Source organism: Papaver somniferum, chromosome 11, assembly GCF_003573695.1.
Source record: "Papaver somniferum cultivar HN1 chromosome 11, ASM357369v1, whole genome shotgun sequence".
In the NCBI taxonomy this organism is placed as follows: Eukaryota; Viridiplantae; Streptophyta; class Magnoliopsida; order Ranunculales; family Papaveraceae; genus Papaver; species Papaver somniferum.
In genome coordinates, this window is record NC_039368.1 from 132,591,340 (window position 1) to 132,662,858 (window position 71,519).

General features: G+C 36.7%; 7 protein-coding genes and 1 pseudogene across 8 annotated transcripts; 2 read left to right on the top strand and 6 right to left on the bottom strand.

The window, feature by feature from the left end:
• The first annotated feature begins 4,192 nt into the window (after positions 1-4,192).
• LOC113325200 (zinc finger BED domain-containing protein RICESLEEPER 3-like) lies at positions 4,193-6,137 on the top strand. Its single transcript, XM_026573413.1, has 4 exons — positions 4,193-4,936; positions 5,022-5,117; positions 5,285-5,531; positions 6,091-6,137. Exons 1-4 carry the CDS (start codon positions 4,193-4,195, stop codon positions 6,135-6,137), a joined length of 1,134 nt encoding a protein of 377 aa, XP_026429198.1.
• Positions 6,138-7,435: 1,298 nt separating this feature from the next.
• Positions 7,436-9,146, bottom strand: LOC113323570 (hydroquinone glucosyltransferase-like). Its single transcript, XM_026571891.1, has one exon. It carries the CDS (start codon positions 8,992-8,994, stop codon positions 7,567-7,569), a length of 1,428 nt encoding a protein of 475 aa, XP_026427676.1. The 5' UTR covers positions 8,995-9,146; the 3' UTR covers positions 7,436-7,566.
• Positions 9,147-20,710: 11,564 nt separating this feature from the next.
• On the bottom strand, positions 20,711-22,509 carry LOC113323805 (hydroquinone glucosyltransferase-like). The gene has a single exon (XM_026572153.1). The coding sequence runs from the start codon at positions 22,327-22,329 to the stop codon at positions 20,917-20,919; it is 1,413 nt and encodes a 470-aa protein (XP_026427938.1). The 5' UTR covers positions 22,330-22,509; the 3' UTR covers positions 20,711-20,916.
• Positions 22,510-23,489: 980 nt separating this feature from the next.
• LOC113323804 lies at positions 23,490-26,222 on the bottom strand (annotated as a pseudogene).
• Positions 26,223-47,723: 21,501 nt separating this feature from the next.
• Positions 47,724-48,140, bottom strand: LOC113325201. The gene has a single exon (XM_026573414.1). It carries the CDS (start codon positions 48,138-48,140, stop codon positions 47,724-47,726), a length of 417 nt encoding a protein of 138 aa, XP_026429199.1.
• A 743-nt stretch (positions 48,141-48,883) lies between these two features.
• Positions 48,884-52,008, bottom strand: LOC113323806 (probable GABA transporter 2). The gene is made up of 7 exons (XM_026572154.1): positions 51,665-52,008; positions 51,332-51,562; positions 50,321-50,418; positions 50,019-50,205; positions 49,809-49,939; positions 49,447-49,683; positions 48,884-49,341 (listed from the first exon to the last, which is right to left on the bottom strand). Exons 1-7 carry the CDS (start codon positions 51,753-51,755, stop codon positions 48,952-48,954), a joined length of 1,365 nt encoding a protein of 454 aa, XP_026427939.1. The 5' UTR covers positions 51,756-52,008; the 3' UTR covers positions 48,884-48,951.
• Positions 52,009-60,702: 8,694 nt separating this feature from the next.
• Positions 60,703-67,070, top strand: LOC113322181. 2 transcript variants are annotated; one of them, XM_026570222.1, is made up of 5 exons: positions 60,706-61,221; positions 65,657-65,879; positions 66,006-66,169; positions 66,349-66,545; positions 66,651-67,070. In XM_026570222.1, exons 4-5 carry the CDS (start codon positions 66,426-66,428, stop codon positions 66,966-66,968), a joined length of 438 nt encoding a protein of 145 aa, XP_026426007.1. In that variant the 5' UTR covers positions 60,706-61,221; positions 65,657-65,879; positions 66,006-66,169; positions 66,349-66,425; the 3' UTR covers positions 66,969-67,070. The 2 variants fall into 2 exon arrangements, with proteins under 2 accessions (XP_026426006.1, XP_026426007.1); XM_026570221.1 differs by having other exon boundaries at positions 60,703-61,221; positions 66,006-66,545.
• LOC113322180 (high mobility group B protein 6-like) lies at positions 66,992-69,385 on the bottom strand. The gene is made up of 5 exons (XM_026570220.1): positions 68,844-69,385; positions 68,109-68,527; positions 67,672-68,011; positions 67,489-67,592; positions 66,992-67,395 (listed from the first exon to the last, which is right to left on the bottom strand). The coding sequence occupies exons 1-5, from the start codon at positions 69,294-69,296 to the stop codon at positions 67,188-67,190; spliced, it is 1,524 nt and encodes a 507-aa protein (XP_026426005.1). The 5' UTR covers positions 69,297-69,385; the 3' UTR covers positions 66,992-67,187.
• Between the last annotated feature and the right edge of the window lie 2,134 nt (positions 69,386-71,519).

Here is a 71,519-nt window from a genome sequence, read left to right on the forward strand (position 1 = left end):
TTGATTTATCAAAGGTATCTTGTTGTCCTTGAGGGACTTTGTGATGTAAACTGGATAGTTGACTCAGAGGAGTCTAAGTCTACGAGTGGATATGTTTCACTCTAGCATCAGGGTTTGTTTTTTGAAGATTTACAAACAAACATATATTGCTCAATTCATTATGAAATCTGAGAGTATTGAGTTAGATAAAGCACGAGAGGGGGCCGAGTGCCTAAGACGTTTTTTAGAAGACATTCCTCTCTGGCATAGGCTTGTGCTAGCTATATCTATACATTGTGTTAGCCAAGATATAATAGATAAAGCTGAAAATAACTAATCTTAATCGGCGTTAGTTCCATTGATTGGATAAAGTCCAAGGAGAATATCGCGCAATCTTTGACGAAAGTTTTATCCCAATAGATAGTTAGAAATGCATCGAGGGGGAAGGGGCTTAAGCTCATAAATTAAACTTGCCATGAAGGATACTCAACCTTGCTGACTGGAGATCCCAAGATCAAGGTTTCGAATGAGACAACTAATTTGTGGTGGGTAAAGGTAAACACTATCAGAGAATTTTATTCTCTGTCCCTTCCCTATGGTGTAGACGTGATAGTGTGACTTCATGTGAAGGATGACTTTTAAGAAGTCTTAATAAGTTCTATAGTTTCAATTTAAGATTGAAGTGGGGTGTAGCAGTAACACTCTTTATGGAAACTCACCTATCTGAATGAGGAAGTGGCCGCTTCCTATGAGAATATGAGCTTTGATTCTCTAGAGCATTCTGAGAAACAGGATATGTCCAGGGCCAAATTGTACAAAACGACACGAGCTTGGCAGCAATCTTGGAGATATCACCCGTGGTTGTTATCACGAATTACATCAAATGCTAGCATTTCAAGACATAGTTCACTGTCTCTATCAAATAATTCCGGTAATATCTCACTAAGCAAAGGTTCAAGACCTCATGGACACCTCTGCCTAAAATGGTATTTTCTGCGTTTTTTATGTGATTTTCGTTTTGATGGTTTTGGTATTACTGGAACTTAGGACCTAAAGGTCACTAAGGGTTCACTAGCTCATGCTTTTTCACTTTGGTGAAAGATACCTATAGTCTCACCATGTGAGAACTAAAGATGAAAGCTCCCAATACTATTATGATTTATGCAATCCATAGTATGACCCTGGGGTCAACACACTTTTGTGTGAGGGAGAGGACGTAGAAATGACTAGTATGATTTCAACACTTGCACGATCAGTCTGTTTGGATCGTGAGGTTGGGATGTTGATTTACCAATATCTATCTGTGTTTTCATGTTTTATTGAGTTTTCATTCATGTGGGGGATTGTTGGAAAATGATTAATAAAAAAAATCATTTTTTAAAGTTTTAATAAAAAATTAATATTTATTGTTTTATTTTGTGAATGAAACTTTTTAGTCCCACATCGTGGAGTTTCCAATTTTTAGTAGTTTTAAGAAACTATATAAAACTTTTAGTCCCACATCGGGGAGTTTTTCTTCTTAAGTTGTATTTGTCAATTATATAAAGAAATTCACTACTTTTGTAAAATCTATGGGAAAGGGGTTGCTCTATATTTTAGAGGGACCCCTAAGGGAAAATATTTTATTGCGTTTCTTAAGAGTTCGCACCCGATTCAACCCACCTAGGCATGGGTCGACTATGGGTGAGGCACGCCATAACCCACCTATCTTGGGTCGGTTGCGGGTAGAAACTTCCGTCACCCCAACCGACCCACCCACCCGTCCAAAACTAACATAGGATTCCTGACCCTTAGATTATCTAATCCTAACTTAGAATGAATTATCACAGCCGTTGAATTGATGAATAAAAGACCTAACCTAATCGCATTTTTCACGAACCCTTCTCTTCCGCGGCCTCTTCTCTCCTTCTCAGAGTCTCAGACAGACTCCATTCTTTTTTCTTCGCTTAGTCTCAGACTCTCAGATTCGCTTTGTGGATCATCGGCATCACCAGAAGCAAACCAATAACGGAAGGTAATATTAGGAACCGCTGTAAACTTGTAATTTTTTGATGGTGATTTCTTGTAATTTTCAATTTAGGGTTTATCTGTTTAGGGTGTTTTTCAAGTTCAGTTTGGAATGAATTGGTATGATGTTAGAACTCAGTAATGAAGAGTTTAATCATTAGATTCTAAGAATTCTTTGGGATCGTTATTCGCACCCGATTCAACCCACCTAGGCATGGGTCGACTATGGGTGAGGCACGCCAGAACCCACCTATCTTGGGTCGGTTGCGGGTGGAAACTTCCGTCACCCCAACCGACCCACCCACCCGCCCAAAACTAACATAGGATTCCTGACCCTTAGATTATCTAATCCTAACTTAGAATGAATTATCACAGCCGTTGAATTGATGAATAAAAGACCTAACCTAATCGCATTTTTCACGAACCCTTCTCTTCCGCGGCCTCTTCTCTCCTTCTCAGAGTCTCAAACAGACTCCATTCTTTTTTCTTCGCTTAGTCTCAGACTCTCAGATTCGCTTTGTGGATCATCGGCATCACCAGAAGCAAACCAATAACGGAAGGTAATATTAGGAACCGCTGTAAACTTGAAATTTTTTGATGATGTGATTTCTTGTAATTTTCAATTTAGGGCTTATCTGTTTAGGGTGTTTTCTAATTTCAGTTTTGAATGAATTGGTATGATGTTAGAACTCAGTAATAAAGAGTTTAATCAGTAGATTCTAAGAATTCTTTGGGATGGTTATTGAGAAACCCAAATATGTGTTGCTTATTTTACTGATTCATTGAGATAGTTAGATGATACGAATACAACTTGTTTGTATAAATGATAATATCAGGGAGAAGTCTTACTGTGGACCTCGTTTTTAATGTTGATGTATTTTTAGAGGTGTTATTATTCTTCTAAGCTGCAACAATGAGTATTTGGAATTACTCATTTATGTTCAGAACCAGTAGTTTGATTTTAAATTTTAAATCAATCTCAGTTCTCATTTATGTTCAGAACCTAGTTAATTTATTTGGTATTTGAACTAAGTCATGAGTATGGTGTTCAATTCAGTATGGTGTTAGTACTTTCAATTGTTGCAAATATTCAATTGAGTATGGTGTTTGATTGTAATGTGTTTTACCGATGTAACTTGTTTCTTTTGTGTAGGTTACCATGGTTGAAATCTCAGAAGATGATTCTGCTTCTAATCTTCCAATTATACATGGAGTGGCATCACAAATGGGACCTCCCCCTCCATGTCCACCGCGTTCTGGACAAGTGCATGGACCATCATCAGGGACAGGGAGTACCGCTGGCTCATCTACACCAGCTTCTGAACCTTCACATGCTTGTGTCGCAGGTGAAACATTAGCTAATAATCCTAATGCTAGTGTGAAGAGATCAAAGGTATGGGATCACTATGATATTTATGAAAATGGTGAGAGAGCGAAATGTAAATATTGCAAAAAGGATAATTACAAGATTGGTAAGAAAAATTTGGATGGTAAGAAACATGGGACTTCTAATCTCCAACATCATTTGGATAAGTGTCAGAAGTATAAGAATGAAATGAATGAGGCTAGAGATGACGGACAACAAACACTTGACTTCCATCCTTGCAAGCTTGGAGAGGAACCACAGTTGGTTGGGGTGTCTTTTTCTCAAGATGTGTGCAGGAGAGCGCTGATTAGATTTATCGTTACAGATGAAATGGCTTTTAGAATTGTTGAAGGTGAAGGTTTTATAGCTTTTTGTAAGTCTCTTGAGCCTCGATTTAAGCTTCCAAGTCGTATGACAATATACCGTGATGTGTGCAAGCTATTTTTGACAGAGAAGGCTAATCTGAAAAGTTATTTCAAAACAAACAAGGTAAGAGTGTGCCTTACTACTGACACTTGGACGTCATCGCAGAATTACAATTATATGGTAGTGACTGGGCATTTCATTGATCATCACTGGAAACTACATAAAAGATTTATATGTTTTTGCTTGATTGATAGCCATGAAGGTACAAAAATTGGAGAGGCTTTGGTGAAATGTTTGCTAGACTGGGGACTTGAAAAGGTTTTCACTGTGACGCTTGATAATGCGTCTGCAAATAAAGTCGTTGTTGACTATTTGAGGAAGAGAGTTTAGAGTTGGGGTTCTGCATTACTCGGAGCTAAACATTTACATGTTCGATGTGCGGCTCACGTACTTGCACTTGTTGTGAAGGACTGTATGAAGAAGTATCATACATCACTTCTCAGGATCAGGGCAGTGGTAAAATATGTCACGAAATATCCCGCAAGATATAAAAGGTTTACGGAGGTTGCTGAGTCGAAAAGAATAGATTGTAAAAAGGTTCTGATATTAGATGTGAGAACGCGGTGGAATTCTACTTACTTAATGCTTGTTGCTGCTGAAAGATATGAAAAGGCATTTGAAAGGCTACGTGAGTTGGATAATGCATTTTGTGAAGAGTTTTGCTTTGATATTCCAGTACCAGATAATATTATGGGTGATGGTGATGACACTGTTGATCTTGATGTTGATTATGATCTGGAATCAGACAATGAAGAAGAACTTGATACTACTGAAGAAGAAGATTTTGCTGCTGTCAGGAAAGCCAAGAAAAAAAACAAGCCAAAAGTGCATGCTCCTGAACGATACGATTGGTGCAATGCGAGAGTTTTGATTAAGTTTCTACACGTATTTTATGAAGCAACTGTTGCATTTTCAGCTTCTACTTATGTTACTTCTCATTCTTTCTTATTGGAACTTGATACTGTTCGTCAAGAATTAGAAGAATGGAAAAATACACATGAGGACCCTTTCTTAAGCCACATGGGTGCTGTAATGTTGCTCAAGTACAACAAATATTGGGGAACATACCGAAATATGAATTCGTTGATGTTTATGGCTGTACTTCTTGATCCACGAGAGAAAGAACATGGATTATTTGTGACTGTTGAAGATTTAATTGTGCATTATGACCCAGCAATGAAGAAAAAACTTGTAGAAAAATGGGTTGAAGAAGTTCTGAAAAATTTTGTGGAAATGTTTGCAGCTTATAAAGCAGAAAATGTTAGATGTGCAGTATCTTCATCAGAATCTGTGGGCGAGACTAATTCTACTTCTACTCAAAGTTCTTCGAGTTTTGGAAGTACTATTTCTAGCAAGGACAAGTATATGGCGGGAAGGAATAAATGAAAGCATCAATTGAGTAATGTGGAGGACAATGGGAGATCTGGGGTAGAAAGGTACTTGGCTGAACCGATCTACACACCCACCAATGAAAATGCTACTTTTGATATATTACAATGCTGGAAGGTAAATGCTGCGAGGTTTGACATTTTGCCACTTATGGCTAAAGATATATTTGTTATTCCCATTTCTTCCGTTGCTTCAGAATCAGCATTTAGTACCGGAAAAAGAATTTTGGATCCTTTTCGAATCTCCTTAAATCCCAAGACACTTGAGGCCTTAATTTTGTTACAAAATTGGTTACGAACACCAATAGACATGGATTCATCTACTCTTGGAGTCGAGGAGGAGGAGATTGATATTGCTGAGTCTGGTATGTCTAAATTTTCCTTGGCTCTATTGTTTTTTTTTTGATTAAGCCAATATAATTTGATTCAACATTTATGGTACTTTAGCTCTGCGTAAATGATTAGCATACATGTTCAGAAAGTATTGAGCACATTGGAATATTGATTAGTGGACTTCATTTGAATTTAATTAACCAAACATAATCATCTAAACATATGTGAATTAACATACTTGTTGCTGCCACCTCCAAGGATCAAATTCATAAGGGTTGTCATAATTCTCTTCATCCATGTGAACTGAACTAAAAGACGCTAACAGACACCATCCCTTAGATCCAACATAAACTATAAGCATCATTAAGAGTTAAACTACTTTAAAACCATATCTGTTTTCCAATTTAGAACTCACATTTTGAGTAAAATGGCAATGACATGTAATCAGTCCAAAAGTAATCTTCACCAAGATTAGCCTTTTGCTTCTTTAACTCCATATTTTCATCATTCGCTTGCAGAGTTATTTTACTTGTTTCAAGAAATTCATCTACACTTTCATTCATTCATTTTAATTGTTCATTTCGCTTGCAGAGCTATTCGGTGACCTTGCTGCTTCTTCCATCGTCATAGATGATTGATTCCTATTGGCTTAGACAAGGTAATGACGCCAAGGGTCATTGTCAGTAGCTTGATCTTTCTGAGTTCATCTTTGTTACTGTAACTAATTTACATACTAGGCTTTAGTATAGTAGGCAATACTCAACAGTAATGCACTCTTTTATCTTTTGAGCTTTGAACAATTGAACTCTGTTCCTTTTTATTGTTAGCTTTGAACAACTGAACTCTGTTCCTTTTTCTAAATCTGTAATGTCATTTTATTTTATGGTGGGTAACCCACCACCCACCCGACCAAACCCGCCGTAATGTGGGTCGGGTGAAAACCGACCCATTGTGATGTTGGATCGGTTGCGGGTGACAACTTATGTTACCCGCCATCAGTGGGTTGGGTGGTGGGTGAGGTCAAAACCGACCCAAACCGACCCATGTGCAGCCCTATACAAAACACTCTTTTTTGAATCATATTCCATTATCTGTACATGCATATAAAAAACTCCCTTTTGAATCATAGAAAAAAATCATGTCAGCAATGACATGATATAAAGGGTACTGTTAGCAGTCTCAATGCATACATGATTAGCTATAGAAGTGGGCAATATTATCCCTCAATAGCTGCATTGTACCCGCAATGGCAAACCATGTCTGGCTATCAGAATTCGGAACAATTATAGTAAATGGACATGTAAGGAAATTACATAACTCATGAATTACATAAACCATGCAAATGCTTTGCTTTTGTAACAGTGGCAAGATTACGTTAGTTTCAATCAACCACATCACTGCTGACGTAAACGTTTGATCCAATATGTTGGAAGTATGTGATGAATCTAACTGGGCCGACTATACCATTAATATTTCCGAAGAACGGTAACATTGCCGTAAAAGATGCACAGGCTTGCATCTTTTAAAGATTGTCAACAAAAAGATTTGCCGTTATGTGGTCTGTGCCGGGAACAAAAAGAAAATTAATGCATCTTTACATACATTTTAAGTTTACAGATAGAATTTGGAATCTTCTTTGGACTAATATGGATGGACTTGAGTTGGACCTTTCTGCTTATAAGATTTTACTTTGCAATGGATATCTGAAGCTTTTAAAGGAAAAGCTAAGAAAATTTGGAGATTGCAGCTGCTACATGCTACATCATGGATTGTCAAGCTAGAACATCAGTGAAAGGGTCTTTTATTAGCAGAATCAAATCTCTGATATTCTCATGGAGAATAGCGAGGAGTTGAAGGATAGCACCTAGTAGGAGCTAAAGCAGGTCCATGATGTCCATAATCTAGTAGTAAGTTCTTTACAAGGTTGGAAGCAGACTGACCGGGACAAACACACAAGACAATATTATTAAACAAAATCACAATCACATCAACATGGCAATATAGAATACATAAAAGCTCCCAAATAAGACCAAACTAAAAACAATCATGTGCACAAAAGTGAAACTTCTATGTTGTTGTCTGATTTTTCCATACATTTGCCAATTCATCAAGTGACTTAGCTGAAGACCCATTTTCTTCTAACACATTTGATGCAGCACTTTGAAGTTCTGTCATCCTGCTCTTTATAGTCTTACCTTCCTCTCCTTCCATAAGTCCCTTGACAACTCTAGAAATCTCATCACGTCTTATAATACCTCGTTCGTCTGCCTTTGGCCTTATTGCAACCTTGAAACCTTCAAGCATTAAAGCATTCATTTTTTGCTCAGCATAGAGTGGCCAGGCAATTAAAGGGACACCGTGTACCACGCTTTCAAGGGTTGAATTCCATCCACAATGAGTTAAGAAGCCGCCTGTCGATGTGTGGCTAAGAACTTGAACTTGAGGAGACCATGAATCAACAACCAAACCAAGTTTTTTCGTTCTTTCTAAGAACCCTTCTGGCAAGAAATCAAAAGGATCACTGATACCTTGAGGATTGAAGAATGTTGCATTTGCAGCCTTATCACTGGGACTTCTAGCAACCAGCAGAAATCTTTGCTCACTCATTTCTAGGCCTAGAGCCAATTCAGTCAATTGCTCACTAGAGAGTGTTCCACCACTTCCAAACGAGATGAATAAAACGGACCCAAGTGGTTGATCATCCAACCACTTCAAACAACCCGCCTCATCAGATACATTGCCATTCTCCCCTGTCCTGATAAGCGGTCCAATCGGATAAATCAGTGGGTTGCCTGATTCACTCCCCTTCAAAAACTTAATAGTATCTGTTTCGAATTCATCAAAGGTATTTAGCAAGACACCGGCAGCAAGTTTGTACCTTTTGGCATGATGTAAAATCCATGTATAGGAATCATTTTTCCTATCTTGCATAGGGTCAATAAGATCGATCCCATTGATAGCAATACTCCCTGGAATTCGAATCGGCTCAGGCACATCTCTATACTCGCAAGAGTACTCTTCATCCATTTTAGGAAAATATGAAAACAACGCTAAAGTCATAGCCGTTGTTGCAAAGAAAACATAAGGTTTGATATTAAACTCATTTGCAGCATCAAAAGTATCAGTTCCGAAAGCATCAACAACAAAAGCAACAACCCTATGAGTCGACCCAATGTGTTTAAACGAGTTAGAAAGAGATGGAACTGAACGAGTTACCATTAGCGAAATTTTCGTTTCACCCTTAACATTAGCTGGTAAATCACTTATATCAACAGGAGATAAAAATATAGATTTTATAGAACTAGGAAGGGAATCAAGAACAGATTTCTGAGCTTTAGAAGGAGACCCAGCATCAGTCGGAATAGTGAATGTAACTGAGAAACCATGATTAAGAACGAGTCGTTTAGCTAACTCAACGAATGGGATAAGATGACCCATACCTGGACTTGGTAGCATAATGATATGGGGTTTGAGAATTTCTGAAGTTCCTTCCATTTCTGCAAAGAGTTTGTTTATATATTTTGCTGGGAGTTTTAAAGAGAATTGAATCGGAATGAACTGAATTAAACTGATTGAGATGGTTCTGAAAATGAAATGGGTTGATGAGGTTTATATAGAATGAGTTTCAGTGAGAAAAGTGGGATTCATTGGACGTGGGTTGTCTTTCTTTTTTAATTCTTCTGAATGTAGGAAGAAGCTTGGTGGAGAGGAATGTGATGTCAGTATTGACATAATCAAGTGTACATGGCATTGTATTATGAATATTTTAAATCATATTCCATTATCTGTACGGAAGAAAAGATCATGTCAGCAATGACATGATATAAAGTAGTGTCAATGATTAGTAATTGCTACGGCAAGATATTAGTCTCAACAGTTGCATAGTTACCGGCACCATGGGCGGAGCTCGGAATGTAGGTATAGCCGTATAGGTAGGTCAGAAGAAGGAATTTTTTGTTGGAAGGCGGCCATCAAGCTGGCTATGCTCCTGATCAGCACATTTTCTAGTAATCATGCCAAAATGAAAAAGATTTTTTTTTTTTTGCTAGAAAAAAGAACTTGTATTGATAAAAAGAATTACATCGCAGGATTAAGGAATGCAGGGATATGACCCAACCATTCTCCCGAGGTTCTAGCCCTTCTGCTAAATTTAGCTGCTTTGTCAGCCAGCTCTAAGAAATTCCTACGCAAGAATTCAAATTTAACAAAGTTAAAGCTAGAAGAAATTGTTTTACAGTCTTCTAAGACTAAATTATTATACCAAAACAATTGGCTATTACTAGAATTGATAGAGTAAATAATGGATTTAGCATCACTGATAAAAACAGACTTTCTCCAGGTTTTTGGCTTTTGCCCACTTCACTGCTTCTAGCAGAGCTAGGCTCTCTGCTTCTTCAGCATTTCTCACATTCCCTGCTTGTAGCTTGCATCCACAGAATGCACCTGCAACATCATTCCAGACCAAGCCAATACCAGAAAGATTAGTGTTTTTGTCAAAAGCAGCATCGCTGAAAATAATATGACAGTCCTGAAGTAGAGAGGTAGTGATACTAGTGATGTTTTTATCTTCTACAGGTATAGACCTATGTGGTACCAAGAAACTATTATTGCTCAAAAACATTTCAGTGTCATTGACAAGCTTAAGTGCAAGTCTGGATGTAACTTGGTGGTTGAGACTTTTCCCCTGAAAAGTGTTAGAGCATCTTTCTTTCCATATACTCCAAACTACAGAGAAAATGGCTCCTTCTTTGTCCTTAAGATTGTTATAAAGTTAACCATTTATGAACTCAATCATGAATATTAATATTAGAATTGCAATCTTGTTCAATAACATTAGCATAAGGGGTGAGAGACCAAACCTTCTTAGAAAAATCACAGTGAAGAATAATGTGCTCATGGGATTCAATGATTTCAGTATTACACATACTGCAAGAGGAATCATGCTCACTGGAGTATCTATCCAGTACAGATTTAGCTGGAAGGATATTTTCATAGCATTTCCAAGCGAAAATCTGGACTTTAGGGAGAATAGACAGGTTCCACAAAGTTTTGTAGACAGGGTTACTATTCTGGGGGTTATTAATATAAGCATATGGACCAGAAATCAATTTGTAAGCCGACTTAACACTAAACTGACGGTTCTTAGTGTAAGGCCAAATGAGTCTATCATCACCTGAGAAAGGTATCCTAATGCTAAGGATTTTACTAGCATTTGGAGCAATGAAGAAAGCATTTACAAGTTCCGTATTCCAAGAGTTGTTTTCCCTATTGATGAAAGCTGAAACAGTGACATTAGGATTAGGAAAAGCAACAAACTTAGGTTCTACAGCATTGGGAATAAAATTATCAACAAAAGCAGAAATACCACTTCCATTTTTTAACCTCCCAGATCGAATTTTTTTTGTTGACCTCAAGGCCTCGACTAATACTTCTCCACACCCAAGAGCATTCAACCTTTTTAACAGCATGTAAAGGATGACAATTTTTAAAATACTTGCATTTCAAAATAATAACACACAATTTATCAGGTTTATGAATAATGTTCCAACCAGATTTGGTCAAAAGGGAGAGGTTTACATGCTTAAGATTACGAAAACCTAGACCCCTTTGATATTTATGAGTACAAATTCTAGGCCAGCCTCTAAGATAAATACCCCCTGCCTTAGACTTTCCCCACCAAAAATCTCTTTGAGATGCCTCCATATTTTTGATGATTTTATCAGGAATTTTGAAAGTGTTCATGTGGTAAATAGGGGATGTCTTTAACACATTTTGCACCATCACTGACCTACCTTCTTGGTTAAAATGTTTACCTTTCAATTTGGCAACTCTTTTGTCGAAATGTTCATTTAAATGATTGAAAGAATCAGACCTAGCTCTAGAAATGAATAAGGGAATACCTAAGTATTTTTCATTTAGAGCTATTTTCTTAACTTTTAAATCATTAATGAGAGAAACAGCATGATCAGGGTGAACATTTCTACTGAAAAAACAACCAGATTTCTGAAGATTGATCACTTGGCCAGAGGCCATACTAAAGTCATTGATTAGACTCAGTAAGTTTGAAGCTTCAGAATGAGAAGCTTTAGCAAAGATTAACAGATCATCTGCAAAGAGAAGATGACTTATACTAAGGGCTTCCTTAGTGACTTTTAAACCATGTATTAGGCTACAACTTTCAGCATGCATAATGTATCTAGAGAATGATTCCATGACTATGATAAACAGGTATGGTGACAAGGGATCTCCTTGCCTCAGACCCCTTGTTGGTCTATAAGTTTTACATGGATAACCATTTAACAATATAGAGATGCTAGTAGTACTAACACATTGGTTGTTTAAGTCACACCAGTGTGTTCAGAAAACCCAAAAGCTCTAAGAATGTCTATCAGGTAAGACCATTCCACTATGTCAAAGACCTTAGACATGTCAAGTTTAAGACTCATGACCCCCCATTTGTCAGTTTTTCTTTTTTCTTTTCATGGTATACACCAACTCATGGGCAATTATGACATTATCTTGAATATGTCTGCCAGGGACATAAGCAACCTGGTATTGGCTAATCATTTTACTCAAGAGAGGCTTCATTCTATTTACAATGATCTTAGAAATGATCTTGTAAATAGAATTGCACAAAGAAATTGGCCAAAATGAAAAAGATAAAATGCCGAATTTGGGAACTATTTGGCAAGTGAGTGCATCTCGGCAAGTGAGCGCATCTCGCGAACCATACACGATCTACGTAAAATTAGTCTTCCACTGGATGGGGTGGCGTGTGGTACGATAATTACGGATCTGTAGAGTTGGCGCATTAGACAATGTTATTGAGTTGGGCGCTCAAGCCCGTGTTCTATACGAATGGAAATGGAGTTATGTGGAAACATAAGGAAAATGTTTAGTCCCACAAGACTAAGGTGCATCCTTGTCTTAGTGCTTCGTACGGAAGCACCGCACCATGCGTGGCTTGGGCACGTCTAAGGGTGCACGCTCTTCACACATTCGTAGTGAGGTGCAAATTGGACGGTCAAGACTGCATCTGGAGAGATCAGTTAAGTTCTGATGGCTTAGATGAAATCTAATGGTTAGGATATAACGGTAAGGATTAAACTCCTTGTCGTTTAGATGTGATTTCGCGGTCTATAATATTTTTTAAAGAACCATTTAAGAGATTCATGTCCTCCAAAAATATACTCGGAATTTTATAACGTAGTAGTTTTTTTTTTTTTTCTTTCTTTTTTTTTTTTGAAGAAAGCGATTAACGAAGGCACCGATCTTTGCTATTTTATAACGTATCCACCTCACCAACTCCAACCTATGTCCCTTTATAATACTAATTTAGAAATTGGTATAACAACATGGTACATTGCAGATGTCACTGTGATACAGTGACAGTTGTTGGGTTATGATACCAGTGATCTGAGTTCATAACTTGTCAACATTGGGGTGGGTGATTATTGTTTCTTTCTTTCTTTTCGTAGCTCGGTGGGTACCAGACTTCTTAGAGTTTTAAATTTTGAAATAAACTTTCAGCTTTAACCCAATTTCTTAAAAAAAAAAAAAAAATTAAAAAATAATGCATGGTACATCCTTCTCACTGGTTATCGAATCACCCAAATACCATTAGTATTTCTCCAACATTCTTAACCCCCAAAACAATAATCCCACTACTATTACAAACAAAGTGCTCTATCTCTATCATTAGTACCTCAGTTTTATTTATTTATTTATTTATTGTTTTTCTGGATAGTCAGATATGAACTAACATATCGCCAAAAAAACCCTAAGCCAGAAAACATTATACGGATGACACTCAAACTTCGGCAAGAGTTCACTTGGAAAAAGGAAATCCTGCCTATTGTTTTACCTGGTATGCTATCACTTGTAAACCTTACAAACACCACACGATCAACAACAACAATCTCGGTAAGTTGAGTCTCCCCTAACCTAGAATGGATTAAGATTAATATGGGTAGGATGGCTTGAGGATACTCTTGAATTGCAAATGCAGGTTTCATATGCATAGATTCGGCGGCAAGAACTGTGGTAGCGGCGGCGCAACCTTAGGCATAACCCCTTCTAATAGCTGAGATATGGACCGTGCAAATGGCGTTAATAACAGCAACATAGAGAAAATTGACAAAAATACAATTCCAAATAAACTCGAAAAACCTGGTACGATTCATATACTCAGCTGATATTAAACCACCATGGTATATAGAAGGATTGATTATTGGAATAAAGCAGAGTATGCTTCGAATTGCACAACCACACGAAAGGAAACCAAGCAGTGGATAGACTAGTGAATTAAGCGACGGATGGAAGTCAATCAAGAAATCTCTCCACAACAATTTGGGATCATACGATCCAGTCTTTTTTACATCAAATTATATTAAATATAACTCAATGGGTATGACTCGATGGTACGACATACCCACATGTAATGGCTTTCTAGTTACATTTTATGCTTCAAAAAAAAGCAGACTAAATTAATTTTGCTTCATTTTTTTATGAGATCTTTAAATTGAGACGCAAATTTAAAACTTATTATTCCAACTTTCTACAAACAACATTCACAAAAATAAATGGTTTATGATTAGAATACAAAGGTAGGTAAATATAATATATTTTGATAGTGAATCTATGGATTCACGTAATCAAATATTAATTATTAGATATATATACCGAATTTTTTTTATCGTATTTGTAATTGTAAAATGCATTAAACACAAATTATAAAAAATTTATGGATATTTTACGCATTGTGCACATTTTGCTTGGGAAGTTAATACACATATTTTAATTGTTCAAATTTTCGCCATATACCAAATTGTTAACACGAAGCAAGTAACGTGTTTGAAACAGTTTTTCGATTAACAACAACCGGACCTAAATTCAAAAATAAAAAAAAACATCTAAAAAAACACGAATACATTGTTTGCATATTTTTGTCTATCTTAATTGGTTCATCTTCTCACTTGTTACAATCAACTCTAAAATTGAACCAAAATATGTTTAAAAAATAAATTGAATCTTTTATGATTTGTACTCAACGATACGGGTAAAAAATTAACTAAAATATCTTTGAGTCAGGTTTATGAGCCGAGTCCAACTTCAATCAAACAGCTGGAAAATAATAACTTAATATCTTCAGTAAACGACAATCACTTTCTAACGTCCAGTTATATCCAAACAAATGTCGAGCAAGTCAATATACAAAGTCATTATGCATGAATGCATGTACAAACACATAAGACATTATTGTTAAACAAAATCACAATCTTTTTTTATTTTTGAGGGAAACAAATTCACATTCACAATATTAGGCAAAATATAAAATACACAAAACCACACCACTTGGAAAAGAAAAGAAAAAAGTGCCAAGGTATGAAGATTCTATCCGGTTATTTGATTTTTTTTTTAAAAATATTTACTGTTAGAGCACTGCTCGGTCGAACTCTAAAGCGTTGCTATCTCAAGCTTGTTTGTCAATGTTAGTGATCAACATTATAAGTCTTGATTTCTAGTCTACTTATAGTGATATCTCGGACTAGGATAAATTGTGTAGTTGAGCATTAGACTTCACGGTGTTCATCAATTGAAGACGAAGAACCACTAAGGAGACCATGTGGAACTTCATCAACAAAAGGTATGTGGAGACTAAAACTCATTTATCACTTGGAAAGTCTATTTCTACTCTATCTCCTATATAGAGACAAAAGTTGTATTATTATATAGTATTTGATTATGCACATTTGAGATTTCGAGCTGAGTTTAACTCGCTTATATATTTCTCGAAATATGTGTTGGTAAGCTTTCGCTTCAACCAAGTTGATCTTATATTCCTGACGAAAGTCAAAAGATGATCATGTGAAAATCGTCGAGTAACATCTTACATGGTTTGTGTGATACAATCATTTGGTGTAGACTTTGAATGTTTCGTTATGATTATTTCAATAACTTGAAAATTGCTTTGATGCTAATAGTTCGTGAAAACAGTTACTGTCATCATCTAAGAATGTTTCAATAATTGAAATAGAGTTTAGAACACTTAACCATCATTGGATTATAAACATAGTATGTGTTCTTGCATGTATGTGATATGTGATCCATGGCCGGGACTATAGTATGCATACCCGTATATGTACCTGTTAGTTGTGAAATTCCGAGTACCTAAGTACACATACCCATACGCGTACTGGCGAAGGGTTTGGGTCCGGGAATTTCTGTTGTGTTTGGAAGTATGTGTACCCTTTTGCACATTAGCGAACTCAAACTCAGACCGGCTACTTAAGTATGCGTACCCGTTTGCATACTTGAGTGGTTAAAGTTCTAAAATCGGTTTGTCCATTAACTAATACATTTATATAATAAGGACTGCATTATTTACAAACCATGGATATAATGTTCATGAATTGATTCGAGTAAATCAAACCGATTTTGCTTCAATTGTGTTCTTGTATACTTCTATGAGAATATAGCAATTGAACAACTCTATAACTAGTTTCATTTAAGTCATTTGAACTAGTTGTGGTTAAGATGAATAAGGTTGATATGAGAGTGTTTATATAGCTAACTTCGGTTAACTACGGTTGAGCCAACCTAGTGTACACATTTAGGTACGGTTACTCAAATTTAAATGAAGGTACATTTCATTTGTGTATAACAAGCTAAGTTCAATACAACGGTTGAAAGATATTAGCTTGATTCTAATCAGGTTTTCATCTAACGGTGAATATTGAATGCTTTGTTACCAAGGTAACTTAGATTGCAAACCCTGATTCGAAACCTATATAAGGGAGAACTCTAGCAACTGGGAAACCTAATCCCCACACCTTCTGTGTGATACTAGTTACGACTACATTCGATTCTCCTACAACCTTAGGTTTTTCACGAAACCCTGTTGGTTAACGACTTAAAGACCTCATTGGGATTGTGAAGCCAGACCCCAACTATTTTCTCTGTAGTTGCGTGTTCTGATCTTACTTCTACTGTCGTGATTGAGTATTATCTTTGCTAAGATTTGCTTGAGATTTATCTCTGATAGGTAAGATTAAAAGTTGTCACAAGCATCTTCGTCTCATCGTTTGTGATTCCACGATATGTTCTTTCGCTTCCATACGATTAAGATTATTGTGAGGTGATTGATAATACTAGGCTGTTCTTCGGGAATATAAGTCTGGTTTATCAATTGGTTCCTGTGCACCTTGATTTATCAAAAGACGGAAAAAAACTCATAGGTATTTCTGTGGGAGCGCAACTGTACCTTGATCAGTGTGAGATTGATTAGGGCTCAACTACATTCCAGTCCAAAGTTCATTGGTAGTAGGCTAGTATCTATAGAGGCTTAATATAGTGTAGTGTTCAAAGCAGGACTAGGTCCCGGGGTTTTTCTGCATTTTCGGTTTCCTCGTTAACAAAATTTTTGGTGTCTGTGTTATTTATTTTTCGCATTATATTTTGTTATATAATAGAAATATCATAGGTTGTGCGTTAAGTTCAATCAGTTTTTGAATCCGACCTTTGGGTTGTTGATTGAATTTTATTGACACTTCGATATTGGTTTGTGATATCGTCCAAGTTATTTCTCTTATTCAATCGGACTCGCAAATTCTTGTTTGTTGATTTTAGATTGAATTGAGAAATTGAGATATAACTCTTTGGTATACTTTTTTATTGATTGAGTCTGACTGTCTAGTTGATTCTCTTGAAAGTATATTGATGTTTGTCTATTCAGATTGCCGAACGAAATATTGGGTGTGGTTGTTAGACCTCCGCGTTTTCATTTACCAACTCCTCAAGTGATTTATTTGAAGATCCATCTTCTCCTAATATTTTCCCCCTCTTCTCCTTCCATTAGTCCTTCGACACTCTAGAATTCTCATCACTTCCTACTATGCCTCGTTTGTTTTCTTTGGACGTAGTGCAACCTTAAAATCTTCAAGCATTTAAACATTCATTTTTTTCTATGCAAAGAGAGGACATGCAATTAAAGGTACACCGTGTGCCACTATTTTGAGGGATTAACTCCACCCGCAATGTGTTAAGAAATCGACTGTCGACTTGTGGCTAAGGACCTGAACTTGTGCAGCCCATTAAGGAACAACCAAACCCAGGTATTTGGTATGTTCTTAGAATCTTTTTCACAAGAAATAAAAATGATGTTTATACCTTGGGGATCGAAGACTATTGCATTTTCAATGGGAATTATTGCAACAACAAAAATCTTTAATCACTTATATCTAGACCCAAAGCTAATTCAGCCAGTTGTTCACTGGATAGGGTACCAACAGTTCCAAACGAGATGAATATAACATATGAAAGTGTTTGATCATCCAACCACTTCAAAGAACCTGACTCGTAAGATCCATTGTCCTTCCCAGCTGTCATGATAAACGTTCCAATCGGGTAAATTAGCGGGTTACATGATTCTTTCCCATTCAGAGTTTAATAGTTACTGTTTCAAAACTATCAAAGTTGTTTATCATAATACCCTCAGCAAGTTTGTACCATTCAAAATAGTGTAAAATCCATCTATAAGCCTCGTTTTTCTTATCTTGTGACGGGTCGAAAAGGTCTATCCCGGTGACAGGCACACACCTCGGAATTTGAATCGTTTCAGTCATATTTCTTTACTACTAAACTAATTGGAGGGAGTTATAGTTAAACAAATGTCACAGCTGTTGGGATAGATAAATTTCTCAACATAAGCTAACTATAACAAAGTTAACAATGGAACGAAACCCAAAGTAAAAAAGGTTGGACGTACTGACTCATACCCAGGTTGGTATACTAAAACAAGTGAAAGAAAAAAACACATAAATTAATCATCTTTGATGATATGAATATTTTTTAATACAGTGTAAAAATATTATATTGAATGTTGCTTGAAATTCGAATTTGAGATGAAAATCTTGGGAAAGCTCGATCAAACATCAAGTTATGGTAACTCGTTTCACTAGTTTTCACATGTCCAAAGTTGTTATTATGTTTAATAAAGGCATGCATCCTTCTAGCACTCCCATAATTAGTCAAGGTTCAAATGTAAATAAGTGACCATTTTGTCTAAAGAAAGATGGCGAATATATGTTGGGAGATGAAATTTTCGTATTTAAGTGCGATAGACACATTATTTCACTTAGCACAATGCACTCGACCAAATATTTCATCCTCAGTAAACTTGTTAGATAGATATAGCTCATCCCGACGCAGCATCATTGGAATGATATAATGAATGCAATCATATACTTAAAGGGAACCTTAACATGAGTTTGTTTTATCCCTACCAAGACATAAAGAGGGACGCTAAAGGAAGTGTGATCTAAAATTTGTTAATTATGAAGGAACATTAATCTCTTCTCCCACGAAAGTAATCATGGGAAGATGTAGTATATTTATTTTCTAAGGCATTGTATATAATCACTTTCGAAAAGCACATGACCAAAGGAATTGTCTGGAAACTACCCTGAATGGGATCTAGGGGAGTTTCCAAGGAAATGTTGTGCACTTCGAAATGTGAAATTGTGTTGCACTCTTTTTTCTTCGATGGATATTAATTTTTCCCACAAAGTTTCGTTAATCGACAAGGTTTTTTGCGAGACAGCGGTAACTATACCAGGTATATATTTAATGTTGAAGACTTGAAGATGGTATTGATATTATCGAACAATATCGAAATCAAATAAATGAAACACGATAGTTTTTAAAGCGAAACCACTTCCAAAATAAATACAACGAAGAAAGGATTGTAGCGCAACAGTTTTCAACACAAGTCACCATCAGTAGTAATATATATTCTTATTACATATCAATATGCAGGCTTTTCATCAATTACCCATGAAACGTGCAAAGGATATTGTGTGTGGGTAATCGACAAGGGCAAACTTTTGGGATCACGTTGTACTCATTTTCTCTTCACCAAGGTTTTGTCCCAATGAATTTTCCTTGCCAAGGTTTTCACGAGGAAATATGTACGAGTCTCACTCTATTTTATGTTTTCTTTATGTTATACTATTTTTTCTTAGTTTAGGTTTAGTCCCTCTGGATTTTTCTAACGAGGTTTTGATGAGAAAATTGAATTAGACATAGTGGTCATCAAGGAGAGAACTTAAAATAGACCGGCCTTTGCATTTTAGAAGCGATATACTATGTATTCTTCAACTGACTCAGAGGGGCCCGCTTGTGTAAAACTTTGTACGGGGAAATCAGAGACCATCATTACCATCAACGCGGCTGCTAGGAGAGTGAGAGATGCAAATATATCTGCTAAAAAATGATAGGAGTACAAAAGAACGTGGTCAATCCTTTAGTGTTCGTGTCTGTCTTTTGCCTAAGGCCTAAATGAAATGAAATTAACAAGATATAATTTCATCTTATTTTGGTTTCATTTTAGATTATTTAGCACTTTTTAAAGGCGTGGTTAAATTAGTTATGAACAAATACTCTTTTGTGATATTGTTGTCAAGATCTATATCCGAAAAATTATATTCAAAGTATTATATATGTGAAGCACAATATATGAATTATTGGACCACACTAGGAGAGCATTACAGAGCCTTAGGTCTATGTGTGGCGGCCCATAAATGTGACCACGGTTTCCTCCTAGACTATGAATAGATCCTTGTTCATATGTAATACACTACATTGATATCCAATAAATAATAATTTCCCATTCTCTTTTTTATCAATAGTTCTTCCATGTTATAGTAATACTACAACAGAATACAAATTACAACATTTTTATGAGTTTTTACACATTACGTACATTTTGCTTGGGTAGCTAATACAAGGATTTTTATTTGTTCGATTTCTCGTCATATGCCAAATTATTAATATAAAACATGTCTATCATAAAATAAAAAATAACTTTCTTGAAGTTAAACTTTTGTAATAACAACCATTTTTTTCCGATTAACAATAACCATTTCAGAGTTCAACAATTGAAAATATCAAAAGAAACACGAATAGGTTTATTTGTTGTTTTTATATCTCGATTGGTTCGTCTCTTCCGACTTGTTACTACCTACTTAAATATATCAACTGAAACTTATCAAATAGTTATAGAATTTATTGGAATCTAAACTTCTGTTACCTAACAAGTCGGGTGTAAAATTGACTAAACTACCTCTGAGTCGGATTTATGAGCCTAGTCACACATCGAGTCAAACACCAGATAAAAAAATGTGAAGATCCAACATCTTACTCGATACAAATCTAAGAATAATAAAATACAAATATTAAATCATATCCAAACAAACAAAGTGGAAGTCTATAAAATATACACATTTGTCTTGAATGTGTGCACAAACACATAAGACACTTTTATTTAAGAAAATCACAATTTTTTTTATTTTTTTTGATGTGAACAAAATCACAACATGTAAATATAAAATATCCAAATGTTTTCAACAGCACAGTTTTCTAAATTTTCCACATATTTGCCCATTCATCAAGTGATTTAGTTGAAGACCCATTTTCTTCCAACACATTTGATGCAGCAGCTTGAAGTTTTGTCATCCTACTCTTAATATTCTTTCCTTCTTCTCCTACCATAAGCCCCTTGACAACTCTTGAAATTTCATCACGCCTGATAATTCCTCGTCCGTCTGCCTTTGGCCTCAGTGCAACCTTCAAATCTTCAAGCATTACAGCATTCATTTTTTGCTCTGCAAAAAGCGGCCATGCAATTAGAGGGATGCCGTGTACTACACTTTCAAGGGTCGAATTCCACCCGCAATGCGTTAAGAAGCCGCCCGTCGACTTGTGGCTAAGGACCTGAACTTGTGGAGCCCATGAAGGAACAACCAAACCCAGATTTTTGGTTCTTTCTAAAAACCCCTCTGGTAAGAAATCAAAAGGATCAGCAGTACCTTGGGAATGGAAGACCATTCCATTGTCACTGGGAATCCTTGCAACCAACAAAAATCTTTGTTCACTCATTTCTAGGCCTAGAGCTAATTCAGTCAGTTGCTGGCTGGAAAGGGCACCGACACTTCCAAAAGAGACGAATAGAACGGAGCCAAGTGGTTGATCATCCAACCACTTCAAAGAGCCCGACTCATCAGACACATTGTCATTCCCACCTGTCCGGATAAGTGGTCCAACCGGGTAAATTGGCGGGTTACCAAATTCTTTCTCCTTCAGAGCTTTAATGGTACCCGTTTCCAAACCTTCAAAGGTGTTTACCAAGACACCTGCAGCAGATTTATACCTTTTGGCATGGTGTAAAACCCATGTGTAACCCTCGTTTTTCTTATCTTGCAACGGTTCAAGAAGATCGATCCCACGGATGGGCACACACCCCGGAAGTCGAATCGGTTCAGGCACATCTCTGTACTCACAAGTGTAATCTTGATCCAATTTAGGCAATTGGAAAAACAAAGACAAAAGCATAGCTGTTGAAGGAAAGAAAATGTATGGTTTGACATTGAACTCTGTAGCAACATCAAAAGCTTCAGCACCAAAAAGGTCAACGACAAAGGCAACAACTCGGTGAGTTGAAGTGATGAGCTTAAACGAGTCAGAAAGAGATGGAAGCGAACGATTCACCATTACCGAAACGATAGTTTCGGGCTTAACATCAGGTGATAAATCACTCAAATCAAGAGGAGGTAAAATTATGAAGTTGATAGAACTAGGAAGGGAATGAAGAACAGATTCTTGAGATTTAGAAGGAGACCCAGTTTGAGTTTCAGCTGGAATAGTGAATGTGACTGAGAAGCCATGATTAAGAACTAGCCGTTTAGCTAACTCAATGAATGGGATAAGATGACCCATACCTGGACTTGGGAGCATAATGATATGGGGCTTGACAATTTCTGAAGTTGCTTCCATTGCAGAAGATTGGATTGGATTGGATTGGATTGATTGAGATGGTGTTGAAGATGAAGATCAATCGGGAACTTTAGTAAAGTAAGAAGTCGATGAAAATTTTGTTTTCAGATCTAAATACAATGGTCATGAATTAAAAGTATTTATATAGATGTGGACAAATCAAGTAGAAAAATGAATCACGACAGCTAACCAAATGAATGTGTATATTATGGGGTGGTTGTCTTTCTTATTTTAATGAACGAATGTGATGTCAGTATTGACATAATCAAATGTACATGATGCAACTAAGTACGTGTACATTGGGGGGCAATCCATGAGCACTTAATTCGAACCTTCAGAACTAGGAATGCCGACTCGGAGGGTGGACCACTGGGACAATTTTATTTCGAAGAAATTTTCCGTTGAAATCTCGGAATAACTGCCAAAATTTCGTTTTAGATTGTTATATTCATAGTAGGCATAACAAATATTTTTCATACATTTTCCGCACATAGATGCGTATAGATATAATAAAATATTTCCTTGTTTATGAAAAATGTTACTTTCACTTTTTCATTTTAGCATAAAAATATGCCAAATAGAAAAAGTAAAAGTAGCACTTTTTCAGAAACGGAGGTAGTATCACAAGTCTTTTTTAAGGGAAAAAAAACAAATCTTCATTCGAAATAGCAAAATACCCGAGATACATACAAATTTCAATCGAAATTTCGGTCAATTTCGGCCGAGTCAACCGAAATTCAACCAAGATTTCCGGCCAATTCCGTCCAATTCTGCTTAGATTCCGTCTCGGCGAAATTAAACATTTCGCTCCCTTGAGTGCCGAAACCGAAAATATCTCGGCCATCTCGACCGAGATCAACTACATTGGTTATGACCAAATGAGAATGATTAGTCCGGACATATTAATGTCATTGTAGTACAGTGGTAAGTCCTTGGTGATGATAGAGATTTGTTAGAGGGAGGAAGAAAACATCTTATGAGAGGAAGCTTTTCTTAGATTAATAGATGTGGACCATTGGATAAACTGTATTTTCCTCTCATAAGATGTTTTCTTTCTCCCTATAACAAAAGTGGTGATAATACCATCAACTTGAGTTTGAAATTTGTGTGTGTCACATTCTTTATCAATCAAAAAATAGAAAAGATTTCTTTCATGAACATCAAGTACAAATGTGTTACAGTATCAAATCTAAATCAACTACATAACTACTGAAGAGTTTATAAACTTGTGGCATCAAGAACCAAACTTCTTACAGAAGAGAAAGTACCCATGATACCTACTCCTGTAAATACAACCATAATAATGATGTTGATCCAATAGGTTAGAGATGATTTTGTTGGTTTGTGAGTCATATTGTACATGAGCATTGGAAGTATGAAATCTAATGGGATAAATCCGATTCCACCGATTATACCATTGATATCCCCGAAGAATGGTAACATTGCCGCAACAAATGCACAAAATATCATGTACAATGATCTTAGTAGTAACCTAGGTATTAGGTTTCTCTTTGAGTACATCCCTTCTTTCACATTAGCTGATTGTGTCTCCAAAATCTCATATGCAACTTGTGAATATACCTGTTTTGCATCCAAACGCAAAAATTATAACCAGCTTATAAAGATGGTAAAGTCACTGGGAATGAATCCATGGGTACTTACCAGGCCGATTGGAAGGAGTTGAAGGATGACGAATACAACGATAAGCCCCATCACCCAAGTGGGAACCAAAGCAGGTCCATCATCTGGTAATAAATTCCTAAGAACATTTGCAGAGGACTGATTTCCAAAAGCCCAGTATCCAGATACAGAAGTTGAATAGAAAGTGAGGACTATGACACTGTAACACATTATTAGCCCTTTCACCATCTTTCCTGTTGCTGGTGGCGCCATTGTTGCCTGCACCAAACCAAATCCTTAAAACCTTAGAACCTCAAAAGATTGAGCATAAAGAAAAAGTCTTTGGTACTACGCGGGTTGATATTCATGTTGCTTTTTTTTTTTTTTGGAAAAGGTTAAGTATGCATACTTGTATCTCTGGAAATATTCCGTTTCCTAAAATCGTTGCGACGATAGATATTGATGTGAAGGCATCAAAAGCTCTAGTTGATTGTTTTGGGTTCAATGAGTAATCCTTTGGTGGTGCATTTTTGGAGGACCCTGCAACATAAGAACCATTTGCCATAAATAATTAAGAAATGTGAGTTTGGCCGGCCCATTTGGTAAAAGAAATATAAAATGAGCTCCACAAATGGGACTAACCTGCGTGAATACAAGCACCAACAACAAGAGAAGTGTAACCCAAACTAAGGAGAAGAGAACCAAAATTGATGTAACGAAGCGAATGAAAAGAAGGTAGTTGCGAAAGAAGTATCATCACAAAAGTCACCATCATTATGAAATGATACAACTTCAATGGCCCCTCTGGAACTATATTTGAATACAAAATCTGCAAGTCAGCGTTATAAAACATTAAGATAACTGTTAACAACAACAAACACAGCAATAATGGGTATGAGCATTCACACTAGATTTTAAAAATTGTCTTATAACATGTCAAGCTTGGAAGTTAGAAATAACAATGTTGCTTTTTCTAAACAAGTACACTGCCGAAATGGCAAAATTTTCACACGATATTGAGTTTGCGTATAAATTCCATATAGGTTGAATTTTCGTATAAAACCACACCAATTCAAAAGCAAGTATGGGCTTTCAAATTGAGAATGAATACTCGAACAAATTCGCCGTTTGGATTCATAGGGGATTTAAGAACGAGTACAGGTTTCAATCAAATATGAAATACGTCCCCAAACTTAAACTAGGTGAAGATTTTGTGTCTGGATATCGCTATAAATGGCAATTTCCATCCTTGCCATCTTTGGCAATGTTAAATGATATAAACTTTTGACATATATATATGCAACTATGCCCATTGTATTGTGATTGAAATTTCATTGATACAAGAGTAAAAATACAAAAAAGTAATGTCACATGTGTACAAAATCGGAGTCGTTTCATTTAGCAAGATATATGGTTTTACCTTGATAGAGTCGGCCGACAGCAAGATAGTTCCAATAGTTATTCCAGTGTTTACAGCAGTTTGAATAAATATCACAAAATAAAACATGCCCCCAGACCCTACATCAAACAATACAGAGTCATATATTCAAACACCAAGTGGGCGTAAGTTACAACTAATTAGCAGATGAATACAAAATGAAATAAATGGGTGAGGTTGACGACATTACCAAGAACGTCAGAAGCAAGCTCCCGGAATCTGATATGCCGGCGACCTTGATTTTCACACAGCTCAAGAACTTTGGACATGAGATAATATGAATAGAACGTTACGACACCCATTACTGTCAAGCAAATGAATCCTAATATCCATCCTAATCCCCTGAACACATACGGTAATGCTAATATTGACGGTCCGACAATCGCCGTTGTTAGATGAAATCCCGCATGCCACCAGTCCCCTAAGTTTATCAAGAATGAAACACAAAATCAAAACAAAAATGAATGAGAACACTTAGTATTATTTAGTTTAGTATGCTATATATTACCTTTGGATTCCAATACGAATACTGCTCCGCCATCGTGTTTGCCAGTACTAGTCGTTCCGGTAATTGGATTTCCGTTTGGTTTTGGTGGGAGGAGAGAAGAAAGAAGGGAATCAGGGGAGGAGGAGGTGGTGATGGCCATGGATGGAGCAGGAAATCTTGGTTGTCGAGTTTGTCGGAAATGACTCGAGATTTGGGTGCTTTTATTAAAAATAAAGGGGAGATGGAAGAACTTTTTCGTCCGAGTCCAAAAAACACACCTAGTGGAGGTTGAAGTTTCAATAGGCTTGCTTTAGGGCAATTCCAATATGCAATAGAAGATTGGTTCATTTTGCTACCGTTATGGAACCGGCAAACATAAGAAATGGATAGGTAAATCAATAAATTTGAGGATTTGTCCATTACAGTCTAGCAAGAGACGGGCATTTCTTTTTCAATCAGTGCGGACTAATTTATGTAGGGCGGTCTAAGTCCAACTTTTAGCGTCTTTACTCCTATCGTGTCGCGAAAGTCCGCCGCCGAACTTAACGGCTAAATCCAACAGCTCTCTTTGAATTATCTAGAGACACTCACATCCCGTTCATTATATCACACCTTCTCTGTACCATCTTTAATCTCTCATAAATACATTCATATTAATATCAAAAATGACAAGATATTCGCAATAAAAATCTAATAGAATTCGTGATTATGAAAAAGATTAGTCAATTTGTAGGAATTATGTACGCTTTACAAAAGATGCTATCAGTTGTTGCCAGCAAGTGGGAAACACATTTTATAACAAACTTTGTGAAGAAACCAGTAACATCTATAATCGTGATAGTGAAGAGTTGTCTCAACGTTTTTATACTATCAGCAAAGACTTTAGTGAATACGTAGCTTTGGTCAAGCAAATATACCAAAGCAAAAGAAGCTGTGAAGGTGAACCAGATGTGATAAGAACAAATTTGTATTTCGCTTTGGTAAATTTCTCAGATTTTGTACTATTTTAATTAAATTATTTTTCGTAAATTGTAGGAATGAAAATGCCGAAAAAAGTGGCAAAGAACCCACAAATTTGGATTCCAACATGAGAGTTATTTCAACATTCCGAAGAAGCTTAATAGATCTAATCTATATGTGTTAAAAGCAAATTACCATATGGACCAAGTTCGCAGGAATTTCAGAATTGCACACTTGTTTCCTCGCCAGAAGCAAATTCAACCCCACTTACTGGGTCTCCATTGTAGGTAGGAACATAACAATTTAAATCTCTATGTTCATAATAATGTCAAAAGAAAAAAAGGAGGGGTCAGAAAACTACAAAAGCAACGAGGGATGAAGCCCGAAAAGCATAGTTCAACAACGGAGTTTAATTATGCGACGTACATGAAACGATCGTCATGTGGAACTATCTAGATCAGCAGAGAGAAACTTGGTGTGAAGGAAACTTCGAAAAAGTCGTTTTCCGCGAGAACAACATTACATGGATTTTAACAAGAATGAAATTGTTTCCATGAACATTTCAATAGTGAATCTGTGACAACTTACGTTATAGGAAAGAGAAGTGGATAAGGTGGAACAATAATTGAACGAACAATAAAACCCAAAACCTTCCCAGCATAAGGATGATGATGCCTCTGGAAAAGAAAAAGAAGAGTAATACCACCTTGATTAGATGATTGTGTTTCAATGTAACTGTTAATTTTTATATAAGTTTAGACACTACATGTATTAGTTAGTTTTAATTTAAATAATAGCTAAGTTTTAAGTTTTATTTTTTAAGCAATTTAGTTTTAAGTTGAATGTAATAGTTAGTTTTAATCTAATCCTTATGAGAAGAACAAGAATCAAGACTTTCTCTCTCATGGCGATTTTCCTCTGCAAACTCAGCCTCACAACTGTTTCAATCTTAGGATTTGAATCAGTTTGTGAGTGTGCTAATTGAACTTTTTCGCCATCCAAAGACGGTTCAATGATCCTTCCCCTCGGGGCCGAAATTTATTGATTAGTGGATTTTTTTGCTTTTCGCTATGTGTTTTGTTTTTTAGTTTTAGTTTTCTATGTTTACTATTAGATCTAAAAAAAGGAGAGATCGTATAATAAAGGAGTTAGAAAATCTCAATCTATGGGGAGTTCTTTGAAACCAGACACGGGGTCTAGCTCTGGTTTTACCAATGAAGAAGATAACATTGGTGTTATTAAGGTAATAAAGTCCACAAAAAGAGGCAGTAGAGAATTCAGATCTTGGATAGCAATAGACAAAAAGATAGTTTTATGGATGATCCATATTTTAGTGTCTACAAAGGAAAAATGGTCAGAGAGGCTAGGTGAAAATGTTTGTCTGATGCAACTACAAAACAATGATGTTGGAGAATATTTGAGATTATCCGGATTTAAAAAGAATGGTGAAAGTAAGAAGTTCAATATTTGCTTTCCTGGTGGCTATAATAGAGAGTATTGGTCTATGCTAGCTGAAGTAATGGATACATTTTTAGCTAAGAAGAAAAATTATTCTATGGGATCTTTACAGTCCAACTCTAGTTTTCCGAAGATGCACCTTGAGGACTCTTCAGTTTAGAAATGGGGCTTGGTAAAGATTTCACATAAGACTCCTTGGAGGAAGATTGTTGGGTTTATAAAACGGAAGATCAGAACTTCTATATACATTGAGTTTAAGGAAATCAACATCCTCTCTCTGCACTTTTCTAAATGGAGGAAGAAGAATGGAAGAGTTTATGGAAGCCAATAATTTGGACTCAGAATGACATAATAATTAAATTTTGCAAGCGAGGACAAAGATACTACGATCATTTTTCAAACACACCAAAGATGTGAGTTCTTCAGGAGCTCAAGTCATGGAGGATAAGGAGGATGCTCAACATAATATTCATATAGATAATTATTATAAACAAGTCCAATGGTTTAAAATCAAGGGCCTGCCTCTCAAATTATGGAATTCAAAATCTATGGTCATGATTGGTAACAAGTTGAGAGATATGCACAGAATCTCAATGAAAACTTTGCATATCAAAGATAAAAGCGGTTGTCATTTTTTCAGGGTATCTGTTAATGGTGGTTGCCAAGGTGTACCAACGGTGTTGTTAATGGAGTTGGAAGGAGAGAAGATGGTGATGCAGATTAATTGGGATCCGAGATATTTGCCTAAGGATCAGCCAAATGATCTAGAATATGGTCAAAAATTTGACAAGATATTTCAGGTAACAAACTTGGAGAATTCAAATTTTGTTTCCTCAGCACGCAATTCTCGCAGTAAGATGGACGGTGATGATGACTCAAATCCAAAGGTGGTGAGTAGGGAAACCATTCAAGGCTATATTAAAGACGGCGTGGGTCATGTAATTAGTGAGGATAAAGATGGCAGCTGGATTTTTGTTTCAAATCCTAGAAGAAGTGTATCATTGGATCACAATTCAAATACTAATAATTCATTAAATGAGTCGGGGTCTCGTTTCAGAAACTTACGTGATGAAGAAGTCTTTGTGAACGGAATCATGGGTATATACAGTAATGAAGAAAAAAAACGAGAATCATCGACTGAGGAGAGTGCCAGAAAGGAGATGGAAGATGAAGTCGTTCAACATTTAAACTTGACGAAGAATATTACAGAAGGTGGAAAGAGACAATAGACAAGACTGTTAATTGTTTTGTGAACCTAGCATGCAATTATGGTTACATTAATTAGTAATGAGAACGTTTTGTGTTTGAGGAAGAATATGACTCAACTTGTCGTTAAATATAAAGACAGGTTCAATAGTCAGGAGGAGGATAATGTAAACAATAATTTGGAGCAACTTAATATGGAGAAGGAGATTACATATCAACATAGCTTTCCACGGGATGAGGAGTTGGTAGGGTGTTCAGAATTACAAAGGATGAGCATTGGTGATGGATTTTAAAACCTTAAGCTACAACATCAGGGGTCCTAAGATAATTTCTCTTAAAAATCTCATTAACAGTCAAAAATGTGTTGTTTGCCTAGTTCAATAAACTAATATTATGAAATTTTCTAACTGGTTCATAAGACATCTTTGGAATGATGATTTTTTTGAATGGTCATATATCCTATCCGTGGGTGCTAGTGGTGGTGTTTTATCTATTTGGGACAGAAGATGAGAGGATTGGATACAACAATATATCTACTTTGTTAACAAATAAAGTAAATGACTTCAAATGTGCTATAACAAATGCTTACATCCCTTGTGAGTATAATGCTAGAGCTGAGTTCTGGGAAGATATGGAGGAGGTCAGACATTGGTGGGTTGAGCCAATTTTCTTTGCAGAAGACTTTAATGCAGTAAGGTCAGATGAAGAAAGACATAGGGGTAAAGCAGATAGTAGAAATTATGAATTTTTGAACAACTTCATTCTTCGACAAGAGTTGGTGGACCAATCTTTGGTAGGTGGTTCTTATACCTGGTCTAATAACCAAACTGACCCTTTGCTTTGCAAGATTGATGGGTTTTTATTTAGTGTTGATTTTAATGAGGAATTTCCTAATGCTTTACAAATTGCACTAACTAGAACATTGTTTGATCATCACCCTCTTATGATTATTACTAGTCATTCTATCAGCAATAAACCTGATTTCAAACTGGAAAAAAGTTGGATTGAACATAAAGGTTTTGAGTAAAAGTTTGTTGTTTGGTGGAATGTTATGTAATTCAGTGAAAGCTCTAGTTCAGTATTTTTTCTAAAACTTAATAATCTTAAGTACTTTGTTAAGTCTTCGGGTTTGATTGAGTTTGGAAAAGTTTGTAAAGAAAAAAGGATGTTAACTTAGAAAATTGGTGAACTTAATATTTTGGAGGAGAGTGGTGTTCTTCTTCCTGTGCAGTTTAAGAAATTCAACTCAAGTTAAAGATGAAAATGGTGGAAAACTCTGAAGCTAGAAAATGGCAGCTTAGAGTTAAACAAAATTGCTTGAATGAGGGTGATGCAAACAATGGATACTTCCATAGAATTTCAAGTTCAGGGAGAAAGAGGAACACTATATCTAAGCTTCAAATAGATGGTGTTGATTGCTTTGATCAAGATGCAATTAATTAAGAAATAAGAAATTTGAAAAACCGAGGGTCTAACAACCACACCCAATATTTTGTTTAGGAAATCTGTATGGACTAACTCCAATATATTTCCAAGAGAATCAACTAGACAGTCAGACTCAATCAAGGAAAATACATCCAAGAGTTATACCTTAATTTCTCAAATCAATCTGCAATCGAACATATAGAAATTTTGTACTCTATTAATTAATTTCTCAATCCCTCTATGTAGTGATCCAATATGTGGTTCCGCACGTTCTACTACTTCTCCGTTCATTTCCAATCATAAAAGGGAAGTAGGATTTCACAGATGGTTTCCCGTTTCAATCAAGAACTTCCTGGCTTCTGAAGATAAAAATACTATAGTACCAAATACCAATATCCAAGCGCCGAGAAATTTCAATCAACAACCAAAGGTTGGATTTACCAATTGATTGAACTACGCACAACCTGTGATATTTCAATTATATAAAAATATAATGCGGAACAGAAATAACACAGACACCAGAAAATTTTTAATGAGGAAACCCCAAATGCAGAAAAACCCCGGGACCTAGTCCATATTTGAACGCCACATTGTATTAAGCCGCTACAGACTCTAGCCTACTACCAATTAACTTCGGACTGGAATGTAGTTTAGCCCTAACCAATCTCACACTGATTAAAGTAAAGTCGCGTTCCTTATGCCTCTTGAACCACGCCGGATTCTGCGCACTTGATTCCCTTAGCTGATCTCACCCACAACTAAAAGTTGATACGACCCAAAGTCGATGACTTGATAAAAAAATCTGTCTCACATAGAAAAGCCTATTGAATAGATAATCTATCTCCCACAGAAATACCTACGAGTTTTGTTCCGTCTTTTTGATAAATCAAGGCGAACATGAACCAATTGATACACCAGTCTTATATTCCCAAAGAACAGCCTAGTAATATCAATCACCTCACAATAATCTTAATCATATGGAAGCGAAACAAGATATTGTGGAATCACAAACGATGAGACGAAGATGTTTGTGACTACTTTTTATCTTACCTATCGGAGATTAAATCCCGAGAAAATCTTAGAGAAGATAGTACTCAACACGATAGAACAAAGTAAGATCAGAACATGCAACTACATAGAAAATAGTTGGGTCTGCCTTCAGAATCCCAATGAAGTCTTTAAGTCATTAATATATAATATGGTTTTAGGAAAAACCTAGGTTAAAGTAGAATCGACTCTAGTCGCAACTAGTATCACGCAGGAGGTGTGGGAATTAGGTTTCCCAGTTGCTAGAGTTATCCGTTATATAGTATTCAAATCAGGGTTTTCAACCAATGCTACCTTGGTAACAAAGCATTCAATATTCACAGTTAGATGAAAACCTGATTAGACTCAAGCTAATATCTTTCAACCGTTAGATCGAACTTAGCTTGTTATACACAAATGAAATGTGACTTCATTTAGGTATGAGTAATTTGTTCCTCAATGTGTGCGCATGCATGGTTGGCTCAATAATAGTTAACCGAAGTTATCCATATGAACACTTTCATATCAACCTTGTTCATCTTAATCACAACTAGTTCAAATGACTCAAATGAAACTACTTGTGGAGTTGTTCTTTTGTTTATATTCTCACAGAAGTATACAAGACATAATTGAAGCAAAATCAATTTTGATTCACTTGAATCAATTCATGAACATTATAGCCACGATTTGCAAAAGATTGCATTCTTTATTATATAAATGTATTTGTTCATGAACAAACCGATTTTATAACTTAAGCTACTCAAGTATGCAAACGGGTACGCATACTTAGAGTTTAGGACTTGGTTTGGGTTCGCCGGTATGCGAACGGGACCAAACTCAATTGAATTCCCGGACTTGAACTTTTAAACTGGTACGCATACGGGTATGCATACTAAGTTCCCGACTTCAACTATCAAACCAGTACGCATACGCGTATGCATACTATGGTTCCCAGACTTTGAATAACTTGCAACAGTTAGCATACAAGTACGCATACTTCTTTATATCCAATCAATGGTTAATCGTTCTAAACTCCATGTTAATCATTCAAACATTCTTAGAAGACGAGAATAGTTGTCTTATACAAACTATTATCTTCAAAGCAATTTTCAAGTGATCAATAGATCAATACGAAACATTCCGAGTCTATATCAAATGACTGTCTCACAAAAATCATATAAGATGTTACCAGGCGATTTTCACATGATCATCTTTTGACTTTCGTCAAGAATAAAGGTGAACTTGGTTAAAGCGAAAGCTTACCAACACATATTTCGAGAAATATGTAAGCGAGTTAAACTCAGCTCGAAATATCAAATGTGTATAATATAAAGTCTATGTAGCTATATGCCTTTTGTCTCAATAAGAGATAGAATAGAAATAGACTTCTGAGTGATAGATGAGTTCAAGTCTCCACATACCTTTTGTTAATGAAGTTCCACAAGCTCCCCTTAGTATTTCTTCGTCTTCAATGGATGAACGTCGTGAAGTATAAAACTCAATTACACATTCTATCCTAATCCGAGACATAGCTATAAGTAGACTAGAAATCAAGACTTATACTCTTATAGTTTTGGCAACTAAACTTGACAAACAAACTTGGGATAACAACGCTTGCAAGTTCGACCGAGCGTTTATATTTGAGTTTGAATTTGAATTTGAATTTCAATTTGGGTTTCATTTGAGTTCCATTTGACTTGACTTTGTTTGAGTTCTATTTGAATTGACTTTGCTTTGAGTTCCATTTGACTTGACTTTGACTTGTGTTCCATTTAACTTGACTTGACTTTGATGCAGACAGATTATTTCAGATTTAGCCATTCAGGCATTTCAGCAAATCTGAATCTATATTTTTTTTTATATATTATAATTTAAGTCTGAGACCCACGGCTAAGGGTCTGTACCTCGTTACCCTTAAAATCAGTTGTTATTTTGACACCCATGGCTAACGGTCGTACAAAACAGAGACGCTTTATCAGAGACCCCTACAAAGACGGTTAAAACTGGTCGTATAACTCGTATATATGACTTGTCCTCACGGTCACGGAACTTATGTTTTCCACTAGTGATAATTAACAAGCATTTGTTTCATCCATAGAAGTTGAGTACAACATGATCCTGCTGCAATATATTCTGATTCACATGTTGAGAGAGATTGTGAACTTTGTTTCTTGCTATGCCAAGCCACAAGATTCAATCCTACATAGTAGAAACCTGCAGATGCACTCTTTCTGTCTTCCACACATCTTGCCCAATCAACATCTGAATAGGCAGTAAGATTAGTGTTAGTATCAAAAGCATAAGAAAGACCATACCCGATATTGTGTTGAATGTATCACATGATCCTTTTTGCAGCTGCAAGATGAGACTCCTTTGGATTAGCCTGAAATCTAGCACAACAACCAACACTAAAAACAATATCAGGTCTAGTAGTTGTAAGATATAAAAGACTTCCAATGATAGATCGATAAAGTTTTTGATCCACACTTACTCCTTTCTCATCTCGATGTGGTTTACCAGTGGTGGGCATAGGAGTTAGTTTTGGAGTTGACTTATCAAGACCGAACCTTGTCACAAGATCCTTAGCATATTTTTCTTGAGATAAGTAAATTCCATCCTTCTGTTGTTGAATCTGTAATCCTAAAAAGAAATTTAATTCACCAACATTGCTCATTTCAAACCCCTTACCAAGAGAGACTTGAAAATCTTTTGCAAGTTTCTCAGATGTTGATCCATAGATGATATCATCTACATAGACTTGATCAATCACAACATCTTTCCCACTCCATTTGGTAAACAAGGTTTTACCAGCTCCACCTCTCGAAAAACCTTTCAAAAGAAGAGAAGTAGTTAGTTTTTCGAACCAGGCACGAGGTGCTTGTTTTAACCCATATAATGCATTGTTGAGCTTAAGGACATGATCTGGGAATTCGGGATTTTCAAATCCCTTAGGTTGAGCGACATAGACCTCTTCCTTTAAATTTTCTTTTAGGAACGCGGATTTTATGTCCATTTGAAACAACTTAACCTTAAGAAAACAAGCATGAGCTAATAACAATCGAATGGACTCAAGGCGCGCCACAGGAGAAAAGGTTTCGTCAAAGTTGATACCTTCAACCTGTGAATATCCCTGAGCGATGAGTCTGGCTTTTTTTCTAATAATGGTGCCAAATTCATCAGACTTGTTCTTGAATATCCATTTGGTACTAAAAATATTGATATTTGAGGGACAAGGTACAAGCTCCCATACATCTTTTCTTTGAAATTGATTTAGATCTTCATGCATTGCATTCACCCAAAAGGGATCACTAAGAGCTTCGTCAATATTTTTCGGTTCTACTTGCGATAGGTAACAACCTAAATTGCAAATATTTTGAAGTTGTCCTCTTGTCTTAGTTGTATAATCCTTTCCTCCAATAATATTGTGAGTATCATGATTCCTTTGAACCCGGAGGTGCCGAGGAGGATCACGTTCTTGTTCAGCAGGAATAGCCTGGTTAGGGATTTTCTCCTCGTCACTAAAAATGTCAGGATAAGTAACTATGGGAACTAGTTCTACTGATTCTGGAATTTCCTTGACTTTCTCAATTGTCTCAGTTGGAGGAAATTCAGCAGGAGAGCCATCATGACGAAAATTGCTCAGATCATCGATGATGACGTTTGTAGATTCCATCATAACGTGGGTTCTGAGATTAAAAACTCGAAAACCACGACTATCAGATGCATAGCCAAGAAAGATACCTTCATCGCTTTTAGAATCAAATTTCCTTTTTTTGTTCTCGATCTTTCATAATATAGCACTTACTTCCAAACACTCTGAGCTAATAATGTAGGTTGGGTTTCTTACTGTACCACAACTCATAAGGAGTATTTAGGGTTCTTGACACGGTTGATCAAATAGCATGTTGTGAAAACAACTTCTCCCTAAAACTTCAACGGTAAGTTTTTGTTATGGAGCATTACCCTTGCCATTTCTTGAATGTTCCTATTCTTCCTTTCTGCAACTCCATTTGCTTGTGGTGTAATGGGTGGTGAGTATTGTTGAATAATCCCCAGTTTGTCACAAAATTCAAACACCTTAGTGTCTTTGAATTCAGTTCCACGGTAACTTCTAATTTTCTTTAGCTTGCGACCTTGTTCGTTCTGGATTCTATTAACAATAGTATTGAATTCATTAAGGGTTTTATTCTTATGTGTTAAAAACGCCACCCAAGTGAATCTGGTGTAATCATCTACCATAACTAAAGCATACTTATTCCCAGCAAAAGTAGGTTGTTGAATAGGGCCGAAGAGATCCATGTGAATTAAATCAAGTGGAGATTTAGTGAGAATATATCGAGATGATTTATGTGGAACTTTCGTTTTTTTACCTTTTTGATAGGAACAACAGACACCTCAATCTTGGAATTTATTTTGGGAACACCTCTTACAAGTTCTTTGTTGATGATCTTAGTTAGAAAGCGATAATTGATGTGACCAAAATGTTGATGCCAAAGATGAGTATTTTCCACCTTAGTCAAATTGCAACAATTGCTAAACTGAGTATCTAAAAGATAACAGTTATTTTTACCACGAGTTCCCTGAAAAATTACTTTTCCAGTTTTGTATACAATGTCACATCCATTCACATTAAAGACATCTTTATGGCCTTTGTCACAAATTTGACTAACAGAAAGAAGATTAGCAGTCATACCTTTAACGTATATATACTACATAATGAATTTCAGGAACCCATGCAGCTTGATCGTCCCCTTCTTTCTTATGTAGAAAAAAATCTCATCTCTGAATGTTACTGGTCCTCCTTCAAAGTCGTTTAAGTTCACAAACCACAAAATATCTGCAGTCATATGTCGGCTACATCCACTATCAAAAACCATTGAAAGGGTGATGTTTATTTTAGAGCAAAAGCTCACATACTAACACTACTAACCCGATTGGGTTTTATTGTTAGAATTGTACACCTTTTGAGAGAAGTAATCAGTTGTTCAGATTTCTTGTGAAGATCACTAGCAACCTTTAAACGTTTCTTGAAGGCAATACACGTATGTTGAAAATGATTATGAGAACCACAAAACATACATGAACCAACATCAACAAACTCATTTGAGAGGTTTTGAGTCGCATCAGGTTTCACAAAGCCTAAACCTCTCTTATCTCCTGACTTTTGACAATTCTTCATGGAAGAATTAAAGGAGTTATCATATCCACTAGGAGTAACTTTGACAGATTTCAAATCCTTGCAATATCTGCAACAAGATCAGAATTGATCCTGATTTTTCATCCAAATTCTTTTGGAGAATATTTAGCTCTTCAGAACGTTCTCGAAGATCAGAGTTTTTGATATAAATTTCGCAATGAAGACCATCAATTTTCCTTATCAATCATTGTTTTTCTTGACAAAGATTTTTGATGATTTTTTCTAGATCAATGCACTCAACCTCAACGATGGTTTCTAGAACACACTCGGAGTTGAGTAAGATATTATTCTGGTGAAGCGTTTATAAAGACTTTACTATCCATAGAGTCAGATTGCTACAAACACAGACTTATAAGGTCTTAAACGTGTTTGTCTTCTCTAATACCAATTGAAAAACTGGGGGTCTAATAACCACACCCAATATTTCATTTAGGAAATCTGTATAGACTAACTCCAATATATTTCCAAGAGAATCAACTAGACAGTCAGACTCAATCAAGGAAAATACATCCAAGAGTTATATCTCAATTTCTCAAATCAATCTACAATCGAACAGATAGAAATTTGTAAACCAGACTAATATGAGAAATAAATTGGATGGTACCAAAGACCAATATCCAAGAGCCAATCAATTTCAATCAAGAACCAAAGGTTGGATTTACCAATTCATTGAACTACGCATAACCCGTGATATTTCAATTATATAAAAATATAATGCGGAAAATAAATAACACAGACAATAGAAATTTTGTTAACGAGGAAACCGCAAATGCAGAAGAACCCCGGGACCTAGTCCAGATTTGAACACCACACTGTATTAAGCCGCTACAGACTCTAGCATACTACCAATTAAATTCGGACTGGACTGTAGTTGAGCCCTAACCAATCTCACATTGATTAAGGTACAGTCAAGTTCCTTACGCCTCTTGAACAAACAAATCTGTCTCACACAAAAAAAAGTCTATTTAATAGATAAATCTGTCTCCCAAAGAAATACCTACGAGTTTTGTTCCGTCTTTTGATAAATCAAGGTGAACAGGATCCAATTGATACATCAGTCTTATATTCTTGAAGAACAGCCTAGTAATATCAATCACCTCACAATAATCTTAATCATACGATATAGATGGAGACGAAGATGTTTGTGACTACTTTTTATCTTACCTATCAGATATTAAATCTCGAGCAAATCTTAGAGAAGATAGTACTCAACACGATAGAACAAAGTAAGATCAGAACACGCAACTACAGAGAAAATAGTTGGGTCTGGCTTCAGAATCCCAATGAAGTCTTTAAGTCATTAACCTATAATGGTTTTAGGAAAAACCTAGGTTAAAGGAGAATCGACTCTAGTCGTAACTAGTATCACACAGGAGGTGTGGGGATTTCCCAGTTGCTAGAGTTCTCCCTTATATAGCCTTCAAATCAGGGTTTGCAATCAATGTTACCTTGGTATCAAAGCATTCAATATTCATCGTTATATGAAAACCTGATTAGAGTCAAGCTAATATCTTTCAATCATTAGATCTAACTTCCTTGTTATACACAAATGAAATGTGACTTGATTTAGGTATGAGTAACCGTACCTAATCGTGTGCACATGGTTGGCTCAACAACAGTTAACCGAAGTTAGCCATATGAACACTTTCATATCAACCTTTTTCATCTTAATCACAACTAGTTCAAATGACTCAAATGAAACTAGTTATGGAGTTGTTCGATTTTTTATATTCTCATAGTAGTATACAAGACACAATTGAAGCAAAATCGAGATTCACTTGAATCAATTCATGAACATTATAGCCAGGGTTTGCAAAAGATTTCATTCCTTATTATATAAATGTATTTGTTCATGAACAAGCCGATTTTAGAACTTAACCCAATCAAATATGCAAACGGGTACGCATACTTAGAGTTCTGGACTTGGTCTGGGTTTGCCAGTATGCGAATGGGTACGCATAGTGTCGTACGTGACCAAACTCAGTTGAATTCCCGGATTTGAACTTTTAACCAGGTACGCATACGGGTATGCATACTAAGTTCTCGGACTTCAACTATCAAACCAGTACACATACGGGTATGCATACTATGGTTCCCGGAATTTGAATAACTTGTAACAGTTAGCATACAAGTACACATACTTTGTTATATTCAATCAATGGTTAATCGTTCTAAACTCCATGTTAATCATTGAAACATTCTTAGAAAACGGGAACAGCTGTCTCACACAAACTATTAGCTTCAAGGAAATTTTCAAGTGATTAATAGATCAATACGAAACATTCTGAGCCTACATCAAATGATTGTCTCACACAAATCATATAAGATGTTACCAGGCGATTTTCACATGATCATATTTTGACTTTCGTCAAGAATAAAGATGAACTTGGTTAAAACGAAAGCATACCAACACATATTTCAAGGAATATGTAAGCGGGTTAAACTCAGCTCGAAATATCAAATGTGTATAATGTAATGTCTATATAGCTATATGACTTTTGTCTCAGTATGAGATATAATAGAAATAGACTTCCGAGTGATATATGAGTTCAAGTCTCCACATACCTTTTGTTGATGAAGTTTGCACAAGCTCCCCTTAGTAGTTCTTCGTCTTCAATGGATGAATGTCATGAAGTATAAAACTCAACTACACATTCTATACTAATCCGAGACATAGCTATAAGTAGACTAGAAATCAAGACTTATAGTTTTGGAAACTAAACTTGACAAATAAGCTTGAGATAGAAACGCTTGCGAGTTCGACCGAGCAGTGCTCTAAAAAACTTACTATATGAACTTATTCTTTGATAAAATAGTGTTTACTCTTCATTGAGTTCTTTAAATTTTCCAAGTGTCGGTGATGAAAAGAAGACCTGGTTGGAAAGAAGTTTCACAGAAGATGAAGTTTGGAATGTTATCAAAAAGATGGGAGTAAACAAATCACCAGGGCCTGATGGATTTTCATTTGAGTTTTATAAGAAATGTTGGAAACTATCAAAGGTGACTTTATGAGAATGCTAGATGACTTTTTCAGGTTTGGCTCACTGGAATGGAGACTTAACTGTTCCTTCATCACTCGCATCCTTAAAAAAGAAGGCTGTTGCACTCCAAAATATTTCAGGCCTCTAAGTCTAACTGGAAGTGCTTATAAGATTATTTCCAAGCTTCTTTCTAAGAGATTGAAAACTGTAATGCCTTCTCTTATTTCAAATTTTCAGGGAGCTTTCATTCATGATAGGAAAAATCTTATATGGTGTTCTCATTGCTAATGAATTTGCGGATAGCAGATTGAAGTCTAAGGTGCCAGGAATCTTGTGCAAAGTAGATATGGAGAAAGCTTTTGACAATATTAATTGGCAAGCTCTCTTCTGTATTCTGCATAAACATGGATTTGGTGAAATGTCGATTAAATGGATCAAATGGTGTGTATCTTCTACTCACCTGTCTGTCCTTGTGAATGGTAGCTCAATTGAGAAGTTTAAACCAAGAAAAGGGGTTATACAAGGAGATTCTATCTCTCCTTATGTTTTTATTCTTGTGGTTAAAATTCTCTCAAAATTAATGAATGATACAGTTGAGATAGGTCAGATAACTGGCTTCAAAGTAGTTGATACTGGTACAATAATTTCTCATCTTCAGTTTGCTGATGATACTCTTATATTCTTGAATGCTTATCATGATGAAGTTATCAGACTCTTCATTATTCTGTCTATTTTTGAAGCTTTAACAGGTATGAGATTAAATATTGAGAAAAGTACTATGATTAGTGTGGGTGTAGATGATGTTATTGAAGTTCTTGCAAAAGAGCTAGGTTGTAGAACTGAGAAGTTGCCTATAAAATATCTTGGATTTCCTATTGGTGTAACCTCAAGAAGTGTATCAATTTTGGATTCAGTGTTAGAGAATATGGAGATGAAGTTGGCTACATGGAAAATAAAGTACCTAAACAAAGCATGCAGATTAGTGCTTATCAAGCATTGTCTCTCTAGCTTACCTATTTATTACTTATCTTTGTTTAATTTACCTATGTGTGTTGAAAAAAATATGGTGGCATTAATGAGGAACTTTTTATGGGGTTCTACTCAAGAGAAAACAAAAATTGCATGGGTAGGATGGAGAAAGATTTGTAGGTCAAAACAATGTGGTGGTTTAGGTGTGAGAAGTTTAAGAGCAACCAATAAGTCTCTTCTGGTTAAATGGTTCTGGAAATACTCTAATCAAAAGCAAGCACTATGGAGGAGGATAGTTCAATAGAAGATGCAAGCTTGAGAAGATGTTATTCTTCCAACTGATGATGGTGCTGCTCAAGGAAGAAGTCTTTGGAGGAATGTTTCAAGATTGGTCCCAGAAATTCAAGATTCTATGACTTTTCAATAGAAAAATTGTAAGTGAATACGATTCTGGTACGAAAAATGGTTGGTGAATGGTTGTCTCAAAGATCTCTTTCTAGTTATTTTTAAAACATGTCATAATAAACAAGCTTCAGCTGCTGATATGATTCATGAAGGAAATTGGTTTGGTTTGTTTAACCAAGCTTTAAATGTAAATAACAGTTGGAGTGGGATCTTCTAAGAAGAGACTTGGGTGCAGTTCCATATTTGGTTGATGTTGAGGATGAAGTTAAACTCTTTGGTGAAAATTTCTCAACAAAGGCCTGTTATGATGTTACCACGGGTACTATGGAGGGTTGTACTTTTAGTAAGTTTGTGGAAGAATAAAATTCCTTCAAATAACAGTTTTTTGATGTGGGCTGTGTTCAATAACTCTTTTCCTACAAAAGATATGCTGAGACACTGAGGGGATGAAACCGATAGTGTAGCTTGTATAATGTGTAGGTTGGAGGATGAATCTGCAAATCACTTATTCATCCATTGTACAACAACCTTTGAAGTCTGGGATTCACAAAGAAATTTCATATTTCATGGCATGTACCTGGTACGGTTCTAAAGCTTTTCCATACTTGGGAATGGAATGCCTTAAATGGCAGGTGTAGGGAGTTGTGGAGATTACTGCACTACGCTTTGATATGAGTTGTATGGGACGAAATAAATAATAAAGTCTTTGGAGGAAAACATAAGTCTGTTTATGAGCTTATTCTTCATGTAAAGCAGACACTCATATGTAGTGTTATGAGCAGGATACTTTTTGTTTCATAGACGGTACTCAAGTTTTGCAAAACTGGGGAACCGTCATTCACATGTAATCTGGTTTGATATGGCTAGTGTGTTGTACTTGTACTTGGTTGGTCTTTTCTTTTAATATAACCTTTTCCTTTCGGAAAAAGAAAATATAATCTGTATGCAAAATCAAATGTATTATTATTATTATTATTTTTTGGGTCCAAAAACATAGCTCAGTGGTATCCCATCAACTCCAGTAAGGAGGAAGTCAGGAGTTCGATCCCCAACGTAGTAGAGGTTTGTATTTAAATTAGTTGTATAGAGGGGTTTGGCGAGGTTGGGTCTAGAAGTGGGGCTAGTCCAACTGGCTGGATTTGGGTAGGGGTCTGGATCCGGCTTTAGCCTATCAAAAAAAAAATATATTAGTTTTTAAATTATCACTTAATTTAGATAGTCCCATTTCATTAAGTCTTCTTTCAAATTACATAAACTAGTTGACATTATTAAATTAATAAAAATTCAACTGGCTTGTTTTGACCAGCGCGCATAGCTCTTTGTTTAAACCAAAGATGCACGGTTAGATCTTCCCTAAGTTGTCCATAGAGACCCCAGTTTTGAATTATGTCAATGGAAAGTCTATTCTCTTGCTGAACGACCATGGAACACTCTAAAATTAGTCCTTCAATCTTTTGTCTTCATAACTTGTCCAGGTAGGATCACATCGAGTTTCATCAATTACCATGTTATGAAAAGTTATGCAAGTTAGTATATTTTCGTTTCTTGAAGATCGAAAAAACACACTGCCCACAAACGATGGAGAACCTTCTTTTGAAAATTTGAAATCCTAGTTCAATATCCTTCCTCAACATCATTTGGTGTGTGTTAAAATACTTCTTGTCCTTCAAAGCCGGTCCCAAGCCGATCTGGTTGTAGGTTTGAACTAAAGTAGACTATAGTGGATTGGTCTTATATGCTAGATAATACCTATGAGTGAAGTTATGATTGCCGATGGAGAAACTAAAGTGCATCGTGAGCCCATGCTAAATATCTTCAAACAATGACGATTTATGCAAAACATTGATGTCATTTTGTGAACCCGCAAAAATCCGAAAAAAACATGTCAAATCCAACAATCAACAGAATATACATGTCACTCCTGATGCAAAATCAGAATTCATAGTTGAAAAATTAAATTGGTTAAACTTAAAATATTGATATGTATAAAAGAATGTTGTGATTTAGTAGGAGAAAATCGAGTAATTTATTCAGAAAAAAAAAATAGTCGCTGTTGTTACCATTGGAAAACAAGTTGTTGGCATCAGAAGCTAAGCCACTAGCGAAAACGTCAACGGATCATGAAATTGACTCGCTGAGGTCCTAAACTCAAAAGCACGCCCTAATCTACGCCGCGCACTTGATGGACAGCCGCCGATCACAAGTTACCATAGTGAAAATTCCATTTTGCATGTTCACCTGGCTGGACAAACTTTTTCTTGGTTTGTACATTTTCATAGGAATTTGCCTTTAATTGGAGTAAACATATTTTGCAAAAATGATGGACGGACAATGAAAAAGAACTTTTGGATTATGGTAAAACTCTCGCCCCCTTCCTTGAGGGAGAAGGGGCAATATATATTATTTATTATTATTATTCAATGAGAATATTCTGGGTCCTATAAATATGACAAAATATAATCTATTACACCCCCTTAGTCTTAGCATGAGAGGAACAAACGCTTAGACTAGTACGAAAACGAATAAATAATTGTCTAGGAAGACCTTTTGTAAAAATATCAGCATACTGATTTTCAGATGGAATGTGCAACACTCGAATGTCTCCAATACGTACGCGTTCACGAACAAAATGAATGTCGATTTCCACATGTTTTGTGTGTTGATATTGAACAAGATCACCAGACATGTAGACAGCACTCACGTTGTCACAATACACGATAGTAGCGCGTCGTAGTGGTATATGTAGCTCAAGAAGTAAATTCCGGAGCCAAGTTGTCTCGGCCACAGCAGCGGCCACGCCCCGATATTCAGCTTCAGCACTAGAGCGATAAACAGTTGCCTGACATTTGGAAGACCAAGAAACAAGGTTGTCACCCAGAAAGATGCAGAAACCAGAGGTTGATCGCCGTGAATCAGGACAGCCCGCCCAATCAGCATCGGAGTATGCATGGATGCCAGAAATGGTGGATACAGATAAAAACAATCCATGATTGATAGTGACCTGGAGGTACCGAAGTATACACCGAAGCGCCTGCATGTGAGGTTCTCTAGGGTCGTGCATGAATAAACATACATGTTGAACCACGTAAGATATATCCGGTCGAGTAAAAGTAAGATACTGTAATTCCCCGACCAAACTTAGGTATAATGTAGGATCCTTAAGAGCTGGTCCAGAGGTAGCACTAAGCTTGGAGTTGGTGTCGACCGGAGTGGCTACTGGGTTGCAGGCAGTCATGGATGCACGAGAGATGATGTCCTTCGTATAGAGTGACTGAGATAAAAACAGCCTGGAAGATGACCGATTAGCAGTAATGCCCAAAAAATGATGTAATGAGCCAAGATCAGTCATACAGAACTCTCGTTTCATCATGTCAATAAAACGGGTGAGAAGAACATCAGTTGAGGCAGTGATTATGATATCATCAACATACAGTAATAAGTATGCGGTGTCCTGTCCTGACCGATAAATAAATAGAGATGGATCACATACACTACCCTGGAAACCACAGCTAATGATGAAAGCCGCAAACCGCTGAAACCACGCCCGATGCGCCTGTTTTAGACCATAAAGAGATCTAAGAAGGCGGCAAACATGATCCGGGTGAGTAGGATCAACAAATCCCGGAGGTTGATGCATATAAACTGTCTCATCTAGATCCCCATGGAGAAAAGCATTCTTGACGTCCAATTGGTGAATGGGCCAATATTTGGAGGTAGCAATGGTGAGGACTGTGCGGATAGTTGCGGTCTTGACGACCGGACTAAACGTCTCAAAGCAATCAACTCCAACTTGTTGTGATTTACCGTTGGCTACAAGACGGGCTTTGTGACGTTCCAAGGTACCATCTGCATGAAACTTGTGACGAAATAGCCACATGGAGCGAATGCCATGAGCACCAATAGGTCTCGGCACTAGATCCCAAGTGTGAGTTTTCAACATTGCAATGTATTGATCTATCATGGATTTCTTCCAGTTTGGGTCCCTAAGGGCATATAGGTGAGACTTTGGGAGTTTGGAAATTTGTTTTTGGATTTGAACATGGAGATTTAGCTTGTGAGAGGGACGGAAAATCCCATGGGACGCCCGAGTGGAAGCGCGAAAAGGAGCAACAGGAGTGTTGCTCGGACTGGAACTGTTGGCAGACATGGAAGGTACAGTGGGACCTGGAGTGGAGTTGTGTGATGGGGGGAGCTGTTTTGCTGGAGTGGATGAATACGTGGGTGGAGTTAGTTGAGAAGGATCTGGAGTGGTATTTGGGGTGGAGGAAAACTCGATGTGTTGTGCTTTACGGGACCGGGCAGGAGAATTGGAGGAGCTGGAGGGAATGTCCGTGTCCATGAGCGACGGACAGGGAGAGGGAGAACAGAAGAGTGGAAGTGGGGAGACAGCAGAAGGAGGTGGCCGTTGACGGTGATGAGGTGGGGTATAGAGTTGGTGAGAGATAGGAAAGGACGGCTGTGTAGTAAGAGAAGATGGGTATACCAGTGGAAGTTGGAACATAGGAGAAATGGATTGGGGAGAGGGATCGAGATTTTGAGAGTGATTGTTGGAAGGAGTGCGGAAGGGGAAAACGTTTTCATCAAACGTTACATGTCGAGATAAAATAATTTTGTTAGTGGCTAGGTCGAGACAACGATAGCCACGATGATGAGAAGAAAAACCAAGGAAAACACATCTAGAGGACCGAGGGGAAAGTTTGTGTGGGGTGGTGGCGGAAAGATTAGGATAACAAAGGCAACCAAACGTACGTAGGTGATCATACGTCGGTTGGCGTTGGTAAAGAATTGACACAGGTGAGGCGAAGTGAAGAACGGTTGAGGGGAGGATGTTATGGAGATAGACGGCCATATGGAATGAATCGGCCCAATATTTGTATGTGATAGAAGCATGGGACATGAGAGTGCGAGTGATGTCGTTAACACGACGAATCATACGCTCCGCTTTCCCATTTTGAGATGAAGTGTGAGGACAGGAGAAACGAAAGACTAAACCAGCGGTTTGAGAGAAATTGTGAAAAGAAGAGTTATCGAATTCACGTCCCATGTCGGAATGAAAGCATTTAATATCACGCTCAAATTGAGTTTTGACAAAAGACCGAAACTCCAAGAATTTGGAGTAGACTTGAGATTTGAGTTTCAAGGGATATACCCATAGATAATTAGTATAGTCATCCAACAATATAAGATAATAGAGAAAACCAGTATCAATATGTGAAGGACAAGTCCATAAATCACTATGAATAATATCAAAAGGGGCAAAAGTGAAAGAATTTGAGTCATAGAAAGGTAGACGAACATGTTTACTAACTTGACAAGAATGACAAAGTTTGGTAGACTGTTTTTTATTACATTGAATTAAAGAGTGGGAACGTAAATTATCTAAAATAGCTTGTCCAGGATGGCCAAGACGGCTGTGCCAGACATCAAATGAGCAGGCGGTAAGAGACTGGGATGGTTTTGAAGTGGGCACGACAGAAGCTGTGAGAGGATAAAGTTCCCCAGAGCTATCACAGCGAAGAAGGATCTTCCTCGAATTCAAATCCTTCACAGAAAACCATATGGATCAAATTCAACAGACACATGATTATCAGTAGTGAATTTACGAACGGAAATAAGGTTTTTGATAATGTCAGGAACAACGAGAGTATCTTTGAGGTGAAGAGTTCGGGAAGATAGATTTATAGAGTGGGTACCACTGGTCGTAACTGGGATAGAGTTTCCGTTGCCAACTAAGATGGATTTAACATTGCGAGTGTTGAGAACAGTGTGTAACGTACCTGGATCCGCAGTAATATGTGAGGTTGCACCAGTGTCCATATAGAACGTGTCATCCGGTGACTGCAGACTCATGGAGCTGTAAGCTTCCACAAAGTCCGAAGGATGCAACATCTCTGTGGAAGGAATGGCATATGCTTGGGCCTGTCCATAGGCAGCAGCTCGTGGACGTTGTTGGGTCTGGCGGGAGCGAGATGGAGAAGGCCCGCGGAGAGGAGCAGTGAGCTGCCAGTGGGGGACGGTAGGGTATGGGCTTGGAGGTGCAGCCCAGTAAGGCATATAAGGTGTTGGGTATGTTGGGTTTGGGTAGACTGCAGCTCGTGGGTTATTGCGCTGACGGAACTGGGCCGGGGTTGGCAGAAGTGGGGGTTCTGCTGAAAGCTGTTGGGTTTGAGGGCGTTGATGGTGCTGATTCCGCTTGCTGTAGCCGGAGCGCTGAGGATGCTGTCATGTGGAGGAATCGGTGGCTGCTAGGGCTGTAGAAGACGCCATGGAGGTTTGTTGCGTATGACGAATTTCTTCGGTGCGCAGTTGTGAACGGGCAGCATCAAACGTTGGCATAGACTGTTGAATGAAGGACGCAACAGTGTTGTATTCCTCCGGAAGACCATTGACAAGTTGGATAACCAACCGTTTGGCATTCATGGGGAAGTCAAGACCATTCAATCGATCCGACAATGACTTAAGCTTGTCACAGTAGTCATCAATGCTAGCACAATCAACAAACTTTAGATTGACAAATTTACTTTCAAGGGTTGCAGCACGATTACCTTTGTTATCTTGAAAAAGCTTTTGAAGATGATCCCAAAGTTCTCTAGCTGTTTTTCCGGATTTCAAAACCGTGAGCATCAAGTCCTTGGCCATGGTGGAGAACATCCATTGACGACACAAAGCGTCGAGTTGAGTCAAGATATTTTTGTCAATCTCCGTTGGTGGTGCGGATCCATCAATGAGGAATAGAAGACCGTGAGCTTGAAGATGTAGTTCAAAGAGAAAACCCCATGAAGAATATTCATCCTGTTTGATATCAAGGAGAATAGAGAATAGGGATTAGGGTTTTTATGTTTGTCACAGCAAAGGCTGGATGCAGGGATTTTTTATCACCTGCCATGGATTTTCTAGGGTTCTAGGGAAGAAGAAGAAGAAGGAGAAGAAGGATCGGTTTTAGGATCGTGATACCATCTTGGATTATGGTAAAACTCTCGCCCCCTTCCTTGAGGGAGAAGGGACAATAAATATTATTATTTTTATTATTCAATGAGAATATTTTGGGTCCTATAAATATGGCAAAATATAATCTATTAAGAACAACAAAAGGAAAACCCAAACCTCACAATAAATATCCCCTACTAATCTTGAGGGGCGTCGAGGCCTACAATTGGGAGTGTCGGGTTCATTTTTTTTTGCAGTTATTTCAATTTTAGTCTACAAATGTTGTTTCCTTTATCTTTGATCGATAAAGAATCTGATGCTGACGAGTTTGAGAGTCATATCAATGACATCATCACCAATGCCTTTATACTAAAGTGACATCGGCTAATCGGGGTGATTATGCTTTTCGTAACTGAAGCAAAAGTGTTTGGCCAACAGTGTTTGGAACCTAGAAGAGTGAAAATTGACATGTAAGGTTACTTTCATGAACAACAAGTACAAACCGTGTTACATTATCAAATCTTTAATCAACTACATCACTGCTGAAGAGCTTAAACCTGTTGGCATCAAGAACCAATTTTCTTACAGAAGAGAAAGTACCCATGATACCTGCACCGGTAAATACAACCATAATACTGATGTTTATCCAATATGTTAGCGATGTTTTTGTTGGTTTGTGAGTCATATTATACAAAAGCATTGGAAGTACGAAATCTAATGGGATGAATCCAATTGCGCCGACTATACCATTGATATCTCCAAAGAAGGGTAACATTGCCGCGAAAAATGCACAGACTATCATGTACAATGATCTTAGTAGTAACCTAGGTATTAAATTTCTCTTTGAGTACATCCCTTCTTTCACATTAGCTGATTGTGTCTCCATAATCTCATATGCAACCTGTGAATACACCTGTTTTGAATCCAAAAACACCAATGGTTAGTGACGGGCCATACTAAGTATACGGCAAGGTCACTAGGAATGAACTCCATAACCTACAAAATTGGGGATACTTACCAGTCCGATTGCGAGGAGTTGAAGGATAACGAATATAACGATAAGTCCCATCACCCAAGTAGGAGCTAAAGCAGGGCCATCATCTGGCAGTAAGTTCTTGAGAACGTTGGAAGCAGACTGACTTCCAAAGGCCCAGTATCCTGAGATGGAAGCTGAATAAAAAGTAAGGACTATGACAGTGTAACACATTAATAGACCTTTCACCATCTTTCCTGTTGCTGGTGGTGCCATTGTTGCCTGCATCGACCAAACCATAAAAAAAAAAAATCAAAATCCAAAAGGATTGAGCATAAAAAGAACTTTTGGCGCTGCAATATTGAAGTTCATGCATGTTATTTTATTCGCAATGGCAGTGTGCATACTTGTATCTCTGGAAATATTCCATTTCCAAAAATTGCAGCAATGATGGATATGGATGTGAAGGCATCAAATGCTCTAGTTGATTTCTTTGGGTTCAATGAGTAATCCTTTGGAGGTGCAGTTTTGGAAGACCCTGAAACATATAACCATTAGTGACTTTGGTCCATTGGGTATGATGAAATGGGTATGGCATAAAAAAGAAGGGGACTAACCTGCATGAATACAAGCACCAACAACAAGAGAAGTGTACCCCAGACTGAGGAGAAGAGAACCAAAATTGATGTAACGAAGTGAATGGAAAGAAGGAAGTTGCGAAAGAAGTATCATCACAAAAGTAACCATCATTATGAAATGATACAACTTCAATGGCCCATCCGGAACTAAATTTGAATATAAAATCTGCCAGTCCAGTTATAAACATTAAACAACTGTCAACAATAACAGACACTGGAAACAATCCGAGGTAGAGAAAATCATGTTTTGGGCGCCTTTGAGAGTGAATCCATTAATTTACCTTGATAGAGTCAGCTGACAGCAAGATAGTTCCGATAGTTATCCCAGTGTTTATAGCCGTTTGAATAAATATCACAAAGTAAAACATACCCCCAGACCCTACAATAAGAGCATCCAATACCATGTCAAAAAACATTACTATATTGAAATTTTCCGAAAAAAAAGGCGATCCTTGGTATGTTAATCATATTATACTAATCTGCCATTATATTAATCTGAATTCTAATTTCTGATTCCTGGAAACAAAAGTTGACTAATTACTGCACAAAAAAGCGTGGGTGCCATAATGAAGAGCATATTTATTTTTGGTGTCCACGTTCAAAACATATGCCCAGTCCTATAAAGCGGGCATCTTAAACGGTGTGCCCACGCATATAAATAGTGTTACAGTTGGGAATATGGGATGTCCTACTCACTGAACTCAATTCCGGCCTCCTAGTTATGGGGAGGCCATCTTAAAGACTCCTATCCCCTTCAAGATTCAAATCTCAGAATTGAATGCATTGCATTTGCTGCAACACTATTAACTCTGTCTCTAAGTACCACATTTATGATTTCGCATTAAAAAGAATATTGGTTTGTGAAATTGAGAGACTCAAAACTACTTTCTTTCTTCGCGTACTGATTTCAAGTCAGAACGTTAGGTCCACTATCGTAGTCGCTCCCTATTCATGGGATATGCCTGATTTGCATGATGCAGCTCCGAAACCCAAATGGCGACCTCTGTGTATTGCCATGGAAATTTGGAGGTAACCCATAACACAAAATTGAGTGGCATTAAAAGATATCCGCAACACTTATCAACTCCCCTTAAAAAGATAGTTAAATAAGGAGATTCCAAAACAGAATTCTCAACAATTCCGCTTATGATAATGAGTTAATGACTCACCATTGAAACTAACACCTAGTGTGCGCAAGTTAGAACTAACCATTCAAACCAACAAAACAAACTCCCATGAATAGGAAAAAAAGAAAGAAATATATACAAGTGGTGAGTTGACAACTACATTACCGAGAACGTCAGAAGCAAGCTCACGGAATCTGATATGCCGGCGACCTTGATTTTCACACAGCTCAAGAACTTTAGACATGAGATAATATGAATAGAAGGTGACAACACCCATCACCGTCAAGCAAAAGAATCCTAATATCCATCCTAATCCTCTGAACACATACGGCAACGCTAGTATCGTCGGTCCGACGATCGCCGTCGTCAGATGAAACCCCGTATGCCACCAATTCCCTTAATAACCACCAGACAAGTCAAGAAATGAAAAACGAAAAATGAAGAATAAAACCAAAATGAATGAAAATGTTTAGTTTTCTTGGATTATTATGTATGTACCTTTGGATTCCAACACGAATATGGCTCCACCGTCATGTTCTCGGTCGTTGGTCATTCCGGTGATTGGATTTCCGTTTGGTTTTGATGCCATGGGAGATAGAAAGAAAGGTTTTCTATCAGAGGAAGATAGAGATGATCATGACAGAAGAAGAAGGATGGTAGTTTTGGTTGGATACGAGTTTGTTTAGGATTTTTGGGCGGTTTTATAAAAGATGGGGAGGAGATGGAAGAACTTTCTGGCTAGTGGGGAGTGCCGGTTAGCACTTTTTTATTGCTCATCAAGTCTTTGCTTTCATATTGGGGAAAGACTACTTTGTTTGGAATGAAATAGGAGAGCATGATGATCAAGACCTTTTCATTAAGCTTATCGTTTTTATTTTTATAAACGTATATATTAAGCATGGCAAGCTAGTCATGTTTCATTTTTATTTATTTTTTATGCTGTTCATGCGATTTATATGTTATTTTTCGCCGAATAGTTTGGAGTAATTCAGTAAGACCAGATTCCTAACCCTCAAGCTATGTTAAAATGAAATTATGCGCTGATATTAACGATAACTGCCACCGTGTTATTATTATTATTATTAATACTATTATGTTACTTTATTCTAATTAATCTGGAGTAATTTAGTTTGATCAGGGATCTGACTCTATTACTGAATGTTTGAAACTACTTCTCACTTATTTTACGAAATAGGTTCTATCTTTTTCAATTATATGCTTTCACATGTTAAAAATCAAAACATGATGCTTATATTAAGATGAAATAGTAACATGATAAGCAAGAACCCTTAATTATGCTAAATGGGGGCATCTGTTAATCAAATTTTTCATAAAACAAGGTTTGGGTATAATATTAGAATATTAACTCATTAATAATTAGATAAAAAGAACTTATAGATCTTGATAAAGAATCCAGTGACGAATTAGCTTGGCTTTGATTGCCCCACATGGACCCTCACAAGTTTGGTTCTGAAATCTTTTTTCATGGTACAAAAAGTTCAAAGAAAAGAAGCTGGCCTTTAAAGAACCCGGCTAAATTGGGGCCTATAGGTTTTTCCTTCTCACACCCCAAATTATTCTAGGCATCCAAATTTTATCAAAAATATTAATTTATCCTCACATTAATTTTTAAATCTCACTCATATAAATTCTAATCTTTCTAGTTTTTGTAAATCCAAAATCAAAAAAACCTAAACCTAAAAAATCTTTCCATTTCTATCATAAATTTTCCAAATTCTCAAAACCCTAATCAATTTTTTTTTTCATCCTCTACTCCGACGATCTTCAATCCATCCAAGAAGAAGCTAATCTCCATCAACCCATCTTCTTATCTTATTGATTTACATCTTTAAATCATCGTTTTTGACAAATCAAAACTCTGATTCAATTCAGAATCGGTTTTTATTGACCTATCGAATAAACCGATTCTGGATTTTTCCCCGACCATGAAGAGCATGCACAACAATCGGGTAACATGAGGATTAACATTATTCGATTCTGGCTTAGAAATGAAATATGAAAAATACATAGCCAGAATCGGTTTATATATGTAATATGTATAATCCGATTAGTATAGTCTTTTCATCTTTCTTCCAGAATCGGATTTTATACATGTACCACATAAACCGATTTTGGTTGTTTCTTCGGAATCGGGTTACATATATTTCTTTATGTACCGATTGTTAATTTGATTTTTGTTTATTTTTTGTGTAGAATGGACTTCGGACACCTACCATTCTATAATCGCGACTTAACCGATGAGGATATCTTGAGGCAGCCACAAAGAGTTCCGGTGAGGAACCGATACAAGTTTGCATACGGAGCTGAAACCCGGCTTGAACAAGCCCTGTAATTGATTGATAAGCTTTCACTTGAAGAGCTTATTGAGGTCATCACCTTCACCAGGATGAGGAGAAATAGGATTTCATCTGGGAGGGAGGCCCATGCAGAAATGCAAGAAATGTGGGAACTAATGGCTCAAATGCAAGATGCTGCTCCTAATGATGGTGGTGTTGCTGGTGCTGGTGCTCCTGCTGATGCAGGTGCTGCTGGTGCTCCTGCTCCTGCTGATGGTGCTCCTGTTGTTTAAGTTTTTATGTTTAATTATAGATATTGAAAGTTTAAGTTACAAGACTTGTGGTTATTTTAAGGTTTTTATTTTGGATGATATTTGTGTTGAACTTGATGAACTTGAAGCTTTAATTATATTTATGTGTTGCTTATAGTTGTAGCCTGATATGTCAAGAATCGGTTTACTCGATATGTCATTGTAACCCGATTATGTAGGCCAATCTTTCTGGATGTTCTGGAATCGGATCACATATGGTAATATGTAAACCGATTAGTGTGGTGGAAATTCAAAATTTAAAATGACTTTAATCGGTTTACTTTGGTCGCAGTAAAAACCGATTCCTTGTGGCATATAAACACAATGGGATTTTATAGTCCTTCTAAAAGACCGATTATTTCAAATTATTACACGTTTTAGGGACTTTCTCTATAAATAGAGACCTCACCCTTGGACCCCATTTGCCCCAAAATTGATCATTTTATTCCCGTTCACTCCATATACTCCACAATTACTCATATCATACATATACATACAAGAAATGGCATCATTCGACTACGCGGAAGATTTCGCAATCACGAAAGCATGGTATGCGAAAAATCGGCTTAGACGTCAATCCTCCGAAAGAGAGGATTCAACAACCTTTTGGGTTAAAGTACACAACAAATTTGTCCAAGAATTTGGAAATCCTAACGCAAGAAGTGTTCAAGCCATCCATGAAAGACACCTTGTCATTGAAAATGCGATACTTGCTTTTTTAGCTCTCCAACCTCCGATTTTTAACGCTCGCCCCTTCACCTTGTCCATTGTACAATTTGTAAGTAATTTTGTGGTTTTTTTTACGTAACCCATGTTGTGTTATCTTCCAACGAAACACCAGTAACAAATGTAAGCTTGTTTTTGTAGCACGAAGTCGTGAAAGCGCGCTACTTGGAAGTAAAGGGGGAAGCATTCGCATTCGATGCAAGCTATCACTTCTTGGAATATAGAATCCCGGAGGATAACCCGGATTACTTGGATGCGGTATCGTCTTCGTCGGAGGAAGATTCCTGGCTTTAGAAGTTTTTGTAAATATTTTGTGGGTAAACCCTCACGAGACTATAACTCGTCCACTAGGGTCGCCTAGGGGTTTAAAGGATTGATGCATGTGCTAAATGCATCCTACAATAATAATGCGACGAATGAAAATTGGTAATGAAAAGAAACAATCGGTTTATATGTGTCATAAGAAAAAACCGATTTTCATAATCGTATTATAAATCATGTCAAAGTAAACCGATTCTGGATGTCCTCTGGTAATTCTAAACACCAATCCAGAATCGGTTTACAAGTGAATGAACATAAACCGGTTCTGTGTAACTTTTACGAAAAAATCAAAATGTTGATGTTTTGATGAACTCTCTAACATTAGTTAATCTCACATCCAAAATAAAATTAACCCCTAATATGATTAATTAGTGCTAATAAATCAGGGGTAAAATAGGTAGTTTGGTAATTATTTTGATAAGGGGTGGTGCGAAGTGATTTCTAGTGACCTTTTTTGTCATCTAACTATATGCCCCAATTAAGTCATATAGGCCCCAATTTAGCCAGGTTAAAGAAGAAAAAGAAGTTAGGAACCAAAGTTCCTCCTTCGAACACCTGAAAGGAGGCAGGGTTCGAACCTGTAATAGCAAGAAATAACTCCTTACAAGGAGTTAAAGGATATAGCCCAAAACCATTGTAATAAACAATCAATTTTTTTTTATTTTTTTTTTGACTTCTTTGTAGCTTGAAAAAAATTTTAAAAAACCAAATTTATGGTATTATTGCGAGGGTAAGTTATAAGAGCCACGTGGAAACATCCGGAGGAGTTATTAGGAAACCATAAACCAATTTCATTCTCACCCTTCACTCTGGATAACTTTCACTTATCCAAAATGATGTTGAAAAATACCTTTTAACTAATAGTAGGTAGAACTTTTTGTTCAAATTGTCATTTTCAGATTGAGAAAGACTATGTTAAAATTAAATTAGCGTAATACCCGAAACCTTTAGTATGCTATTTTTTCCCACTTAGAATGAAAACTTCTTTTTCTTCTTCAAACACCAATTTTATTTTACTTTTTTTCTCTAGCTTTTATATTTCAGCATTGTTATTATTGGGGTATTAATTTATACGAGGGTGTACCACAATTCAGTATAACATGTGATTATGATAGTTCTGCTTTATATGGATTTGGGAATTTTGCACCATTGTAGCTATCTCGTTATATTGATGCAAGAAGATTTACATTAGATCTGTGATATTAATTTGAAGTTAACATATATCGGCACGCGAAAACATCTAACGGAATCAAAGTACAATAATCAGGGCCGGCTAAGTTTGGAATCAAGTTGTCAAACTATTCACCTTTCCAAAATAGTGCCTCATGGGTATGAGAAAAGATTTTTTTTTTACTGGTGGTAGTGCCAAAAGTTCTGTTCAAGACTTCAAGCCAACTAGGTAACAAAGAATTGACCCCAAATATTTTGCCTTTAAATGTTCAAAAGTAAAGCTCAGTGCCTAAGTTGATATGAAATAGTAATAAGATAAGCAAGAAGAGCCTTTTAATTATGCTAAAGAGGGCATCGAATAATCGAATTGATTGTGTCAATGAGAATTTAAATTTTAACTCATTAAATAATTATATTGTCCAAGTAATTGGTCAGAAAACATTTTTAATGTGGTTCATATTTCGAATTTATTTCCACACTAAGGACAGTACCCTCAGAAAAACGTCTCTATACAATGTGGTTCAATAAATTTGTGATATAACTCATGGGGTATGGGCTCTGCAGCTTCTGCAGTACATTATTTGCGAATCTAACTTTGTACCGAAAGTTCATTTTCCCAATTACCATCAAGTTCTTGAACGTGCGTTTCAGATTGCATTTTGCTTAGGTTAATATAATCCCTTTTGTTTATTAGAAAGAAAAAACTGCCAAACCTTTGTTACTGGTTTCCTTTCTCGGTTTCGATCCTGCCCAAGAAAAGGGTGCGCGTGTGCAAATAAAAATAGTGTCGCGTAAAATTTGTATTTTAACAAAAATAATTAAAGACTGAAATTTTAAATACGAAAAAAAATAATAATTTCACTATATTTAATTCCCAATAAAAGTAGGTTTTAGTCTTGTTGTTGGTTGAATTGGTTGGTTTTACATCTTTATCTCAAGTCTTGATCTCTTGTGATTTTTTCTCAAAGGAAACGGGACAATTGTAAGCCAACTTAGCATGGACCACAGCTAGCTAGTGTCTATAAGACGGTTAAGGCTCACATCAGGCAACATTGCTTGCATTACCACATTAAGTTTGCTTCCATTGATGTCTCTATCCTTGTTTTGGCAAATTATTTGGCGTGCACTTCTTTCAAACTATAACACAACAAACCCAAGCTTATCACTCTAAGTTTCTTCACAAAGTCGCCAATTTGTAAAAGAAAGTTTGTTGTTTACCAAAGATGTACAGTACTACAACACGTTCATAGTTTTTCTCTCCTATCTTTTTCTGTCTTTTAAACAGCCATCATCTTTTGTTAATCACTTACCTAAGCCATTTTAGGTGACAACAGATGTCCCGCAAAGACGTATTTGAATTTAGATTTGCAGATGTACCCCAAAAGATTCTCTTTAACGTGCAAGAGCAAGCACACTGGTAAAAAGTTCACCTTGTAACAACACCAGAAAATGGGCTATATAGCCAAAAGTGCACATTTTCTGGGCCAAATGGACAGTTAGGATTCAGCCTGGGTCAAATGGACGGAGAAATCTTTAAAATGAGGAGTTTACGTTACTACCCTTTTGAAACTATCAAAGGGATATCTTCTTCTCGTCTTCTCCGTTTCCTGAAACATAACCAGATCTAAAAAAAGCCAGAGAAAGCTCTCGTTTACCATCACTTCTGCACCTCATCTTTCTCGTTTTCCATCAGCTCCATTACCAAACAAACAAGTATCATCGTCTTCGTCTTTTTTCTACACTGTCTCCAATATTAAAACCAGTAACATCATCATGCACCTCTACCATATCCATATCCTCCACAAATCACCAACACCACCATCGACATCATCAACTTTATCCAACAACTCCATCATAGATACCAGCAACACCACCATCAAAATGGGTTTTCGTAATTTGATTAAATTTCTCAAATTAGGGTTTTATGTTAATTCGATTTCAGAAGATAAGAAATTGGTACTCTGCAATTTCCCAAATTAGGGTGTTACTCTGTTTTTTGTTGAGATTGCAGAGTACTCTGTTTTTTTCCAATTGGTAAGGATGAAGACTATGCTCAAATTGGTAAGTTTCTTGACCTTAATTGTGTTTTGATTTCAAATTCGTTCATCTTAATTAGATGAAACTGGTTTTATCTTGTGCTAGATTTAGTTGAACATACATGGGCGAAAATGGGTTTCATCCTATACTAAATTGGGTTGAATTTGGTTTCACCCATTTTAAACTACCATGCAACTAGTTTTCATCCTATACTAAATTGGGTTGAATTTGCTTTCACCCATTTTAAACTAGGATGAAACCGGTTTCATCTATAGGTAGGATGAATCTATGATTTTTGAATTAGGTATCACTCATTGTAAACAAGGATGAAAATGGGTTTCATCCTATACTAAATTGGGTTGAATTTGGTTTCACCCATTTTAAACTACCATGCAAATGGTTTTCATCCTATACTAAGTTGGTTTGAATTTCCTTTCACCCATTTTAAACTAGGATGAAACCGGCTTCATCTATAGGTAGGATGAATCTATGATTTTTGAATTAAGTATCACTCATTGTAAACAATACTAAACTGGGTTTCATTCTAATGATTAGGATGAAACTGAATTTGGTTCCATCCACATTCACACTAGGATGAAACTGGTTTCATCCCGTTTTAAATTGAGTTAAATTGAAATTTGTTTCCATACAAGCTTAAAATAGGAGGAAACCAATTTCATCCTTTCTTAGATTGAATAAAATTTTGTTTTCATCCATGTTTGAACTTGGATGAAACCAATTTCATCTAATTCAACAGTGGATTGAATTTGGTTGCACCCATGTTTAATCTTAGATGAAACTGGTTTCATCCAGTTTTAGATTGCGTTGAGTTAGGTTTCCCCCATGTTGAAACCAGGATGAAATTGATTTCATCCTATTTTAGATTGGGTTGAGATGGTTTCATCATGTTCAAACTGGTTTATGTATGTTTATATTGCTCATTGTTGTTATGGAGCACTATCTATTGAGTGTTTGAGCTCATGTAATGGTAAACTGGCCCTTTTATCCGTTACTAGGGTTCTTGTTTGCTGGGTTGTTTGTTTGTTGAGATATATGGATACTTACTGTCATTTTTTGAACTACTGTTATCCTTATTATCTACAGCTTGTTTTTGTTTTATGGTTTTGAACTACTGTTATCCTTATTATCTTGCGGAATCCACCCGCGATCCCATCAACCTGTACCCATTTGAAAATCTCAGGCCAACATACTTCTACGCAGCTCATACTTCATTCTTTGTTGCTCCATTATATTCCGTTTCAGCTCAACCTGCACCTGCATGCCTATGCCTGCTATTTCAGCTCCATCTCAACTGCATCTCATTCTCTGCTCATACATTTACCAGCACCTCATTTGAGCCTCATTCTAGCTTCCCAGCATCAACTAGTATCACTATCTCTTCAAAGACATTGAACTCATGGCATCAGTTCCCATTACATCAACTGCAACTCAAACTCACTGCACACCAACTTGCCTTACCACTCTCCAGTTGGTTCAATTCCTAAACATACATCTGATAGTTGCAGGTTCAGCACAACCCAGGCCATTGCATTCAATCCTTGGCAGTTATCCATGCATGCAACTGAACTGCAATATAGAGCTCCACCATTTCAGTGACTGCAATCAAGCAGCAACATCTCATTACGGCAGCAACAACGTCACATCACCAACTGAAGCTGCACATTACAGCATCTCTGCAAGCCAACTCCAGATCTTGCACTTCCAGCTCTAACCCGCGAAACCAATTTTGCTTTATGAGACTACTCTGTTTTACGATAACCATTGCTTCAGGATTACTATGTTCTATGAGATTACCAGTTTTATGAGATTGCCCTGTTTTATGTTACTCTGTTTTATATTGCTAATATTACTCTGTTTTTGCTGAGATTACTCTGTTTTATGTAACTTCATATTTTCTTTTTTGCAGAGATCGAGTTCAATCAGAAGTTGGTGTTGTTGTTATTCATGAAGCAATGGTTATCGTGGAAGTAGGTGGACTGGTGATGACATCATTTGGACTCGATTGTCAACTGAAATGGTTGTAATTATGCGTACGTAGAAGCTCTGAGTAGGTTGTGTTGTGGTAGTTGTTGTGTAAAATGATAAAGCTCTGAGTAGGATCTGTTGTGTAGATTTTTTTTTTTTAATTACCCTGAAACAGACTACTCTGTTTAATATATTAACTCATGAAACAGAGTACTCTTTTTTTTTCTGAGATTGCAGAGTACTCTGTTTTTTTTTTCAACCTTTACTAACCCAACGCAGTAAAGATTTGTAGAAGATATGGACATATATGTCTCTTCAGGTTAATAAATAAAAAAATATTCTGGGTCAAATATCCATTTTAGCTAAATGAACAGTATTTTTCTGTTTTTTGGCTATATAAACAGTATCTAAAGCTAACAATCTATTTCACCCAGGAATTTTCTGTTTTGGTATTTTTGACCAATTTTGTGTAACAATAAACACATTGGTTGGACCTGCGAAGTAATTTATGATAGTCCCTCCAAATGCATGAGTAACAAAATTAGTAATTTGATTTGATTCAAAAGCTTATCAGTTCTAAACAGTTCTACCTCAAAAACTAAGGCTGTGTTTGATAGAAGTTAATTCCATGGAAATAGCGTGTTTTCCATCGTTTGATCAAAAAATTATTTCCATGGAATTGTAAAAAAAACGTGGCCTAAAATATGTTTTGAACTCAATTCCATGGAATTGCATGGAAAATCTTTCCTTGTCTCCCCAGGATACTGATTCCACGGAAACACTTTCCACGAAACTGTTTCCTTTCCCTGCTATCAAACGCAGCCTAAATTGCTAACGTGTCTAATTTCGAAATCTATAATCACAACCGGGTTGATTCCGGTTCATCTAGTCATGGTTGCCGACACCTCTAGTCAAAGGCACCATTACCATTAGAGCACTTGTTGAACCAAACCAGGACCCCAGCAAGAACGGGCTATTTTTGTTCATGTACTAATAAAAGCCCATGGCCCGCAAAGAACAACATTAACCACATCACTAGCTTTTTCTCTTTCAGAAAGAAGAAAAATGGTCGTCACCACTTTTCATCTCTTCCAAGAAGATAAAAACAGAGAAAATGATTTACAGAAGATGGAGTTTGTTAACAGGACCACCTGCAATCATCGGAGGTGTCGCCGCGGCCGTCGTCGTTGCTAGTTTTGTTCTTCCAGTAAGTTTCATCTTCTTCCTCCCCCCCAATATAGAAATAAAAAAACCTACTGCTTAGGGTTTCAGAATTCGGAGATTTGGATGAGATAATCATTGAATTGTGGTTTATATTATAGAATCAATATGCCTAGAGATCTGATTGATGACGGATTTTGCTGAATTTAGTAAATTTTTTTTTTATGTGTTGATAAGATTTTATAATGGATTATAGATTAGATTTTCGTACACAGTAATAAGAAATGATGAAATTATGCCTATGCTTTTCGTCGTGAAAATGATGTTTCACCTGACTGACTAAGGGGAGTTATGTAGGATTAGGATTGTGAAGAAAGTGATGGAAAACTAGTGAGAACTAAAAATAATTATGCTAGGTTGTTGAGATTGAGACTCATTTTTTATCCTGATAGTTGCTATTCTGCTCGATCTCATGGAGGTGATGGTGGAGTAAGAATGTGAAATGGGAGGAAGACAATTGAATTGATAGATACCAAACCTTAGAGACTCCCTCTTTCATCTAGGAAATCGTTTGAGTGATGGGGTTTAGGGGAATGATATGATTTGTAGATGACCATGTCAAAGCTTGGACAGTGAAGTGCGATGGAAAAATTAGGAAGCCACAGGATAAACCCTTAAATTTCCTGACCGGACAAAATATTTATGCTGCATTCTTCTGTCCCAGATTCTAGTGCCGCGATCATTCACTTCTATGTTTCCAATCCTAAATTTGTGCTTGTCTTGTAATTTTCTTTTGTATTTGTGCTTTCTGCTTTAGCTTTAGGAGAATATAACTACCCATTCTTTGGTTGAAAAACTTGAACGTACACTGTTATCAGGGTATGATATTTGACTTTCCTGAGGTACTGATTTTTTTTACTCTAGCTGTCGTCTAATAATAACGATTGGTATTAATCACTTTGAGCATTAAAGTGGCCATTTTCAGCATCCATGTCAGGGAACACATCTGGTCCTAGCCTGTCTATATAACTTTTCCAAATTACTCCTGTTATACGGTTGTAATCGCATTTCTTAGTCCCCAAGATAATGGATTGACTCATATATAAGTTGTATGTGATACTTCAGCTATTTTTGAAGGCTCTTGGAGAGTGTGTATTCTTATGCAGAAGGACTTGAACTTTCAATCGTGTTAATGGAAGTTAGGTTTCTAACCAACTAGTTTATTCCTAGATCCTAAATCGTGTTGCTTAATTTTGATCCATCTAGAACATCTGTTCATTGAGAAGGTGGCTGAATCCACTACTGCTAAGTAGATTTGGCATATCGTAGGATAAAGTCCATTTGGAAGAAGTTTTTGCTTTTTGAAGTATGGAACCAGTATGATTAAAGATCCTGAATTGTTGATTGTTTAATCAATGGATTTGGATTTTGGTGAACCAAATGATGGGTTTTTGGTATGTGTTGATGAGATTCTAATATGATTGATTACTGATAAGTTTTTTTGTAGAAAATGAAAGAAAAATAGTACTATTATGTCTTTGTTTTTCGTTCTGTAATTGATATTTAGGTAGGATTTGGATTGTGAAGAAAGTGATAGAAAATTAGTGAGAACAAAAAAAATGGGTTGTTAGGTTGTTGAGATTGAGACTCATATTTTACCCTGCTAGTTACTAGTCTGCTCGACCTCATGGAGGTGACGGTGGAGTAAGAATGTGAAATGGGAGGTGGACAATTGACAGATAACAAACCTTCTCCCTCTTTCTTCTAGAAAATCGTTAATAACAATGAAAGGATCGGTTTATAACAATGTGAAAATTTGGACAGTGATAGAAATTTAGGAAGTCATGGGATAAGTCCCTCATTTTCCAGATTAGACAGAATATTAATGCTGCACTTTCTGTCCCCAATTCCAGTGCTGCGTCCATCTGGTTTAGTGTAACCATAAAGATACCTTATTCATTCACTTCCATACTTCCAGTCCTCAATTTGTTCTTGTCTTGTAATTTTCTACTTTGTATGTGCTTTCTGCTTTGGAATCTTGGGCGTGTGACGAGCCATTTTCTGCATATTGGTTGAGAAACTTGAACGAAAATGTTACAGGGGCATGATATTTGACTTGCCTTGGGTGCTGTTTTTTTGTAGTCTAGCTGTGGTCTAATAATCACTATTGGTATAGATCACTTCGTTGTCAGGGAACACTACTGTTCCTAGCCTGTCTGTATAACTTTTCCAAACTGCTCCTGGTATATGGTTGTGATCGCATTTCTCTGTCATTGCAGATAATAGATTGACTTATATATAAGATGTATGTGGTACTGAAGCTATTTTTTGAAGTCTCCTGAAGGTTATGGTGTCATCCATCTTTCTGACTAGTCGTCAGGGAGGCATATCGTTACGTAGAAGACTTGTATATGTCACCCACATATGAGCATCTTTATTCTGCATCTATATTGATGACACTCCACCTTTTTTTTTTATATATATATTTACCTATCTTGGAGAACCTAATGTTACTAGAAGATTACGATGAAATGAAAAAAATAAGCGACCAGCGGAAAAAGTAGAAGACAGACACCCAAAGTTGTATGTGGTATTTAAGCTGTAGCTCTCAGTTCGCTGCCTGCTAAAATTGTAGCATGGTTTGTCTTTGGCATTATAGACGTAGATAAGTAGATTTTAGTATATTCGGAAAGACTTTCTATACTTAGATAAGTAGATTTTAGTATAAACAAAATACTTGTATGATACATGGATCTTTTCATTAATGGTCTAATGGATATATTAAACCGGCCACAACAGGATCATTTAAAACTTCTCCAATTCACGATTTCGCATATCACATATGTATCTCAGTAAAACTTAAACTCTTCCCATTAATCTTCTAGAAGTTATCGAGAAGATTAATGGGAAGAGATTCATGGGGGATTTGAGAACTCACCATATGTATCAAGATGTAAAAAATCTAATTTCTAGGTTTCAATCGATAGCTTTTGGATTTGTAACCGAACCTGCAATGGGGCTGCACATGACCTAGCTCACTGGGTTAAGACTAATGCTACCCACATGGTCTGGTCAGTCCCACCAGTTTGGCTTCTCCCTGCTCTTTGCGGTGATTATAGGGAGGACAATAACAATGTAATGTAATCCTGGTTCTCTTTTGTTTATAAAAAAAAAGAAGGTAAAACTTAAACTCAATTATATGTGGTACATGAGCTAATAATTTTTAAGTCTCTTGAAAGTTATTGCGCATTTACTGTTCTGGTTAGTCATAGGGAATGCATTTTTAAGAAGGAAATCATTCCTTTCAGAAGGATGCCACGGGATAGGACATCTATGCTGCATTCTTCTGTCCCATATTCCAGTGCCTCAACCATCTGGTTTAGTGCAACCATAAACATGTCTCATTCATTCACTTCTATCTCCAGTCCTCAATTTGTGCAGCTTTGGAATTAGGAGAATATTACTAGCCATTTTCTACATATTGGTTGAGAAACTTGAAGAACAATGTTACCTGGGCATGATATTTGACTTGCTGAGATGCTGATTTTTTCACTCTAGCTGTAGTCTAATAGTAACTATTGGTATAAATCACTTTGAGCATATAACTGGCCATTTTCAGCATCCATATCAGAGAGCACCAGTGTTCCTAGCCTGTCTATATAACTTTCCCAAACTACTTCTGTTATTCTAGTTGTGTCTATGATAACTATTGAATCTCTGACTTAAGCTGTGGCTCTCTGTTTGCTTCCTACTAAATTGTAGCGTGGTTAGTCTTTGGCATTGTGGATGTAGATAAGTAGATATTATTATAAACAAAAACACTTTTTAGACGTGGATAACTAGATTCTAGTATAAACAAAATACTTTTATGATACATTGATCTTTTCATTAATGAATATATTAAACCGGCCACAATTTAGAACTTCTACAATAGCTTATGACAATGCAAAAGCTTATGAAGTATGTAATTTTAACAGCTTTCCTGTAACAGTTTCGGAGGAGGTTAATCTAACAGATTCGGTCATCGAAACTACTTCTCATTCTGAGTTGGTAACAGATGAGACTGAATCAATATGGTTAACAACCTCTGCTCTCTATCAGTATACATTTCTATTTTCAAAAAAAAAAAAATATATGTAACTCGGTAAAACTTAAGTCAGTAAGTGTTTCTTGAGCTGATATTTTGAAGTATTTTCCCAAACTACTCCTGTTATTTTAGTTGTGCTCTACTGATAACTATTGAATCTATGACGTTATCAAACTCAAACTTACCTGTCTTCCTCTTTTGTGAACATTTCTATTTTCAAAAAAAAAATATATGTAACTCGGTAAAACTCAAGTCAGTATGTGTTTCTTGAGCTGATTTTTGAAGTATTTTCCCAAACTACTCCTGTTATTTTAGTTGTGCTCTACTGATAACTATTGAATCTATGACGTTATCAAACTCAAACTTACCTGTCTTCCTCTTTTGTGATTTGCAGAATCCATTTGTCAAGGATCAGAAGAAACAAGATTCGTCATCCTCCAAGTAGATGCAAAGTCGAGAGATGAGATGATATTAGGGAGCAAGAGAGATTCAGCATTTTCAATGTTTTCTTAGCTTGTTGTATTTGGCCCGTGGACCTTAGTTGAAATAAATAACTTACTGGGATGTAACTGGATCAGCAGAACACCACTCAAAACCATTCCATTATATTTATGGCTGTAAAATCTCTTTTCTTTTCCGTATCTCAGTCACGGCTCTTTCATTCTGACGAGAAATTTTGGTGTGGTATGTTTACACTGCAGAATACTCGATCAAAAAAGCTCATGATTCTTTCTTGTTAACAGATTGCAAACGGGAAGTGGAACTTCTGTGGCAGCAAAAACCAAACTAGTTGGAGCTAGAGACAGTGGGCTAGCAGAGGAGTTCGCATCATCTCTGCATCAGAAGAGACTAGATAAGCCAAAAAATAGGTCGATCAAGGGTAACAAAAAATATCCTGAAAAAGCAGGTCGGTAATGGTGACCCCCGAGAATTTCAGCTGCACACGTGATTCTGGCCCAAAAAAAAAACTTATGTCGGGCAGTAGAAGTTAACTAACTAGAGAAATATCATCCTCAATTTCTTTGCTTAATTCAGTACATACACATACACCCATTTTTGATCTTCTTTTACCTATTTAAACCGCAGCGATATTCAGCTCTCAATACCAACTCAAAAACTCAAAAGAAAGAAGAAAAATCTCAGCACATTTCAAGTAACTTACAATGGCAACAATCAGTTTTGCAAAGAGTGCTGCAGTAATGAACATCTCCGGTTCATTCCCTCAAACCTCGTCAGTATCATCTGGCAAAGTCTCTAGAGTTAGCTTCGCCTCAAATTTCAATGTTAGTAAAAAACTTCATCCTCTAATTGTTCCACACATTCTTGATTCCTGACTTCTCAATTTCTCATATACTAATTGTTTGACTTTTATTTTTTTTTGATTGCAGGAAAGAAACATAGCAGCTAGACAAATGAAGTGCAGAGCAGAACCTTCAGCAGCTGGTTCAGCAGCGGACAAAATAGACGAGGGCATTGCAAAAGCAACAGAATTGTCTGATGATGCAAAAGCAAAAGCCACAAGAGATTTCGATGAAGCCAGTGCGAAAAAAACCGAATTAGAAGCCGATGCTAAAGCTGAAGCGGAGAAAGTTAAAGCCGGTTTAGTAGATGCAGGAGAGAAAGCCAAAGAAAATGTGGACGGTGCATTTGAAGCTGCTAAAGATAAAGCAGAAGCCATCAAAGATGCAGTTCTTGGCAAAGAATGAAAAAATAGATGATACTCTGCTTGTGTAATAATAGCCTTTTTATTCAATTGACAACTTCAAATAAGTCTTGCAACATTGAAATCTAAAGAGTTCAGGTGCAAACAATTGTATGAAATCCTAAAGTCATTTGCCGAAAACATAAAAGATTTGACCTACACATAACCCTCTCTTCTCACTGTTCAACTAAAACAACTTGAACATGGTCTGAATTTTTGCTCCTCAAGCCTGTGAACTGTTAGCTGCTGCAACAGACTTGTTGTACTCTTCCAATTCCTTCTTGTATGCTTCCATGGCCTCTGCAGCTTGATCATTCCATATCTTCTTATCTTCTTCAGCCATTTCCTTCCATTTCACTGAAATCAATGCATTGATAGTTGCATTGCTGATCCCTTCCCTGTCCTGGACCAAGTTCTTCCTTGCCTCTTTGCTGCATTGCCAAAATCAAAACCTTCAGAAACCCCAATTCACATATGGCACAACATCTAAATCAAAACTAGGAAGTTCGAAAAACGAAATTCACCTGAATAGAAGGAATGAGGAAGCAGGCCTCTTTGGCTTGTTAGGGTCAACTACACTGTTTTCACCCTTCAGCTTCTTTTTCTTCTGCTGGGTCTCCTTTGTTTTCTGCAATTACAGACTGCATTAGACCACAATTCCACAGCACTTCACAAATTTCGATAAGCGAATGAATGCACAAACAAACCTTGATTATGTTTTCAGTTTTCTCCTTCTTCTTAAGCATCTGCAAAGCTTCCTGCTTATGAATTTTCATCTGTTCATCCTCTTCCAACCTCAAAATTTCAGCTTCTTCTGCCTTCTTCTGATTGTAAAGCTCCATTTCATGAAGGTGCTCCTCCTTTTGTTTCTTCACAATATCTTCATAAGGCTTCTTCTGCTCCTCACTCATTTTCTTCCATTCCTCTCCTGCAATCTTAGACACCTCCACAACATTCTTGTTATCAGCATGATTAGCCCTCACTTCTTTAGAGAACAAGAAGAATGCGGTCAATGGCCTTTTCGGCTTCAATGGATCCTGCTCCTTCCTGCAAATCCACACAAACAACAAGAGTTAAAATCAATTCAATTCGAATCGAAAAATACTCGCAAAATGCACATTACAACCAATGCAGCAATGCTTACTTCTTTTTCTTGCCATCCTTGACTTCTGCTGCACCTTCTTGCTTGAACTGCAGATACTGTTCAAGCAATTCCATTGCAGTTTTCTGTTTCTGATCCTCTTCAAGGAGCTTCATCGCCTCGTTCTCGCGCTTCTCTTTGCCAACAATCTGCAAATAAGCTTCTCTATCAGCTTGGTATTTCTCTTCATATGGCTTTTTCTCTTCTTCAGTCACATTCTTCCATTTGGATCCTAAGATGTTTGATATTTCTTTGAATTCAGCATCTGGGTTCTCTTTTTTAACCTCAGCCCATTGATCTTTGCACCATAAAACATAAGCAGATGATGGTTTCTTCATCTCTGGGTTCTTCTTCTTCTTTTTCTTGTTCTTTTCATTCTTTTCTGCTTCTTTCTCTCTTAGAGATTGAACCAATGGAAGACTCTGCACACAAAGAAGATCCCCAAATCAATCAAAACCCAGATTCGGAAATCTAAGATCAGGAAATCAAAACCCTTAATTCAGAAATTAAAATCAATTAGTCAAACCCTAAATCTAGATGAAATCAAAGATCAATAAATCGAAACCCTGAATCAAAACTCTATTTCAGCGATTCAAGATCAATAAACGAAAACCCTTTATCTAGAAATCAAAACCCATAATCAGAAACTCTATTTCATCAATTCTAGATCAAGAAATGGAAACCCTTTATCAAAAATTTATGAACCCTAAATTTAAAAACCAGGGATGAAGAGCATACCACAGTAGGATTAAATTCCTTCAATTTCTGCAACTTCTTCAACTCAACTTGAAGTTTCTGCTGTTCTTTCCCTTTAATCTCCAACTCCTCTTCTTTCAGTTTCAACATCTCATCACGATCTTTCAAGATCTCTTCAGTTTTCTCCTTTTCCAGCTTCATCTGATCAAACTTTGCTTTCAATATTTCCAACTCTTTCTCAAATGATTTCTCAGTACTACTCTTAACTTTTGAAGAAGCTTTCTTGATTTTCTTTCCTGAAAGCAAAAGGGTTTCTTCATTTTCTTTACCAAGAACAGATCCTGATAATGGTGAAGAAGCAATTCCTGCTAAGATATTAGCTTCGTTATCAGATACTTTCTTTGGTTTCAAAGCTTTCTTACTTGCTACTTTCTTCTTTGATTTAGCGACATTGATGTTCGTTTCAGTGAAGGTTTCTACTGCTGTTTCCGCCATTAGAGAGAGATTGAAGGTCTAGAGGGATTAAGAGAGAGATGATTAGGGTTTGTTTTGGCAAAGGAATGAATGTGATGTGAGGAGAAAAAGGTTTAACTTTACTCTGGTTTTATAGAAATCTAATCATAACGGATAGAAATTTTGAAATTCAAATTGATTTGAATATTTTTTTACCGTTGAGTTGTGGTGATGACGAGGAGGTGGAGATTTTCTCTCATTAAACCCATTCTTCCCCGATTTGCTGGTCAAATAATTTTTTTGAAAATTGATGAAAAATGGCATATATGTCCCCGTGGCATATGACTTCGACACCCTCGGTTATAAGGGTAATTTAGTCATTTAAAGGAGAATAAATGTCAACTGTGGGGTTTTCTTTGCTGAAATGGATCCGAGTATTGAGGTGGACTTTCCTTCTCAGCAGTGTCGATATCTGTCAACTTTACTAGTGTACTTGTTCAATGCGGATTTAGGGCAACTCATATGGTATGGAGTTAAAAACATCCATAAATTAGAGAATATTCATATATATGGATCCCCAGTATTTAGTAGAGACAAGACCCATCATGGGGACAAAAAAAAAATGATAATCCATACGGCCACACTCTTCGTCCGGATTCCATAAAAAGAAAAACTAATCAAGCTGAGTTTTGGTGGGTCTCCGATCTGAAATTTGCAACGATATAAAAAAGTCACAAATGACACAAAAAGTGTTGCTATGCTTTAGCAACACATATATCAATTGCTACATGAAACATTCAAAATGATAAAACCCTCATCCGGTCACTGAGTGGCCTGATAAGAAAAAGTATATTTGTAGCATCCGATCACTTTGTGACCGGATTGGAGAAAAAAGAAAATACATCCGGACATTCAATGCCTGGATGGGGTATCCGGTCATCCCGTGATCGGATGGACCCTCTACATCAAGCCCCTCAAATCCGTGGAGTTCCTAATGGAGTTGATGGCTTTGTGGACTTATAAAAACACCATAGTAGCATTTTTGGGTCCATATCTAGTGGATCATCCATGACTTACAGATGATTTTACTTCCCATAGGAGTTTCCCTTACCACCATCCGGTCCAATCCATCAAAATGTCCAGTTTTAACTTTTAAAAGAAACTTCAGATTTCTAGCAGCACGAACTTAAAATTTCGTAGTAGTATTACTTATAATCCGTGGCTTGGGTTAAAAGTGGGAAGAAAAATTATTTGGGAATTTTTTTTACTATTTTAGTGATTGGTGTGGAAAGGAACTTTTTTTTTTATAAGAGAAAATATATTAAACCACTAAGCAAACTTTACATCATTCAGATTACAAACATTTTCAAAGATAATTCACTTTGCTACCTATGTTCCAACTTATAGAGTCTACATAATCAATACCAAACTTGTTTAAACATTTAGCTAACCTATCTGCAATGAAATTACATTCCCTCTTGATGTAGTAAAAAGAAGAAGAAGCAAAAGAATTGGTAATGCTTAAAGCTTTAAGAAGAAAAGCTTTACATTTCAAATTGACATCAAAATTCTTCCTCTTCATTCCATTTATCACACTGAGGTTGTCATTTAAGAAGATGATATTGTCTATTCCGCTTTCTTTTGCCCATCTTGCAGCTTCTCTGCACGCTCTTGCTTCTGCTTCTCCTGGAGTAAGACATCTCCCTGATCCCCCGCAAAGTTATGAATAACACCATCGCAATCAGTTAGAACCATATCAAAAGCATAGTTCTTAGTTTTCTTATCAAAAGAAGCATCAAACCAGATATAATTGGAATCAATAGAACACTGGGAATTATGAGTTTTACAACCAGGGTGGTTACATTCAGAAATAGTTCTAGTTTTATTGTTATTTGGTCTCTGCTCTCCTTTTCTAGAGATATCATTCATATAAAATTTAATGTCTTTCCTCATGTTGTTTATCAGCTCAATAGGGTTAGGTTTAATTCTATCAAAACTAACTCTACATCTATATTTCCAGATCAGCCAAAGGATATAAGCATAAAGGTTTTTATTATCTTTATCTTTTAACCACATGACACACCAGTTTTTGAAACCCATGTTCTTTCCTTTATAAAAAACCTGAACACATGACATACCTCTCCAAACTGCTTCCGAAAAAGTACATTCAAGGAATAGATGGTCAGTAGTTTCACTTACAATTTTATCACACGGCACACAATGAGTATCAATGGGAATGTGTCTCCCTAACCTATCCTTAACAGG

What these genes read in the sequence shown, in the direction of transcription:
- LOC113325200 (XM_026573413.1), top strand. Translation starts at nt 4,193, where the DNA reads ATGAAGAAGTATCATACATCACTTCTCAGGATCAGGGCAGTGGTAAAA. An exon ending in TGACTGTTGAAGATTTAATT is followed by an intron (nt 4,937 to 5,021) that starts GTGCATTATGAC and finishes AAATGTTTGCAG; the next exon opens with CTTATAAAGCAGAAAATGTT. An exon ending in GATTGATATTGCTGAGTCTG is followed by an intron (nt 5,532 to 6,090) that starts GTATGTCTAAAT and finishes TTTCGCTTGCAG; the next exon opens with AGCTATTCGGTGACCTTGCT.
- LOC113323570 (XM_026571891.1), bottom strand. Translation starts at nt 8,994, where the DNA reads ATGGAAGGAACTTCAGAAATTCTCAAACCCCATATCATTATGCTACCA.
- LOC113323805 (XM_026572153.1), bottom strand. Translation starts at nt 22,329, where the DNA reads ATGGAAGCAACTTCAGAAATTGTCAAGCCCCATATCATTATGCTCCCA.
- LOC113325201 (XM_026573414.1), bottom strand. Translation starts at nt 48,140, where the DNA reads ATGGCCAAGGACTTGATGCTCACGGTTTTGAAATCCGGAAAAACAGCT.
- LOC113323806 (XM_026572154.1), bottom strand. Translation starts at nt 51,755, where the DNA reads ATGGCATCAAAACCAAACGGAAATCCAATCACCGGAATGACCAACGAC. An exon ending in GCTTGCTTCTGACGTTCTCG is followed by an intron (nt 50,419 to 51,331) that starts GTAATGTAGTTG and finishes CTCTTATTGTAG; the next exon opens with GGTCTGGGGGTATGTTTTAC. An exon ending in GAATATTTCCAGAGATACAA is followed by an intron (nt 49,684 to 49,808) that starts GTATGCACACTG and finishes TGGTCGATGCAG; the next exon opens with GCAACAATGGCACCACCAGC.
- LOC113322181 (XM_026570221.1), top strand. Translation starts at nt 66,426, where the DNA reads ATGGCAACAATCAGTTTTGCAAAGAGTGCTGCAGTAATGAACATCTCC. An exon ending in GCTTCGCCTCAAATTTCAAT is followed by an intron (nt 66,546 to 66,650) that starts GTTAGTAAAAAA and finishes TTTTGATTGCAG; the next exon opens with GAAAGAAACATAGCAGCTAG.
- LOC113322180 (XM_026570220.1), bottom strand. Translation starts at nt 69,296, where the DNA reads ATGGCGGAAACAGCAGTAGAAACCTTCACTGAAACGAACATCAATGTC. An exon ending in AAGGATGGCAAGAAAAAGAA is followed by an intron (nt 68,012 to 68,108) that starts GTAAGCATTGCT and finishes GTGGATTTGCAG; the next exon opens with GAAGGAGCAGGATCCATTGA. An exon ending in TCCTCATTCCTTCTATTCAG is followed by an intron (nt 67,396 to 67,488) that starts GTGAATTTCGTT and finishes TTGGCAATGCAG; the next exon opens with CAAAGAGGCAAGGAAGAACT.